We start from the raw sequence: 72,089 nt of genomic DNA on the forward strand, positions 1-72,089 counted from the left end.
CGCAGAGCACCTAAACTCCACATCAATTTTCAGGCCGTAACTGTTCATTTTAGTGATTGCCAACTCTGATTGCTTCTGTCAGAAATCAAAATATAATGCCTGTGCAGTGGTTCTACTGTAAGCCTGTCTTTTTGAAGACAAGGAAAGGAGACTGAAAGGAAAAAAATATATACAGTGGACAAAACATTATGAACAACTGCTCTTTCCATGACATAGACTGACCAGGTGAATCCAGGTGAAAGCTATGATCCCTTATTAATGTCACTTGTTACATCCACTTCAACCAGTGTAGACTAAGGGGAGGAGACAGGTTAAATAAGGATTTTTAGCCTTGAGACAATTGAGACATGGATGGTGTATGTGTGCCATTCAGAGGGTGAACGGGGTATGGTAGTAGGTGCCAGGCACACCGGTTTGAGTCAAGAACTGCAACGCTGCTGGGTTTTTCACACTCAACAGTTTCCCGTGTTTATTAGTCGCATGCGCCGAATACAACAGGTGTAGTAGACCTTACGGGAAAATTCTTACAAGTCCCAACCAAAAATGCAGTTAAAAAAAAATACAGTTAATAAGAAATAAAAGTAACAAGTATTTAAAGACCAGCAGTAAAATAACAATAGCGAGACTATATACAGGGGGGTACAGAACTGCTACGCTGCTGGGTTTTTCACGCTCAACAGTTCCCTGTGTGTATCAAGAATGGTCCACCACCCAAAGGACATCCAGCCAACTTGACACAACTGTGTTAAGCATTGGAGTCAACATGGGCCAGCATCCCCGTGGAACACTTTCAACACCTTGTAGAGTCCATGCACCGACGAATTGAGGCTGTTCTGATGGCAAAAGTGGATGGGGTGAGGTGCAGCTCAATATTAGGAAGTTGTTCTTATGTTTTGTACACTCAGTGTATTGCCTGTCTCATGTGCCATACGTGGGGCTCTCGCAGCATGAAAACCTACATAAGCAGCAGTCAAGGAGTACAATTTGGGTTTTCAGGACGGTTGCTATTGATCTCTCCTCATCGTGACATTCTAGCTGAGTGACATTCTCCAAGGTAAACAGCAACCGTATGTTGGGATGTTTTTTTTCTTCTTTCACTACCTCCAGATACGGCTGCATCTCATGCTGACAACGTTAAAGACAGCTTGTTAAACCTGTACATGGTACAGAGGGCCTTTACCATCATGGCCTCGTCCTCTGAGTCAGGCCCCACTGTCTTTTCTGGTCATTGGTGCGGGTCGGGAAGAGAGCAGGGCCCTGGCCTTTAACAGCACCCTGGCAGAGAAGGGAAAGCCCTTTACCCTGAAGGACAGTGTTTGCTTGTTTTAATGTGGTCGCCTCAGTATTTTGGTTTCCAGCAAAAACCCGACCACATATCAACTGACTGCCATGTGCAGACTTGAAAATTACAAGTCCACGGATCGTTTGAGCTGAATGTAAGTTCAACCGCACATAATGTTATTTTTTGTATCCCTGACAGAGATGATGACATTTTATAGTCCTCTTGTACACTTGTACTTGCCCAATAATGACCATGCTCTGCCTTTTTACAATGGCAGTGTCCTGTAAAAAAAACAGTCCTGTTGACCTCAGACAATAGAACATTAACAAAGTATCTACAGTGCAGTGAGCGGTACAAGGGATGACATCAGGATTCTGAAATGTTTCTGTAAGTGAGTTTGTGCTGAGTCCACCTCAACAAGTGTGTAATGTGGTAGTGGAGTGTGGCGTGTAACTTACAAAGTCAGAGACATGGGACAGTCAGAGGCCCCTTGAGAGGGAAATCAAGAAAAGAAAGGGACAACACAGCATCTCAAACGTGCATTCAACACACAAGTATTCTTCTGCTGACAGTCTGCTTAACCTACCTCAGAAGAAAATAAATTACAAAACTAAGCATGAGACTATACAGCATCTTTGACCCCTTTCCAGCCTTCCCTGGTAACAACCACACATCTAACCATGCCTCGTGAAAGCTAGGTGTAAGATTAATATACATTTAGTGTGAGCAGCATCGCAGAGCCCGGAGACCTAAACCTCTGGAGAGGGCTAGCGTTACGGTTCAAGCCCTGTTTTGTGGTCGGTTGAAACAGGGTAATTTTAGGCCCAGTTACATGAATAATAACTGGAGGCGATGTGTAAATCAGCGTTGTCAGATTTAATACCTGGGTATGATGGGGGAAAGGGTCCGAGCAAGTGCATGCATTGCTTTTGTTTACATCTAGTCCAACATCCAGCGCTGTCATAACTCTTATGCTAACCAGTCTGTTATGATCCTCTCCGCAGGGATTAAAGTMACATTTTGCAGGTGTTGAAACTGTGGTCTGCTCTGAGTGTCAATTGTTAAATTAAGTAGACAGGTACCTGATGCAATCCATGCATCAGATAGTAGGATTCAATTACCCCAATGATTGAACAGCTGCCTCAAAGTGAACATCCATGATAGCTTTGCCTGCTTAATTAAAACACAGCCTTTGAGCAAGCCATGCTTAAAGTAACATTTTGTCCTTACCTCTCTTACCATTCCCGTTAATCATCAATTATTTGACTTCCATGAATAAAAATGGACAGTTTACGCACCACCACTCAATCATAATAAATCTAATTTTATTAGTCACATGCACGGAATACAACAGGTGTAGATCTTACAGTGAAATTCTTACTTACGAGTCCCAACCAACAATGCAGTTAAAAAAAATACAGATAAGAATAAGAAATAAAAGTAACAAGTAATTAAAGACCAGCAGTAAAATAGCCAATAGCAAGATTATGTACAGGGGGGTACAGAGTCAGGGGGGTACAGAGTCAATGTGCGGGGGCACCGGTTAGTTGAGGTAATATGTACATGTAGGTAGAGTTGTTAAAGTGACTATGCATAGATGATAACAACAGAGAGTAGCAGTAAAAGAAGGGGGGGGGGGCAATGAAAATAGTCTGGGTAGCCATTTGTTTAGGTGTTCAGGAGTCTTATGGCTTGGGGGTCGAAGCTGTTTAGAAGCCTCTTGGACCTAGACTTGATGCTCCGGTACCGCTGGAGTCTTTGACAATTTTTATTACACTCATATTAATAGCAGGAAAAAACTACAGAAGCAGCAGAAATATTTAAGTCCATAGAAATGAACAAAATACATTGAACATGTCTCAAAAATATGACTATTTGACTATTCTCGAGCTTGTAGACTGATGGTCACTTGTGGTCACACTACTCAGAGATCAAAGGGTCAGCAGAAACAAGCCACACCCAGTTCAATGACGTGAAACCTGTGCTGCCAAGAACGATGGCGTCGGTGTCAGAAATGTACGATGTAACCTGGGAAGGTAAACACAGACGATTAAACGTTATAATGTACTGTATGATTGAAGGTGTGTTTCTAAATCCATGTATAATTCAACGTAGTGCAGTTTAGCTGTCGTTCGGCGAATGTAGCTGCGTATGTCCATCTCATCACGCCAGCTGCTGACTTGTTAGCTAGCTATTTCAGTTTGCTAACACGAGATAGCCACTTAGCTAGCGCATTATTTCTGCCTAGATTTCTTATTTCTGAATGATCGAAGTTAGCTAGCTAACGTTAAGAATTGCTTAATCTGTTATTGTTGTCGTAGCTAACAGTCCACAGCATGTGTGAGTTTGCAAGGATACACAGCAGGCTAAACTAGCTAGCCAGTTTAAGTACCTTACGCCTGTCATCTGATTATAACTAAGTTAGCTAGCTGCCTGCTGTCGTTGTTCTGCCTCTTTAGCTGGCTTGCTAAAATACACGGTCTTGCAATGGACACTACTAATAGGCAGGGAAAACCCGTTTTGGTGATTTCTTGTCTACCATCAAAATAAATCACAGCACGTTTTTGGACTCAACAGTTAACTGATTAGTTTTGTACAATACCATTGGACGTTAATGTTGTAAATGTAATTGAATTCCTAAAACTGACTTTTAAAATTATGCTGTTACTGTTTTCTGTTGACAAGACATATTGATAAATAGGACAATGCCAAAATAGCGTTTTAAAGTGTCCAAATCGGGAAGTATTCAGACCCCTTGACCTTTTCCACATTTTGTTACATTACAGCTTTGTTCTGAAATTGATTGAATAAAACAAATTCCTCAGCAATCTACACTCAATACCCCATAATGACAAAGTGAAAACACGTTTAGAAATGTTAGTTCATTTAAAAAATAACAGAAATACCTTATTTACATAAGTATTCAGACCCTACGCTATGAGACTTGAAATTGAGCTCAGGTGCATCCTGTTTCCATTGATAATCCTCAATGTTTCTACAACTTGATTGGAGTCCACTTGTGGACCTGTCAATATAAGGTTGACAGTGCATGTCAGAGCAAAAACCATTCCAATTGTCCATAGAGCTCTGAGACAGGATTGTGTCGAGGTACAGATCTGGGTAAGGGTACCAAAAAAATGCCAGGGAGGTGATCCAGAACCCAATGGTCACTCTGACAGAGCTCTAGAGTTCCTCTGTGGAGATGGGAGAATCTTCCAGAAGGACAACCATCTCTGCAGCACTACACCAATCAGGCCTTTGTGGTAGAGTGCCCAGATAGGTGGAAGCTACCCGCTTGGAGTTTGCCAAAAGGCACCTAAAGACTCTCAGACCATGAGAAACAAGATTCTCTGGTCTGATGAAACAAATATTGAACTCTTTGGCCTGAATGCCAAGTGTCATGTCTGGAGGAAAGCTGGCACCATCTCTATGGTGAAGCATGGTGTTGGCAGCATCATGCTTTGGGGATTTTTTCAGCGGCAGGAACTGGGAGACTAGGCAGGATCTAGGCAAAGATAAACGTAGCAAAGTACAGAGAGATCCTTGATGAAAATCTGCTCCAGAACGCTCAGGACCTCAGACTGGGGCGACGGTTCACCTTCCAACAGGACAACGACCTTAAGCCCACAGCCATGCAACACTTTTTTTGTTAATCACATCCATCGATAACACTCTCAAATAAATAGAATAGGGGGGAAAACATTTGGGGTAACTGCATTCTAAGTCCTGCGACCCCCAGCGCATATGACAAAATCAATAGTACAAACCCAAAGATTTTGATCTGTTTTAAGCAATTGATCTTGTGTCATCGTGTTGGGTATAAACATTCTGAGGTAAAAATGGATGACATCCTGATGACTACCTCATCTCTGTACCCCACATATACAATTATCTTACAGATTCAACCACAAAGTCCAGGGAGGTTTCCCAATGCCTCGCAAAGAACGGGACCTATTGATTGATGGGTAAAAAGAGAACAAAGCAGACATTGAATATCCTTTGAGCATGGTGAAGTTATTAATTACACTTCTGAATCGTGTATCAGTACACCCAGTCACTACAAAGACTGTGGCATCCTTCCTAACTCAGTTCCTGGAGAGAAAGGAAACCGCTCACCATGAGGCAAGTGGTGACTTTTTAAAACAGAGTTTAATGGCTGTGATAGAACACTGAGGATGGATCAATAACATTGCAATTACTCCACAATACTAAGCTAATTGACCGAGTGAAAAGAAGGAAGCCTGTACAGAATAAAATTATTCCAAAACATACATCCTGTTTTCAACAAGGCACTAAAGTAATACTGCAAAAAATGTGGCAAAGCAATTCACTTTTTGTCCTGAATACAAAGTGTTATGTTTGAGGCAAATCCAATACAACAGATTACTGAGTACCACTCCCCATACTTTCAAGCATAGTGGTGGCTGCATCATGTTATGGGTGTAATCGTTAAGGATAAAAAAGAAACGGAATGGAGCTTAAGCACAGGCAAAATCTAAGGCCAAATATGTGACCGACCGCCTCGATTCAGTCTTATTTAGCAAAATTTGAGAATGTGTTTTTTACATTGACTAAAAGTAGAGACTCAGAGCTAGAAAATGCTATATCATACACTGCAGTTGAGGAACAATGGGAAAGTAATTCTGCTTTGAAAGTTGATAAACTTGTAACCCCACTTTTGAGGAAATGGTACTTGAATGTTTTGGTACACCTTCTGGCGAGCTCTTCTTTATCTACACCCATTCAGCATCGTTCACACTCTCTGAAGCCTTAGCCCCACCCATCTCTTTAAGGATTCACATGTGAGGCCATGTGGTAAACACATGCAATATCAAATAAAATCTGAGTTTATTTGTCACGTGCACAGGATACAGAAGGCGTAAATGGTACATTGAAGTGGTTACTTGCATAGTAGTAATATCAAAAACAGAATGTTTCCAGATAAAAACACTTAATTAATATGTTATCATTATTAGGTTACACTTTCCTGACACACTTGTCTAAATTGATGGGTCATGTGAAGGAAATGCTAAAACCACCCCTCAGCCACATCTAGCTAAGTGGATGGGTCACTAATGTCTAGACATGTACACATGTTCATGAAATACAATAGATGGCCGTAATCACCCCCAGACACACCTGGCTAATTTGATGGGTCATGTAATAATCCGGCCGAAGTGGAGTCTTGTTTAGACATGTAGGTAGGTAGCTAGCTAGCTACCATAATCCCAACTCATACTACTACTACCAATACAAACATTGTCATAGCTGTAGTATGAATCTGAAGTTAGCTAAAGCTAACAAATTAGGTTCAATGTTAGCTAGCTAACATTAGGCTATAACTAGCAATGCAAATGGATTTCTGATTTTAATAATATTACTACACAGATCATAAACGTAACGTTAGCTATCGAGCCAGTAAGCTAACGTTTGCTAGCTGCTGTAACTAACAGTACGCTTTAACTTTCAATAAAAATTACTTTCTTACAAAATGTGAAACCTATCTGAAAATATAGCTAGACTCTGAACTTTATACATGGATGAACGCTTCACGGCAGACTGGAACCATTTAACTCAGTTTTGTTTGTAGCTACATCTCGGTGTGTTCGTGAATTCATTATGGAGTGCCAGAGTGCGCTCTGGGCGTTCGTAAATTTAGAGCGTTGTCAGATTGTCCGTTCGTAAATTCCGAGGGTTTCGCTCTTGGAGTGTTCAGTAGGGTTGGTCCGAGCGTTCTGTCCTCACAACGGCAGTCAAGCACCCAAGCTAACATCGGCTACTTCCGGTCACAAATGAGAGAGAAACTCACTCTGACCATTTTACTCGCCCTAGCAGACCTGGTTAGGCTGTTTTCATGTTATCCAGAGCGTTGGTGACTGTTTTCATGTTATCCAGAGCGTTGGTGACTGTAACTGTGCTGCTGGCTTTTAATTGGGGGGGAAGGTTTACTTACTCCGGCAATATTCAACGGGTGTTGAGCTTTCGTAAATTCCTCAGTTATTCTGTCGGAGCACATAGCCAGAGTGAATTTACGAGCACACCCCTTGTCTGGCCAGCGTTGTGTCAAGTCACTCCGGTTCACACAGACCGTGGCGTGTGCAGAAAGTAGCCCATCACTTTTCCCAACTGATCTGTCGATAGCGCCTGCAAAATTGGGGTCATCAATGATGTTGAGAAAAGTAGCAAAACGTTTGCAGTTCTCCATGGCTAACGTTATATCTTTCAAAAACGGCGCGGTAGAAAGGACTGCCATCACATACTGATCAGCTCACGTTATAGACAGAAGCATGCTACATGGCAGACCAATCCAAACTCCTCTCCTGGCATGTCCAGCCCATCCATTATCTCAGCCAAACTAATTGTACAATCCAGGTGTGCAAAGCTCTAGAGACTTACCCAGAAAGACTCACAGCTGTAATTGCTGCCAAATGTAATTCTAACATGTATTGACTCAGGGGTTTGAATACTTATGTAATCAAGATATATTAGTGTTAGACAAAAAATGACAAATCCATTTTAATTCCACACAACAAAATGTGGAAAAAGGGGTGTGAATACTTTCTGAAGGCACTGTATGTCAGGAACCAGTAGGTAGCCCAGGTTTTAGAGAGTTGGACCAGTAACCAGAAAAAGTGTGCACTGAACTGCCTACTCGAGTAGAGGGCTGCTGCTTCAGGATCATTACCATCCACTACTGTTGTGCTATTTAGCAGGTTTTGATAATTGTAATGTTTTTGATAATTGTGTTCACAGAAATGAGAGACAAGCTGCGGAAGTGGAGGGAGGATAACCACAGAAACAGTGAGCAAATTGTGGATGTTGGTGAAGAATTGATAAATGAGCACGCGTCCAAACTTGGAGATGACAGTAAGTACATATGTATGAAATCAAGATTCACATCAGACCAATTTCTAGTGCTGCTGTAGTAGGCAGAATCTGTTTGTACACAATGATCCACAACACAATGATCCACAACACAATGATCCACAACACAATGATCCACAACACAATGATCCACAACACAATGATCCACAACACTAGCCATCCATCACAAGATGCTTGGGAGCCAAGGACTTGATTTGTCAATTTGGTTCCATTCTTGATTTATTTTATTAATTGAAGAAAAAGTAGCATTATAATAGGAAGGATGTGAACTTTGATGTAGGCTAGACATATAGGTGATGGAGGTGTATAGTGTTTTCTGGCATCAAAGATATACACAAAGCCAACATTTACAGTTGTGCAGCATGTTCCATTTTGACTACATTTAGTGGCAGAAGGGGAAATTAATTAATATACTGTATTCTCAGTCTGGCAGAAAACATGCAAATACTACAATCTAGATTTTATATTGACTGCTTGCTATGGTTTGTAGTTTCTCTGCAACATGATTGCTAGAACAGGTTGTACACTAGGCCTATGACTGATTTGGTCTTGTCACAGTTCTCTGCTCATGAAAGCAAGGAAGGGCATCAATCTCTTAGAAAATGACTGGTTCTCCAATGGTGAATTAATTCAGTGTGGAATCAAGGAGTACCGACTTCCTTTGTACAGGCATAGAATAACAGGGAACCAACCTGCGCTCATAAGGATACTGCTGGAGATATGATTAGGCCTGTGTTATGCTGCGAAGACATTGAATACATGTAGTCCTGTTACTTAGAAAGAGAGCGACCATACACTTGTTAGCACCTTCCCGTTCAGTTTACACCTTTTTCACTGGTAGTCCAATGGGAGACTGTCCACTCAAGCGGTCATATAATGTATGCATCGTTTTTGATTGGTCAAAAAATAGTCACAACATTTAACAAGGCACACCTGTTAATTGAAATGCTTTCCAGGTGAAGCTGGTTGAGAGAATGCCAAGAGTGTGCAAAGCTGTCATCAAGGCAAAGGGTGGCTACTTTGAAGAATCTAAAATATATAATATATTTTGATTTGTTTAACACTTTTTTGGTTACTACATGATTCCATATGTGTTATTTCATAGTTTTGATGTCTTCACTATTATTCTACAATGTAGAAAATACGAAAAATAAAGAAAAACCTTGAATGAGTAGGTGTGTCAACTTTTGACTGGTACTTTTGACTGGTACTGCAGCTGTACATAGTCCATCTGTAAACTACCCACCCAATTTACCTACCTCACCCCCCATACTGCTTTTATTTATTTACTTTTCTGCTCTTTTGCACACCAGTATCTCTTCTTGCACATGATCATCTGATGATTTATCACTCCAGTGTTAATCTGCTAAATTGTAATTATTCGATTTATTGCCTACCTCATGCCTTTTGCACACATTGTATATAGATTCTCTTTTTTTTCTACCATGTTATTGACTTGTTTATTGTTTACTCCATGTGTAACTCTGTGTTGTCTGTTCACACTGCTATGCTTTATCTTGGCCAGGTCGCAGTTGCAAATGAGAACTTGTTCTCAACTAGCCTACCTGGTTAAATAAAGGTGAAATAAAAAAATAAAATAAAAATATATACATACAGTGGGGCAAAAAAGTATTTAGTCAGCCACCAATTGTGCAGGTTCTCCCACTTAAAAAGATGAGAGAGGCCTGTAATTTTCATCATAGGTACACTTCAACTATGACAGACAAAATGAGAAAAAAAAATCCAGAAAATCACATTGTAGGATTTTTAATGAATTTATTTGCAAATTATGGTGGAAAATAAGTATTCAGACCCTTCACTCAGTACTTTGTTGAAGCACCTTGGGCAGCGATTACAGCATCAAGACTTTTTGGTTATGACGCTACAAGCTTGCCACACCTGTATTTGTGGAGTTTCTCCCATTCTTCTCTGCAGATCCTCTCAAGCTCTGTCAGGTCTCTCCAGAGATGCTTGATCGGGTTCAAGTCTGGGCTCTGGCTGGGCCACTCAAGGACATTCAGAGACTTGTCCCGAAGCCACTCCTGCATTGTCTTGGCTGTGTTCTTAGGGTCGTTGTCCCAGTCTGAGGTCCTGAGCGCTCTGGAGCAGGTTTTCATAAAGGATCTCTCGGTACTTTGCTCCTTTCATCTTTCTCTCGATCCTGACTAGTCCCTGCCAGGTTTCCTCCAGACGTGATGCTTGACATTCAGGCCAAAGACTTCGATCTTGGTTTCATCAGACCAGAGAATCTTGTTTCTCATGGTCTGAGAGTCTTTAGGTGCCTTTTGGCAAACTCCAAGCGAGCTGTCGTGCCTTTTACTGAGGACTGGCTTCCTCCTGGCCACTCTACCATAAAAGTCTGATTGGTGGAATGCTGCAGAGATGGTTGACCTTTTGCAAAGTTCTCCCATCTCCACAGAGGTACTCTGGAGCTCTGTCAGAGAGACCGGCCATGGGTGGGCCTTGGCAGGCGTAGGCCCACCCACTTGGCAGCCAGGCCCACCCACATGCAAGCCAGGCCCAGCCAATCAGCATGAGTTTTTCCCCACAAAAGGGCTTTATTACAGACAGAAATACTCCTCAGCAACCCCACCCCCCCTCAGACGATCCTGCAGGTAAATATGTTGGATGTTGAGGTCATGGGCTGGCCTGGTTACACGTGGTCTGCGGTTGTGAGGCCGGAGGGACGAACTGCCAAATTTTCTAAAACAACTTTGGAGGCAGTTTATGGTAGAGAAATGAACATTCAATACTGTGGCAACAGCTCATATGGAAATTCTTGCAGTCAGCATACCAATTTCACGCTCCCTCAACTTGAGACATCTGTGGCGTTGTGACAAAACTGCACATTTTAGTGACCTGTTATTTTCCCCAAGCACAAGGTGCACCTGTGTAATGATCTTGCTGTTTAAGCAGCTTCTTGATATGCCACACCTGTCAGGTGGATGGATTATCTTGGCAAAGGAGAAATGTTTACAAACAGGGACATAAACACATTTGAAGAAATAAGCTTTTGTGTGTATGGAACATTTCTGGGATCATTTATTTCAGCTCATGAAACAACTTTACATGTTTTGTGTATATTTTGTTCAGTATATTTATCAGTCTTATGGCTTAGGGGTAGAAGCTGTTCAGGGTCCTGTTGGTTCCAGACTTGGTGCATCAGTACTGCTTGCCGTGCGGTAACATAGAATCTCTGGAATCTTGGACAATTTTTAGGGCCTTCCACTAACACCACCTGGTTTAGAGGTCCTGGATGGCAGTGAACTCGGTCCCAGTGATGTACTGGGTCATACCCACTACCCTCTGTATTGCCTTGCGATCGGATGACAAGCAGTTGCCATACCAAGCTGTGATGCAGCCAGTCAAGATGCTCTCAATGGTGCAGCTGTAGAACTTTGAATATCTTTTCAGCCTCCTGAGGGGGAAGAGGCGTAGTCCTGCCCTCTTCACGACTGTGTTGGTTTGTGTGGACCATGATAGATCCTTAGTGATGTGGACACAGAGGAACTTTAAGCTCTCGACCCGCTCCGCTACAGCACCATCGATGTGAATGGTGGTGTGCTCAGCCCTCCATTTCCTGTAGTCCATGATCAGCTCCTTTGTGTTGCGGACTTTGAGGGAGAGGTTTTTCTCCTGGCACCACACTTGACTTTTTCCACATTTTGTTGTTTTACAGTCTGAATTTAAAATAGATTAAATTGAGATTTTTGGTCACTGGCCTACACACAATAACCCATAATGTCAAAATGGAATTATGTTTTTCAAAATGTTTACAAATACAAATGTGAAGGTTGAAATGTCTTGAGCCTATAAGTATGCAACCCCTTTGTTATGGCAAGCCTAAATAAATTCAGGAATACATGTTTCCAAGATGGCGTGGCAGTTCAGTTTCTTGTTCTTGTAGTGTCCCGTGTATATATATATTTTTTTACCCTTCGTATATTTTTCATATTTTTAACCTCCGTTTCAACATAATCTCCTGCAACCCGCATCACCCAATGTGGTATGGATCTGCTTTTTTCTATACTTTAGAACCAGAAACCCCAACAGCAGCTAACTAGCTACTAGCTAGTAGTCAGTTAGCCACTGCTACAGGCTCCTCCGTTGCGACATCCCCTGAAGGCCCATCCGCTAGCCTGCTAGCTGCGGTACGCTAGCTGTCTAGAGTATATCGGACTGTTAGCTGAAGCCATTTTCTTGGGCTACAATACCTATTTTGCCAATTGACCTGGAACCTTTTACTGCCTACACGGAGCCCTGCCGATCCAACATGTCTGGTCTGCCGACGTAACCGTCCAAGGGGGCTACAACAGACTTCTTCCGTCACGACGTCCCCCTAAGGCCCTTCTTGCTAGCCCCAGCCTGCTAGCTGTCTGAATCGCCATGTCTCCAGCTCTCCTAGCTTCCCACTGGTCCCTATGATCACTCGGCTACGCATGCCTGTCTCGTCCATTGCTGTTTTGGTTAGTGATTATTGTCTTATTTCACTGTAGAGCCTTCAGCCCTGCTCAATATGCCTTAGCTAGCCCTTTTGTTTCACCTCCCACACATGTGGTGACCTCACCTGATCTAAATAGCCTTTACCTGGTCTAAATAACCTCACCTGGTCTAAATAGCCTGGTCTTATAGCCTTTAGCCTTACCCTTATCCTACTTCTCCTCTGTTCCTCTGGTGATGTAGAGGTTAATCCAGGACCCGCAGTGCCTAGCTCCACTCCTACTCCCCAGGCGCTCTCATTTGTTGACTTCTGTAACTGTAAAAGCATTGGTTTCATGCATGTTAACATTAGAAGCCTCCTCCCTAAGTTTGTTTTACTCACTGCTTTAGCACACTCTGCCAACCCGGATGTCCTAGCCGTGTCTGAATCCTGGCTTAAGAAGGCCACCAAAAATCCTGAAATTTCCATCCCTAACTATAACATTTTCCGACAAGATAGAACTGCCAAAGGGGGCGGAGTTGCAATCTACTGCAGAGATAGCCTGCAGAGTTCTGTCATACTATCCAGGTCTGTGCCCAAACAATTTGAGCTTCTGCTTCTAAAAATCCATCTTTCCAGAAATGAGTCTCTCACCGTTGCCGCTTGTTATAGACTACCTTCTGCCCCCAGCTGTGCCCTGGGCACCATATGTGAATTGATTGCCCCCCATCTATCTTCAGAGCTCATACTGTTAGGTGACCTAAACTGGGACATGCTTAACACCCTGGCCGTTATACTATCTAAACTAGATGCCCTCAATCTCACACAAATTATCAATGAACCTACCAGGTACAACCCCAAATCTGTAAACACGGGCAGCCTCATAGATATCATCCTGACCAACCTGCCATCTAAATACACCTCTGCTGTTTTCAACCAGGATCTCAGCGATCACTGCCTCATTGCCTGCATCCGTAATGGGTCTGTGGTCAAACGACCACCCCTCATCATTGTCAAACGCTCCCTAAAACACTTCAGCGAGCAGGCCTTTCTAATCAACCTGGCCTGGATATCCTGGAAGGATATTGACCTCATTCCGTCAGTAGAGGACGACTGGTTATTCTTTAAAAGTGCTTTCCTCACCAGCTTAAATAAGCATGCCCCATTCAAAAAAATGTAGAACCAGTACCAAATATAGCCCTTGGTTCACTCCAGACCTGACTGTCCTTGACCAGCACAAAAACATCCTGTGGCGTACTGCATTAGCATCAAATAGCCCCCGCGATATGCAACTTTTCAGGGAAGTTAGGAACCAATATACACAGTCGGGAAAGCAAAGGCTAGCTTTTTCAAACAGAAATTTGCATCCTGTAGCACAAACTCCAAAAAGTTCTGGGACACTGTAAAGTCCATGGTGAATAAGAGAACCTCCTCCCAGCTGCCCACTGCACTGAGGCTAGGAAACACTGTCACCACCGATAAATCCACGATAATTGAGAATTTAAATAACTATTTTTCCAAGGCTGGCCATGCTTTCCACCTGGCTACCCATACCCCGGTCAACAGCCCTGCACCCCCCACAGCAACTTGCCCAAACCTCCCCCATTTCTCCTTCACCCAAATCCAGATAGCTGATGTTCTGAAAGATTTGCAAAATCTGGACCCCTACAAATCAGCTGGGATAGACAATCTGGACCCTCTCTTTCTAAAGTTATCCTCTGCAATTGTTGCAACCCCTATTACTAGCCTGTTTAATCTCTCTTTCGTATCGTCTGAGATCCCCAAAGATTGGTAAGCTGCCGCGGTCATCCCCCTCTTCAAAGGGGGAGACACTCTAGACCCAAACTGTTACAGACCTATATCTATTCTACCCTGCCTTTCTAAGGTCTTCGAAAGCAAAGTTAACCTGTTTGGGCTAGGGGGCAGCATTTTCACGTTCGGATGAAAAGCGTGCCCAGAGTAAACATCCTGCTACTCAGGCTCAGATGCTAATATATGCATATTATTAGTAGTATTGGATAGAAAACACTCTGAAGTTTCTAAAACTGTTTCAATGATGTCTGTGAGTATAACAGAACTCATGGCAAGTGAAAACCTGAAAAGAAATCCAACCAGGAAGTGGGAAATCTGAGGTTTGGAGTTTTTCAACTCATTGCCTATCGAATATACAGTGTCTATGGGGTCATATTGCACGTCCTAAGGCTTCCACTAGATGTCAACAGTCTTTAGAACCTTGTTTGAGGCTTCTACTGTGAAGTGGGGGCGAATGAGAGCTGATTGAGTAACAGGTCTGCCAGAGTGCCATGAGCTGATCACGCGTCCACACGTGAGAGCGACCTGAGTTTCATTGCAATTCTAAAGAGAAAGGAATTCTCCGGTTGGAACATTATTGAAGATTTATGTTAAAAACATCCTAAAGATTGATTCTATACATCGTTTGACATGTTTCTACGGGCTGTAACGGAAATTTTTGACTTTTCGTCTGGAACTAGTGATCGCGCATCATGAATTTGGATTTGTGAACTCAAGGCACGAACAACAACGAGGTATTTGGACAAATTGTGGACTTTCTCGAACTAAACAAACATTTATTGTGGAACTGGGATTCCTTGGAGTGCATTCTGATGAAGATCATCAAAGGTAAGTGAATATTTATAATGCTATTTCTGACTTCTGTTGACTCCACAACATGGCGGGTATCTGTTTGGCTTGTTTTGGCCTCTGAGCGCCGTACTCAGATTATTGCATGGTTTGCTTTTTCCGTAAAGCTTTTTTGAAATCTGACAAAGCGGTTGTATTAAGGAGAAGTATATCTATAATTCTGTGCATAATACTTGTATCTTTTATTAATGTTTATTATGAGTATTTCTGTAAATTGATGTGCCTCTATGCAAATTCACGGGATGTTTTGGAGGCAAAGCCAAATGTAAACTGAGGTTTTTGGATATAAATATGAACTTGATTGAACAAAACATACATGTATTGTGTAACATGTTGTCCCGGGAGTGTCATCTGATGAAGAATATCAAAGGTTAGTGATTCATTTTACCTCTTTCAGCTTTTTGTGACTCTATTTGGTTGGAAAATGGCTGTATGCTTTCTGTGACTAGGTGCTGACCTAACATAATGATATGTTGTGCTTTCGCCGAAAAGCCTTTTTGAAATCGGACAATGTGGTTGGATTAACGAGAAGTTTATCTTTAAAATTGTGTCTAATAATTGTATGTTTGAGGAATTTGAATTATGAGATTGCTGCTGTTTGAATTTCGCGCCCTGCAATTTCACTGGCTGTTGGCGAGGGGTTCCCCGTTCCCTGACAGGTTAACAAACAGATCACCGACCATTTCGAATCACACCGTACCTTCTCCGCTCTGCAATCTGGTTTCCGAGCTGGTAATGGGTGCACCTCAGCCACGCTCAAGGTCCTAAATTCTATCATAACCGCCATCGATAAAAGAAAATACTGCAGCCGTATTCATCGACCTGGCCAAGGCTTTCGACTCTGTCAGTCACCACATTCTTATCGGCAGACTGAACAGCCTTGGTTTCTCAAATGACTGCCTCGCCTGGTTCACCAACTACTTCTCTGACAGAGTTCAGTGTGTCAAATCGGAGGGCCTGTTGCCTTGACCTCTGGCAGTCTCTATGGGTGTGCCACAGGGTTCAACTCTCGGTCCGACTTTTCTCTGTATACATCAACGATGTCGCTCTTGCTGCTGGAGATTCTCTGATCCACCTCTACGCAAACAACACCATTCTGTATACTTCTGGCCCTTCTTTGGACACTCTTAACTAACCTACAGGCGAGCTTCGCTCTTAAATGCAAGTAAAACTAAATGCATGCTCTTCAACCGATCGCTGCCCGACCTGCACACCTGGACGGTTCTGACTTAGAACATGTGGACAACTACAAATACCTAGGTGTCTGGTTAGACTGTAAACTCTCCTTCCAGGCTCACATTAAGCATCTCCAATCCAAAATTAAATCTAGAATCGACTTCCTATTTCGCAACAAAGCATCCTTCACTCATGCTGCCAAACATACCCTCGTAAAACTGACTATCCTCCCGATCCTTGACTTCGGCGATATCATTTATAAATAGCCTCCAACACTCTACTCAGCAAATTGGATGCAGTCTATCACAGTGCCATCCGTTTTGTCACCAAAGCCCCATATACTACCACCACTGCGACCTGTACGCTCTCGTTGGCTGGCCCTCGCTTCATACTCGTTGCCAAACCCACTGGCTCCAGGTCATCTACAAGTCTCTGCTAGGTAAAGCCCTGCCATATCTCAGCTCACTGGTCACCATAGCAGCACCCACCCGTAGCACGCGCTCCAGCAGGTATATTTCACTGGTTACCACCAAAGCCTATTCCTCCTTTGGCCGCCTTTCCTTCCAGTTCTCTGTTGCCAATGACTGGAACGAATTGCAAAAATCACTAAAGCTGGAGACTCATCTCCCTCACTAACTTTAAACATCAGCTGTCAGAGCAGCTCACAGATCATTGCACTTGTACATAGCCCATCTGTAAATAGCCCATCCAACTACCTCATCCCCATATTATTATTTTTTCTCCTTTGCACCCCAGTATCTCTACTTGCACATTCATCTTCTACACATCTTTCACTCCAGTGTTTAATTGCTAAATTGTAATTGCTTCGCCACTACGGCCTATTTATTGCCTTACCTCCCTAATCTTACCTCATTTGCACACACTGTATATAGATTTTTTTCTATTGTGTTATTGACTGTACGTTTGTTTATTCGATGTGTAACTCTGTGTTGTTGTTTGTGTCGCACTGCTTTGCTTTATCTTGGCCAGGATGCAGTTGTAAATGAGAACTTGTTCTCACCTGGCCTACCTGGTTAAATTAAGGTGAAATAAAAAAATATATATATTTTTTTTAAAGTCACTAACAGGTGCAAGGAACATTTCTGAATAAATTGGTCATGACAAATTTGATCGTATCTTCATTTAAGTCACAACAATAGACAGAGTCTGCTAAAACTAATAACACACAAACAATTATACGTTTTCATGTCTTTATTGAACACACTGTGTAAACATTCACAGTGCAGGGTGGAAAAAGTATGTGAACCCTTAGATATAATAACAGGTTGACCCTCCTTTGTCAGCAGTAACCTCAACTAAACATTTTCTGTAGTTACAGATCAGACTTGCACAACGGTCTGGAGGAATTTTGGACCATTCCTCTTTACAAAACTGTTTCAGTTCAGCAATATTCTTGCGATGTCTGGTGTGAACCGCTCTCTTGAGGTCATGCCACAATATCTCAAACGGGTTGAGGTCAGGACTCTGACTGGGCCACTCCAGAAGGCATATTTTTATTATTTTGAAGCCATTCTGTTGTTTTACTTCTGTGTTTTGTGGTGTTGTACTGTTGCATCACCCAACTTCTGTTGAGTGTTAATTGGCGGACAGATAGCCTTTCATTCTCTTGCAAAATGTCTTGATAAACTTCGGAATATTTTTTTTTGTCGATGATAACTAGCTGTCCAGGCCATGAGGCAGCAAATCAGCCCCAAACTATGATGCTCCCTCCACCATACTTTACAGTTGGGATGAGGTTTTGATGTTGGTGTGCTGTGCCTTTTTTTCTCCATACATAGTGTTGTGTTCCTTCCAAACAATTCTACTTTAGTTTCATCTGTCCACAGAATATTTTGCCAGTAGCGCTGTGGAACATTCAGGTGTTCTTTTGTGAACTGTGTGCTGATGTGCACAGTTTGTGAACTGATGTGCAACAATGTTGTTGTTTTTTAATTCAGGATAATTAACTTTATCCTGAATACAAAGTGTTATGTTGGGGGCAAATGCAATACAACACATTACTGAGTAACACTCCATATTTTCAAGCATAGTGGTGGCTGCATCACGTTATGGGAATGCTTGTAATCGTTAAGGCCTGGGGAGTTTTTCAGGAGAAAAATAAACAGAATGGAGCTAAGCACAGGCAAAATCCTAGATCAAAACCTGGCACAGTCTGCTTTCCACTGGGAGATTAATTCACCTTTCAGCAGGATAATAACCTAAAACACTTTGCCAAATCTACACTGGAGTTGCTTACCAAGAGACAGTGAATGTTCCTGAGTGGCCGAGTTACAGTTTTGACTTAAACCTACTTGGAAATCTATGGCAAGATCTGAAAATGGTTGTTGAGCAATGATCAACAACCAATTTGACAGAGCTTGAAGAATTTTGAAAAGAATAATTAGCAAATTGAGAAATCCAGGTGTGGAAAGCTCTTAGAGACTTACCCAGACATACTCACAGCTGTAATCTTTGCCAAAGGTGCTTCTACAAAGTATTGACTCAGGGGTGTGAATACGTATGTAAATGAGAGAGTTCTGTATTTATTTTCAATAAATTTGCAAGAATTTCTAAAAACATATTTTCACTTTATTGTTATGGGTTATTGTGTGTAGATGGGTGAGAAAAAAAATCTATTTAATCCATTTTGAATTTAGGCAGTAACACAACAAAATGTGGAATAATTCAAGGGTTATGATTCATTTGTGAAGGCACTAGTGTAGCCTGAAGACGTTCTTTTTAATCCAAAATAATAAATTCCCACCTCAAAAGGCAAACCGTATAGGCTAGTATCTTTAAAGCTGGAATCGGTTTGGTGAAACTGCCACGTTCGTTTGGGTTTTAACAACAAATAGTCACTTCAGACAATGTTGGAACAGAGGGGTATACTACAAAGCAGGATCAATAAGTTAGCCAGCTATCTTTGATAGGCAACCAGAAATACCTAATTTCTCGTTCATTAAAAAAGCTAAACTTAGATGTGTTTTATGTCCGTTGAATCAATTAGACCATGCCCATTTTAACTTTACATTTTTTGAAAGAAACTTATCAGAATATTTAATCTCGTTAGCTGGCTAACTTCTTGATCCTACTTTGTAGTATACCCCTCAGCAGAATATGTACTGCGATGTATATATTTTTTTTTGCAACGATGCTGGATGTTCCTCTCCTCCGTTTCATCAACAAAACAAAAACAATAACAGTGGTGTTTCATCTTGTGCGAATTCCAGCTTTAATGTATCACAAGTTCTCAGAAGCCCAGGCCTATTCAGTATTTTTAGTAGGCTTACCAATGTCACTCAACTTTTGAATTGAATGATGCAGAAGCTTGGTAAGCCTTTTCTTGATTAAAAAAGAACCCATATGTGATGGTTGGTAGCGGTACACTCAGTTTTGCCTTTAGGCTATATAATAGTCTGCTCCTTTCTCACTAGGTAGTCTTGCTGAACGACTCTGTGGAAGTCTCTTTTCCTCGTAGTCATTATGATTCATAGTCTTTAAAGAGCAGGGTAAACACTTAACACGCCCCGGTTTTATTGAAACCAGTTCTTAAATTGGCTGTGAAACAACATGGCAATTATCAAAACACGAGTTGGAATCATAAAAAGGAGAGAAAAACTCCAGGCGTTTGTTTGTTTTGGCATATCAGTTTTCTTGTTGAGTTGGGTTTTATTGTTCTTTCTCAATTAACAGTTAGACAGTGTTTGGCAGAGGACGTCTGGCGTGCTAGTCAAAACAGACTTGTCTGACATTTAGCATTAATTCCATTAATTGGATCCATTGGCCAAGCCTATTATTAATCACTGTCTTTTACTGTTACAGTTGAATGATTGAATAAACACTTCAATAAACATTGAATCTTTATTTCTAAGCCCCTGGATGAAATGTATCTGGCTATGTTGATAAGCCTTGTGAATAAGGCGTCACACCGTAACTGGTTAGAGTATCACAGCGAAATGAGGGGAAATGACATAATATTCTGCTGCCCTGGATAACAGCTGTGTAAGCTTTCTTTCTTTGTGCTGTTGGAAAAGCGTTGTCTTTTGTACGGAGTTGCCCAATATCTTCTGAAGTTTAGAACATTTTCCATGAAGAACAACATCTTGGAATACCAGCAGAATTTGGTCTATGTAGCCTTAACTTGGTCAATGGTCATTCATCATGATTGATCCTCTAAGTTAAGTAGGTCTAATAGAGCGTTTTTTTGTTGTTGTATTGAGCTGTCCATCCAGTCCTTTAAATACATGGTTTTATTTCAATGCAGCATATATTGATGATCATTAATAATAAAAGTGTGAGGATTGAGGAGAGCAATTATACTTGAAAGCAATTCCCCAGGATTCAAGGGCTAATGGAGCAGACATTATTTTAGGACGGAATGGCGTTACGAGTTTCCGGGTTGATAGGAAACCATGCCAAGATAGCAGGCAGACATTATTTTCCCTGTTCAAGGTATTCTCATATGCAAATGCAGGTGAAAAGTTTGAAGTGAATGCCCACAGTTGAAAAGAAGCATGCTAGGAGAGCAGATGAGGCCTATTCCTGTTGAGGCATCACTTAGGGCCATCTCCTGTCCTTCCTATGATCCAGTAGAACAAGAAGAAAGCACCTTGTGTTACAGTCAGAACTAATACTGTAATACCAGTCTATATGTCAATTGATCATGTTTTGATGTTCACTTGACACTGTACTGGAATATTAAAACAGTGCCTTTTCTCTTTCTCTCCTGTGCCCAGTATGGATTATTTATGAGCAGGTGATGATAGCTGCGCTGGACTGCAGTCGGGATGATTTGGCTTGGGTAAGTGAACTACCGACAGCTGCCACACACGCCCAACGACCTCCAAAATCCATCTCTCACAGTCATTGCTACTTTGTCACCCCCGCTGCCAAATGTGAAAATATTTTTATTTGGCCAAAAATATTACCCCATCTGTCTGTACTTTGGAAAAACCATTTGCTGAGCAGTGTTGGAATAAGGGAGTGTAGAAAACTCACTATAGATGAACACAGTGTTAGTGTTAGCTGTAAACCTTTATGGAGTTTAACTCCCCCTTTCCTTGTTAATTCATCTGCCATCCCAGAGTTAATATGTTACAGATTGTGTTACTTAAAGTGCCTTCAGAAAGTATTCACACCCTTTGACTTTTTACACATTTTGTTGTTACAAGGTGGGATTAAAATGTATTTAATTGTCATGTTTTGTCAATGATCTACATGAAGTAATCTGTAAAGTCAGTGGAAGAAAAATTACACAATTTGTAAAAGAATATATCTTGATTATATCCACCTAAGTCAATACATGTTAGAATCACCTTTGACAGTGATTAAAGCTGTGAGTCTTTTTTTATGTAACCTTTATTTAACTAGGCAAGTCAGTTAAGAACACATTCTTATTTACAATGACGAGCTAGGAACAGTGGGTTAACTGCCTTGTTCAGAAGCAGAACAACAGATTTTTACCTTGTCAGCTCGGGGATTCGATCTAGCAACCTTTCGGTTACTGGCCCAATGCTCTAACCACTAGGCTACCTGCCGCCCGTCTTTCTGGGTAAGTCTCTAAGAGCTTTGCACAGCTGGATTGTACAATATTTGCACATTATTATAAAAACACAAAAAAAACGAATCTCTGTCAAGTTGGTTGTTGATCATTGCTAGACTAGGCTACTCAGAAACATTCAGTGTCATCTTGGTAAGCAACTCCAGTGTATATTTGGCCTTGTCTTTTAGGTTATTGTCCTGCCGAAAGGTGAATTTGTGTCCCTGTGTCTTTTGGAAAGCAGAATGAACCAGGGTTTCCTCTAGGATAAGGCCTGTGCTTAGCTCTATTCCCTTTATTTGTATCCCCCACCAAAATTCCCTAGTCCTTGCCTAGGACAAGCATACCCATAACATGACTCCTGAATTTATTTAGGCTTGCCATAACAAAGGGATTGAATTACTTGACTCAAGACAATTTTGCATTTCATTTTTATTATTAATTTGTAAAAAAAAATCCCAAAACACGATTCCATTTTGACATTATGGAGTATTGTGTGTAGGCCAGTGACAAAAATCTAAATTTAAACCATTTTAAATTCAGTCTGTATCACAACAAGATGGGGGGGGGGGTAAATCAAGGGGTGTGAATACTTTTGAATACTACACGTATTTTTTGAGTGAACAACATAAAGCATACAGGAGAGCGATTTATACAAAAGCATGATCATTTTATATGTATTTTTTAATGTCCCTTGTACATCAAATACATGGTTTTTATTTCTATGCCGCACATATTGATTATTCTTAATAATACAAGTGTGAGGCTTGAGGAGAGAAATTATACTCTTAAGGATTAAAGGGCTTTATGAAAATGTATTACATTTAATATGACGAGAGCAAAAAGTTAAGACCACCACACTTTTCTAATATAACATTGGGAATTTAAAACCACAGTTATTTCTAATTTGTTTTTTATCCAGTTTATTTTTAAGATCTGATTTTGCAAATCCAGCACGTGATAGAATGAGATTATTCTGTTTTACTCATTTTAGGTCTGAATCGTAATTTAGTGAGTTATGGGTTTCTGGGTGGATGACAAACCATGCCTAGATAGCAAACAGACATTGTTTTAGGACCGAATGGTGACTGAGCGGGTTATGAGTTTCTGGGTTGATAGGAAACCATGCCTAGATAGCAGAAAATCATCATTTTCCTGTTCAAGGTATTCTCATATGCAAATGCAGGTGAAAAGTTTGAAGTGAATGCCCACAGTTGAAAAGAAGCATGCTAGGAGAGTAGATGAGGCCTATTCCTGTTGAGGCATCACTTAGGGCCATCTCCTGTCCTTCCTATGATCCAGTAGAACAAGAAGAAAGCACCTAGTGTTACAGTCAGAACTAATACTGTATTAACAGTCAATGTATCATGTTTTGATGTTCCAATACGTTTTGGATTGGAATTCAATCAAATCTGCATTGTGGATTATAACATTGTTCCTGCTTATTTTGATTTGAATCAAAAGGTGCATTTTCACTGCAAAGAGCAGGAACCAATGGCATTACCCTGTGCGTTTGGATTGGAATTCAATCAAATTTGCGTTGTGGAAATATAACATTGTTCTAGCTTAGTTTGATTTAAATCAAAACGTGCATTTTCACTGCAAAGAACAGGAACCTATGGCATTTTCCCACTGTTCTGGACTGATTTGAACAGGCTAAATGTACTATTGAAGCCTAGTTAATGTCCTGTCAGTTTTGCTCATACCTGCTTAAAATTGAGTGGTACATAAAAATAAAGTGTTTTATGGGTGATGGTGAAATAGTATATGAGGATGTTTTGCAAGGATTCCCTATGCATTGCAAAGAATATTGGAGAAGACAAAACGAGATTACGTAAAGTTGTCCAATCACCTGCTCCCAGTGAGAAAGACCACGACTGTAGCTGGATAGGTCAAATGATCCGGGCTGCAGAACAGATTTTCCATCTCATCCAGGATATCGTTGGACGTGGCGATAACCATTCCTCACCTCTGCCATGAGTGTGTGAAAAAACAAACTCCAGTTCCCTCATAGGAACGGGAGGGGAAAAAACTCACCGTAAAGAGCATCCTGCCTCTCCTTTTTATAGTAGCAAGTGGTGAATTGTGGGTAGCCACAAGCCAACATGATCTTCAACCACGTCAACTGCTGATTTTCACATAATTTCTTCAGGACTGTGTTGTTGATCTTTTATCATGGATCCCATGAATGGAAACCAACTATCTCAATTGTCTGGGCGGACTGGATTGCATCATAAAAAAAAACACAAAAAACCCCCCACTGCATATGACATTTCAAAACCATTAATGTTTTACATGGATACAGTATATTTGTTTGTGTTTAAAGGGGCAGTGCAGTCAAAAATCGATTTTCTTTTTTTGTATGATATTTCCACACTGAGGTTGAAAAAACACTCAAATTGTGAATTTATGATAATGCCCTTTTAGTGTAAGAGCTTTTTGAAAAAAAACTCCTGGAATGTCAGCCTTTTCAGTATGGAGTTTTTCCCCACAGCATGACAAAATCTGATCTGATTATTCTGAACAATGACCAGTTGCTGGTGTTGAACTTTTGTGACATTGTTTGAACAAAAAAAGTGATCACAGAGTGATAATTTGCGGTGATTTAAAAATACAATTACAAAGACTGCATGGGGGGCTTTAAGTAGTTGAAAGTGTACGTGCCCTGTACGCTTGTAACATGTTGCAGCCAGCCAACTCTAATTGCACCTCCCTTCTGCCCACTTCCCTTGCAGACTTGTCTACAGGAACTGAAGAGGCAGTTTCCAGGTAGCCAACGAGTGAAGCGATTAGCAGGCATGCGGCTGGAGGCTTTGGAAAAGTAAGCTTCAGAGTCTCTCACTGTAACATGACCGAAAGACTAAAGGGTAAATCCATTTGAGTTCAATCACTTTTTGACAGCATCCTTTTTGATTTGAACGAAACCTTCCATACATGCAGTTGAAGTCGGAAGTTTACATATACTTAGGTTGGAGTCATTAAACTAGTTTTTCAACCACTCAACAAATTTCTTGTTAACAAACTATAGCTTTGGCAAGTCGGTTAGGACATCTACTTTGTGCATGACACAAGTACATTTTCCAACAATTGATTACAGACTTTTTCACTTATAACTCACTGTATCATAATTCCAGTGGGTCAGAAGTCTACATACACTAAGTTGACTGTGCCTTTAAACAGTTTTAAAAATTCCAGAAAATGATGTCATGGCTTTAGAAGCTTCTGATAGGCTAATTGACATCATTTGAGTCAATTGGAGGTGTATCTGTGGATGTATTTCAAGGCCTACCTTCAAACTCTTTGCTTGACATCATGGGAAATCAAAATAAATCAGCCAAGACCTCAGAAAAAGAATTGTAGACCTCCACAAGTCTGGTTCATCCTTGGGAGCAATTTCCAAATACCTGAAGGTACCATGTTCATCTGTACAAACAATGGTACGCAAGTATAAACACCATGGGACCACGCAGCCGTTATACCGCTCAGGAAGGAGACGTGTTCTGTCTCCTAGAGATGAACGTACTTTGGTGTGAAAAGTGCAAATCAATCCCAGAACAACAGCGAAGGACCATGTGAGGATGCTGGAGGAAACAGGTGCAAAAGTATTTATATCCACAGTAAAACGAGTCCTATATCGACATAACCTGAAAGGCCGCTCAGCAAGGAAGAAGCCACTGCTCCAAAACCGCCATCAAAAAACCAGGCTACGGTTTGCAACTGCACATGGGGCAAAGATCGTACAGTTTGGAGAAATGTCCTCTGGTCTGATGAAACAAAAATAGAACTGTTTGGCCATAATGACCATCGTTATGTTTGGAGGAAAAAGGGGGAGACTTGCAAGCTGAAGAACACCATCCCAACCGTGAAGCACGGGGGTGGCAGCATCATGTTGTGGGGGTGCTTTGCTGCAGGAGGGYCTGGTGCACTTCACAAAATAGATGGCATCATGAGGAAGAACAATTATGTGGATATATTGAAGCAACATCTCAAGACATCAGTCAGGAAGTTAAAGCTTGGTCGCAAATGGGTCTTCCAAATGGACAATGACCCCAAGCATACTTCCAAAGTTGTGGCAAAATGGCTTAAGGACAACAAAGTCAAGGTATTGGAGTGGCCATCACAAAGCCCTGACCTCAATCCTATAGAAAATTTGTGGGCAGAACTGAAAAAGCGTGTGCGAGCAAGGAGGCCTACAAACCTGACTCAGTTACACCAGCTCTGTCAGGAGGAATGGGCCAAAATTCACCCTATTTATTGTGGTAAGCTTGTGGAAGGCTAACCGAAACGTTTGACCATGCTACCAAATACTAATTGAGTATGTAAACTTCTGACCCACTGGGAATGTGATGAAATAAATAAAAGCTGAAATAAATAATTATCTTTACTATTATTCTGACATTTCACATTCTTAAAATAAAGTGGTGATCCTAACTGACCTAAGACAGGGAATTTTTACTAGGATTAAATGTCAGGAATTGTGAAAAACTGAGTTTAAATGTATTTGGCTATGGTGTATGTAAACTTCCGACTTCAACTGTGTTTGCCCATTGCAGAAGTGCTCAGAAAGTGACTTTGGACATGAATGCCAAAACATTCAAGAGATAAAGGTGCTCGGTTGAATGCATTCAGTTGTGCAACTGACTAGGTATCCCCTTTCCCTTTCATTTCCCTTTCAAAGTTGACCCATTGAGACATCCATGTCTTCATCACTGGAAAAGAAAAACAGTTGAGATTTATAGAATTTAAAAGCTTACAACCAGGGTTGTCAAACTATTTTATAATGATACAAAAAAATTAAAAAAAACGCATCTCAATGCTAGAGGCATCACTACAGACACCCTGGTTCAAATCCAGGCTGTATCACAACCGGCCATGATTGGGAGTCCCGTAGGGCGACGCACAATTGGCCCAGCGTCGTCCGGGTTTTGCCGGTGTAGGCCGTCATTGTAAATAAGTATTTGTTCTGAACTGACTTGCCTAGTGAAATAAAGGTTAAATAAAAACCCTATTTTACATTATCTAAGGTTTTTGTGTTGTCACGCCATCAGTTGAGAGACAACATTCTCTTGAACACAGGTTGGTTGTCATGTTTTGGCTGATAAATGTACTAAAATGGGATTAACATTTCAACTTTCAAATGGTACCACAAAGATGGTTGGAGTTCCACACATCAGAGAATGTTGAGTTGAATTGGAATATGTTATTTTAAATTATACTGTCAATCCTCCATAAAAACCTATTGGAATCATAGAAGTGTAGATACTGTAATAGAAAAGGCATGAGATTCGCTGGTGGGTGGACCCGTGGTCATATTTGTGGCAGTAATTAGAAATAAAAATGTAAATTCATTTGACATTTCGATGATGTACTGGCTAAATTGCAGTAGTCTGAAGGGATTTGTCCATTATAAGAATTATATTGCTATGCTTGAAATAACACTAGGGCTGTCCCCTACAAAAAAAAAAGCGTTTTATTTATAAAAAAAAAAAATGTTAACGTGTATTTTTCCATATAGACACACCCTATAATAAAATCAACTATATGTACTGTGCTTGTCTGATGCTTTAACCCTTCACACTCGTACCCGTATACGGGTTTAAAATGGAAGATTTGGGCACTAATAAGCGCCTAAATTGGAACGTAGTGGCTGTACAGTAACATGCTAGAGCTCTGACTGACAGCCGTTCTGAATTTGAGCACCGCGCACGACAAGAAGTTGCCTCCCTCCCAGTAATTGGGCAACTTTTGCAAAATAATGTGTTGTGTGAGGGAGAGCAATGCTATAAATTAATTATAAAATAATTAAATTAAGATGAGACATTGAAGATTATAATAAATACCTCATTGATGTCATACAAGCTAGCCAAACACCCGTCAGTCCAAATGTGCACTTCACATTTCCAAATCTTAAAACTCATGTCATATACAATGTCAACATTTGTGATCACTATGTTTGATGTAGGGTTACAAGATGACATGGCTTGTTCTGAACAGAATGAGCCTATGTTTGTTGTGAAGAAAATTTTCAACTGCACACGGTATACCGTTTTACGGTATACCGAAACCTCTGTACTTTTTCGATATTATAACATGAAAAACGGTTAGGTACTAGAATTGTTGTTACTTTCGGTACTTCTGGCCTTCGCAGATTCTAACATTTACGCTCTGGAAGTTGCCGGTAATGGGCTACACGATAAGTCTTGTTTGAACTATATTTGAGAAAATGAAGAGTTATGTTGTTTAACATGCAAACCAGGATTGCGTACCGAAGATGGTTTCAGAACGGCAGAGAGCGACCGCTGTCCAATGCGGGAGAAAGCGCTCAGTGAAGATTCAGTTCATCACCTTGGAGAGCTCCACTGCAGCGGCCACTGACAAGCATATACAATCTGCCAACTAGAATCTGCAACTAGGAAAACAAAGTAGGCTAATTTACTGTTTTCAAGTGTTATGTCTTGTTCGTTGTCCAACTATGGTAAGCTGTTTGCAGGTTTTGCATTCCTCTTTTTTGGCGTCATCCTTAACTACAATGAAATGCTGCCGTACTGCAGACTTTTAAAAGATATTTTGTCTTAAGTAGGCCTAATAGAGCCCCACAATGGAGGTGTCATAATACCCATAAAACCTAGCGGTCAAATGGGGAAATGGTTTCCACCATTCATTTTTTCCATAGGAATTTTTTTTAACACTTAAAATAGGGGCTGTGTTTAGTGTAGGCTTTACCCTGGCGTGACGTTTTGATAACTATGTAAATCTCTCTCGGACAAGTTGACTTTTATCAATATATTCGGCTCTATTTCCACAAATAAAATGTATTGAACGCTTGAATTTATGTGTTTTTTAAGTTTTTTTGTTTTGTTTTACATATAGCCTACAGTAACATCAACTAATGAAAATTATTATTATAATAAAATAAAAAATCTGTTACCTATTCTGTTACCATTTTGTTTTTCAACAGGACAATGACCCAACACACCTCCAGGCTGTGTAAGGGCTATTTAACCAAGAAGGAGAGTGATGGAGTGCTGCGTCAGATGACCTGTCCTCCACAATCCTTTGACCTCAACCCAATTGAGATGTTTTGGGATGAGTTGGACCGCAGAGTGAAGGAAAAGCAGTCAACAAGTGCTCAGCATATGTGGGAATCCTTCAAGACTTTGGAAAATAATTCCAGGTGAAGCTGGTTGAGAGAATGCCAAGAGTGTGCCAAGCTGTCATGAAGGCAAAGGGTGGCTACTTTGAAAAATCAAAAATATAAAATATATTTAGGTTTGTTTAACAATAGGACAACAGTCTCGATAGAACTTCACCAATCTGGACTTTATGAGGAGAGTGGCCAGACGTAAGCCACTCCAGAGGAAAAAGCACAAGACTGCATGCCTGGACTTTGCAAAAAGGCACATGAGAGAGGATAAGGCAGCATCATGCTATGGGGATTCTTTTCAGTGGCAGGGACTGGGAGACTGGTAAGGGTAGAGGGAACAATTAAGGGAGCCAAATACAGGCAAATCCTTGATGAGAACCTGCTTTAGAGTGCAAACGACCTTAGACTGTGGCAAAGATTTATATTCCAACAGGACAATGGCCCTAAGCATACAGCCAAAGCAACGCTGGAATGGCTTCAGAACAAGAATGTGAAAGTCCTTAAGTGTCCCAGCCAAAGCCCAGACTTGAATCCCATTTGAAGATCTGTGGAAATACTTGAAGATTGCTGTTCACTGCCGCTCCCCATCTAACTTAACAGAACTTGAGAGAATCTGCAAGAAAGAATGGTAAAAAAAATCCAGATGTGCAAAGCTGATAGACATACCCAAGACGACTTAAAGCTGTAATCGCCGCTCAAAGGTGCTTCTACAAAGTATTGACTGTGATATTTCTGTATTTCATTTTCAGTCAATTTGCAAAAATGTCTAAAAACACGTTTTCACTTTGTCATTATGTGTTATTGTGTGTAGATGGGTGAGAAATCGATTTAATCCATGTTGAATTCACAACAAAACAACAAAATGTGGAATAAGTCAAGGAGTATGAATACTTTCTGAAGGCACTGGATGTCTTCGAGCAATGGTTCCCAACCTTTTTCACTTACTGAACCAACAATTGCATGTTTCTCTGGTCACAGTAACCCTGAATTACACCCCCCCCCCCATGTGCATTTTATCAGTAACCCTATGGTCTCATGGTTCTTCTCAAGTACCCCCTGTGGATAGGCCAATTACCCCCAGGGGTCCTAGTACCCCTGGTTGGGAACCACTGTCTTAGAGTGATTGACAGTGCCATCCCCTCGGCATCTGCAATGGATCAGTCCGCTGAGACAGGCACAGGTCAGACATGTGTCTCGTGTGCCATCAAAAAAGGTAAACAATTTACGACCGCATGACTAAAAATATCTCTGTCGACCAACAGCCTATAGACCAAACAATTGACCTGTCGACTAAATGGGGTCAGCCCTAAATGGCACTCACCCTGTATTCAAGAGCATGTTGTGTCTCAACCGATGGCGGGCACAACACAAAAACCTCAGATGTGAAATAGGGTCTAAGCTACAACATATGCGAATATGCAAGGAAATCTGAAGTTTGTGTTTTTAGACAATTGACGTTAAAGGTTTTATTTATTTTTATTATAAAACCTTTTTTTCAATAAATAATTAAAGTTTGACCACTTTTTGTAAGCTTTTAAATTCTCAAACTCAACCGTTGATCTTTTCCAGTGATGAAGACATGGATGTCGCATGGTATGGAAAATGGTTGCACTTTGAGCACCTTTATCTTCTGAATGTTTTGGCATTCAGGTCCAAAAAGTCACTTTCTGACCACTTTTTCCAAGGGCAAACGTATGGAAAGTTTAGTTTTAATCAAAAGGGATGCTGTCAAAAAGTGATTGAATTAAACAGAATTTACCCTATAGGCCCATGGTAAAGGGGGGTGGGGTTTACTGTAGATCCTAAGTGGTACGATGGTCTGTGTGTGTGTGTGTGTGTGTGGTGGGCTCTCTGTTTGTGTTGGAAACAACCATTCCACTGGCAAAAAGGGGGAGAAAAAATAAGTGAATGTTTCAGTGCTCGGCCCTTTTAGCCTGAGCGAGGGATTCCCCAGGAAGGAAGTGGTTTGCTCCCACTGCTATTCTGGGGGTCCCTTAATCTTCAGTTTTTTCAATTTTTTTCATTCTCTTGTGCTTTTCGTCTCCGAGGCGAGGCCTTGCCTGCCGGTAAACATTGACACGCCACCACAGTTTCAGCTTTGTTTCTTCTAAGCACGGTTTATTTTTAAATCTGCAAATGTGATTCATAAAAACAGAAAGGGTACAAGATAAACACAGTATTTTGGACTGGAACTGGAGTAAGGGTAATTCCATCTGTTTACCACCCCTGATCACCATGACTCGTTTATCGGTTATGTCAGAGTTGATGTGATAATTGAGAATGATTGCTCCTGCACTGTCAGATTAAATAAATGGCACACGCTGGCCTCTAATTGGCTTCAGGCGGAGGTACACTGGAATGACACAGCTTCAAACAACTAACCATCCCTCACCCCCGACACACACACACACACACACACCTGTCTCTTATACACATCTAGATGTGTATAAGAGACAGGTTGTAGGTTGTGGTGGGCAGAACAGGTTTTGATCATGGAGCCCCGGCTTTTTGGCCGCTAAACCGTTAGCATTGCAGTTCGCCTCTAATAAAAAAAACAAGTTCAAAATCATCCCTGCGGGCCCATGATTTGACATGACAAGTGAAGTGAACACGCCTCCCCACCTCCCTGTTGCCAGGAAATTTCTGCATGGTTTGATATTTACAGTTCATAACTCACTCATTTTAAACAGAATCGTATGGATTCCCCCTTTTGCCTCGTAACTTTAAAACACACATTGTGTTGAATATAACTCTGATCAGACTTGTATGTAATGGAAGGTAGCCTATTATTCTATACGGCTCAAAAGAAAGGCCTTTAAAAACGAAACTGAACAGATTGATTCGATTCACCTTTAAACAAATCAAAGGCTATAATTGTGTGTACACTCTTCAAATCAGTGTGCTTCCCTGCTCTTATGTACTGGTTTCTTAACTCATTGTTAAGTGGCGTAAGCCTCTCACAACGCAGGCTATTTGAGCAGCAACAGTAATGACTGTTCCTCTTTTAGATCACTGCTGATTTTGGCAAGGGTTCACGGTGTAACCATAGAGACCGGCTGCATTGTGTACAGAAACTTGATTGCCTTGAACTCTGTTTGATTTCCCCACCGCCTAATTTGTCTTGACTGGTGAGTCCTTTTTTTCCCTCTTCTCTTCTCTTCTGCCTTTTGAAGGTACGAGGATGCCAGCAAGCAGTATGATTCAATACTGCAAGACGATCCCACCAATACGGTAAGTGAGGAAAAACACACACTTATTCTTATTTTGTTACAGTTGTTGTCCAAACTTTTTGGACAGCTTTTGAATCTGCTGTAAAGTTTTGGTATTAGTGGTGCGAGTTTGCTTAGTTAAACTCCCCTTGGCCTTTTTGACCTCAACCACATTGCTGATCAGGCTCTCACCCACACAAATGACAAGTGTTTGAGGGAGGGGGGAGGTAGCTGGGTTCATGGTCTAAGGCAGAGTTGGACATGTTGGGTGGAACTAAGGCTAAACTAAATGCCTGCTCTTTGATGACGGTGATATATAGGTAGTTCTTAGACCCCTTCTGGGGTGAGCAGGACTGTGCTTCTGTATTACGTCCTCCATTACCGTCGTGAAAATGCTCATCAGTCCGAGTACGTTTTCATAATTTAGTGGTATTAAATTGGCGCCTGTGTATTTTCGTTAGTCATCATGTACATTATTTATCACACGCGCACAGCATACATAACCTTGTTTGAGGAGCGGAATAGCCAATCACCTGTAAAACGAGAGTAGCTCCTCAGAAAGCTGGTACTGGAGTGAAACCAGGGAGATCGTTCAAGTTTGACTTCTAAATTGGACGTCTATCCATATCTTTGGGGCAACAGTGAGCGCTATTACCATGTTGTTTTGGTTTTGCTAGGGTGTTGTGGACGGGGATGGGGGATGTGCTAATCCCAAGACTCTGGATTAGAAGGTTCTGTGTTCTATCCCAGTGGTGGACACAAAAAAAAAAAAAAAAAAAAAATGTATTTTTTATGGTTTCGTTTTAGCCCTTTCCCAAACTTTAACCCTTACCTGTTCCATTCGGGAATGAGTGCCTAAACATAATCCTTCTAAATTTGACATTTGAAGAAATGGAACAATACAGAACAGCAGGATCAACCCAAGGTGTCAAAAGCACTTTGAAATGTAACGTTTGGAGCAACTTCGAAATTTGGTGTTTGGAGAAACGTGGATAAACGTTTTATTCTGCACTGAGACTGCGAGAGCTTGAGTGAAACATGCTTTTGTAAGCCCACGGCTACGATTTTGATGGCTATGATTAAAAAGAGCTAATATTTTTGTTAATCTCAACAAATAATTAAAACGCGCCTCCCTTTCGTCATTTGAGTGCATAGGCTCTAGTCACCGGTAGACAGGTTCAGCGCATCACCCACCATTTTGCAATGTAAGCATGAGGCAGTATAATTGTTTGAAACCTGAACGATTTACTTCACTTCAAATAATGAGGCAAAGTAGCCTAGTCGCCAAAATCCATCCATAGAAACGTGGAAGCAATTATTTTGACTTCCTCGTGCCATTAAACAGCATTTCTCTCCTGTTCTATTGGTTTTCATAACTTTCTTTTGTTGTCCAGAAGCCAGACACCATCCTAGTTGTTGCTATTAGAGTCCCCCTCGTTCTATCTTTCGAACTGAGATTTACATCTGTCACATGTGGAACCGCTTGCGTTAGGTGTGCTGTTTAGAACGGGGTTTTCCGCAAATTGAATTTAGAAAATGCCGTTTTATTAGCTGCTTCATTACTGGAGTCCCATGTTTAATAATAGGCTATAGCCTTTTGACTGAAAGATGATAGGCTTGCTATTGTTGCATGGTTCTCTTAATGAAAAAGTTCAATTTCTTGTATGCATGCATAGTATTTTCTGTTAGTCACAATTTTACTGTTGGGGTCGGTTAGTCGACAGCAGAATTGATCGAAATGTGCATCCCTCCTTCAGGTGCAAAGCCCAGCGTTCATTTCTAAACAGTAGAAACAGATACAGGGAGCCGTTTGACTTTTACTCAAGTTCTTGTTATATTATATCTTAGGCCCATGCACAGTGCACTGTGAGATTTGTAGAGCATCTGGGCTCTGACAAGGCTGCTACTTTCCCACTATCTTGATCGCCACTTGCTGTATCAGTTCTATCCATATGTTGTCTTTTGTGTGTCATATGTATAACTGTCTATCTGCCAATTAGTCTGCATTATCATAGTGATGTAGCGAAACTGTTTTTCCCACAAAAACAATACCAACAAATGCAACGTTCTGGTTTACACAGCAGTTAAACTAAATGGGTATAGCCATTAGATATACACAATTGTTGCCTTAAGTTCCATACAGTCTTCTCTCAATTTATATTGAATTTCGGCTGAATGACTTGCAAGACCATGTCTATCCAGTGTTCTGCCAATCCCTGACCACCAACCCAAAACACATTGTACCTGCTGTTAATTGTTTCCATAAGGACATGTGGCCACGCAAGAAAATACATGTTTTAAAGGGTTTTCAAAAGAAACCATGACCTTATTTGTTTTGGCAGTCGTCCTGTAGACGTTCAACAAGCTTCTGCGTTGCCCCCGACACATGGACTTGCTTAGATATATTAAACATTTTCTCTTGGCTGGCAAAGTGTGAGAGACGAAGCATCAACATTTGTTCTTTGGACACCATGTGAGGATTCTGCACCTCACCGACTGTCTGTTTCAAACAAACGGAGGCCTTGCTGACAAAATCAATAAACTTGGGTATGCTCTGATGCAGTCACCTCCCCTTCTTTCTGGTGTGGAAGAATTGCCCGCTCGTCTCTATTGGTTCCCTGGAGTGTAACTGTCTGCTCCCCCTCGTTCAGAGCCCTTTTCACCTTCACTTTGTCATTTACAGTCATTCTTTATTTTTCTCTCTGTTTCTGTTGGACCAAACCAGTCACCGTTCTTCTATTAAAATGAGAGATCTATTTGTTTTACACAGGTTAGATCCACCATGTCCTATTTCAATTATAAGCACATTGAATACTCTGTCATGGAAGACAAGGCAGGTGGTGGGAAGGGGGAGCGCAAGTTAGTTTGTATAGGCCGTGATGCCTCCAGAGCAACTGATTTTGGTCGTGAAGTTGCCAGTGTAGGCACTTCCACAACCTCAGCAATAAATATACTGAACAAAAATATAAACGCGACATGTAAATTGTTGGTTTCACGAGCTGAAATAAAAGGTCCCAGAAATGTTCCATACGCACAAAAAGCTTATTTCTTTCCAATGTGTTGACATCCCTGTTAGTGAGCATTTCTCCTTTGCCTAGATAATACATCAACCTGACAGGTATGGCATATCAAGAATCTGATTAAACAGCATGATCATTACAATAAAAGGCCACTCTACAATGTGCAGTTTTGTCACACAACACAATGCCACATATGTCTCAAAATGTGACACAATGTGTCAATGATAACACATTTGTGTAGGAAATGAAGAAAATTATTAAAATTAGGTTTGGGATGTATCCAAATTGTCATACCTTTTTTATACCGACCTTGTGCCTTACAATCCGAAGGTTAGCCATGCTAATAACTACATGTAAAATCTCATAGAGAATAGTAACTAAATGCTAACGAGCACATTGCAAACATTTTATACAGTCTCTGACCTAAAATATACAAGTAAAGTATAGAAGTAACAAAAAAATGCTACTCACAGTTTGCTGCACGCACAAAACAAATATTACAAAGCAAGGCTCTTGATCCAGGAAGGGATTCTCTGCTGTTAACAGGCGAAGCTTGATTTTGGAAGAAGCTAACCACTTAGCTAGATACAGTGCCTTGCAAAAGTATTCATCCCCCTTGGCGTTTTTCCTATTTTGTTGCATTACAACCTGTAATTTAAAGGGATTTTTATTTGGATTTCATGTAATGGACATACACAAAATTGTCCAAATTGGTAAAGTAAAATGGAAAAAATAAAGTTTCAAAAAAGTCGGGGGAAAAATTCTAACCGAAAAGTGGTGCGTGCATATGCATTCACCCCCTTTGCTATGAAGCCCCTAAATGAGATCTGGTGCGACCAATTACCTTCAGAAGTCACATAATTAGATTGCACATAGGTGGACTTTTATTTAAGTGTCACATGATCTCAGTATATATACACCTGTTCTGAAAGCACCCTGAACCACCAAGCAAGGTGCATCACCAAGCAAGCGGCACCATGAAGACCAAGGAACTCTCCAATCAGGTCAGGGACAAAGTTGTGGAGAAATACAGATCAGTGTTGGGTTCAAAAAAAATATCAGGAACTTTGAATATCCCACGGAGCACCATTAAATCCATTTTTTAATTTTTTTATTGAAAGAATATGGCACCACAACAAACATGCCAAGAGAGGGCCGTCCACCAAAACTCACAGACCAGTCAAGGAGGGCATTAATCAGAGGCAACAAAGAGACCAAAGATAATCCTGAAGGAGCTACAAAGCTCCACAGCGGAGATGGGAGTATCTGTTCATAGGACCACTTTAAACCGTACACTCCACAGAGCTGGGCTTTACGGAAGAGTGGACAGGAAAAAAATATTACTTAAAGAAAAAAATAAGCAACCACGTTTGGTGTTTGCCAAAAGGCATGTGGGAGACTCCCCAAATATATGGAAGGTACTCTGGTAATATTGAGCTTTTTGGCCATCAAGGAAAACGCTATGTCTGGCGCAAACCCAACACCTCTCATTACCCCGAGAACACCATGTTTTTCATCGGCAGGGACTGGGAAAATGGTCAGAATGGAAAGAATGATGGATGGCGCTAAATACAGGGAAGTTCTTGAGGGAAACCTGTTTGTCTTCCAAAGATTTGAGACTGGGATGGAGGTTCACCTTCCAGCAGGACAATGACCCTAAGCATACTGCTAAAGCAACACTCGACTGGTTTAAGGGGAAACATTTAAATGTCTTGGAATGGTCTAGTCAAAGCCCAGACCTCAATCCAATTGAGAATCTGTGGTATGACTTATAGATTGCTGTACACCAGCGGAACCCATCCAACTTGAAGGAGCTGGAGCAGTTTTGCCTTGAAGATTGGGCAAAAATCCCAGTGGCTAGATGTGCCAAGCTTATAGAGACATACCCCAAGAGACTTGCAGCTGTAATTGCTACAAAAGGTGGCTCTACAAAGTATTGACTTTGGGGAGTGCATAGTAATGCACGCTCAATTTTCTGTTTTTTTGTCTTATTTCTTGTTTGTTTCACCCCCAAAAATATTTTGCATCTTCAAAGTGGTAGTAGGCATGTTGTGTAAATCAAATGATACAAACCCCTCCCCAAAATACAGGTTGTAAGCAACAAAATAGGAAAAATGCCAAGGGTGTGAATGCTTTCGCAGGCCACTGTAGCTAGCTAGCTACTAAATTAAAAAACCACATGCACAACTGCAGAGCATTTAGCACATTCTAGGCAGTTAACTTAATAATTATAAGATATCTAGCAGGCAAACATTTAGTTGTGAATTCCTGTAACTAGATCACCTGGTGCGTGCTGCACAACGGTGAGTGACTCACAAGGCTCCGGTCTCTCGTTGTCTGCTTGTAAACAAACACCACGTGACTGGGGACTACCGGTAAGCTCCGTAATGAAAAATGATGTTGCAGGTGAAATGAAGAACGCAATCTTTTTTTCTTTTTCTAACATATTACACAAGTTGACTGCAGGTATTTACTTAAAAAGTACCTGCAAATATTCAAATGTATAAAAAATAAAATAAAAAGTCAAATAAATGGTTTTGCCGGTATTGAAAAAACATCCCGTGGCCATTTCCAAATACCCTGGTATACCGTCAAAAATGTTTCCCTAAACTGAACTTGGAAAGGCAGAGTGTAAAATCAGCCTTCGCAAAGGATAATGTTTTAGGTAGACTTCGCTGAAAGTCTACCGGGTTCTGAATTATCAAAGGCTTTCTAGAAGCTTTACTTATGACACATAATAGTTCACTTAATGGGTAAACTGGTTCAAATATCCATTGCCCTAATCATTCTTTGGGTTGTGAGATCTTCTCCAATGGGAAATGGGAGGTGCCTCTTGGGAATAGTACCCTTGTGGGAATGGTGGGTACTAGTACTCGCTAGCCAATCAGAGCACCACCCAGGCGATGTCCTGGGGATGTGATCGGTCCGTTTCCTGATCTCCAAAGGCTGGGTGGTTGTCATCCGTAACACCAGCGCCCTTTCGGTTAAACCTGAGGGCGGGAATGGAAACAGGTCCTCACTGAACCCTGGTGTCTTCCAGACCAGCTTTTTCCCACCAACCCTTCCTGGCTGGTGAGGGTGTGGTGTGGACGGGGGCTGACATCATTTAGGTCACCTGTCTTTGAATGAAGGATCTCCACTGCTCCCAGTCCAGCATGTTCTCTAACATGTTCTGTATGATGAGGGAGGGGATGGAGCTCAAAGAAATGGCGGAAAATTGGCGACCACAGCAAGGACTTGTGAGGCATCCCAGCATGCCGAGCTGGAGATTGGAAACTGAGCTGTTGTAATTACAGGCTGTGGAATAGATGTGGTACCCATTAACCAAAATTGTTGAATCAACAGAAATTGCTCAAGGTTTCTCTGCCATGGCGGTGTCCAAAGAATGTGTCGAACTCTTAGCCCTTCCATAGTTTTATTGTGTTCCAATACCTACAGCAATGATCTGGAGAATTTCTCGTCTGCTTGCGTAAATGCATTTTTGTGCTTCTCTCATCTTTTTTTCTTTAAGAACTTTGGCTAAAAAGCTAGAGCCTCGCCTAGTGTCTGTCTACCACATTTTCATACAAAAGGTAACTTCATGAATTATTCATTCAGAGTCCAAATGACACTGGATGATTCATCTGTTAAATGGAATTCCGACCCTCATTTTATCGTTATTGTTGTGTAGGAACACAGCTCGTATTTATTGAGAAAGTAATTGAGGTCACCGAGAATCCCTTACTGAGGCTGAACGGGAATTGTATGCAATTAGAGTGTAGGACAAGATCATTTTTACAGAGGTCAAGATGCACTCAGATGTCTACTGAGCTGAAACCAGATCCTGTTGAAATTGAAAATATTGGCTCTTTGCAACCATATGATTTAGGCACTATTTAGACAATGCTTCTGTATTTGATTTCTGGATGCCTTGGTATACTTTGATTCCAAGTAATACAAGTAAAACTCTTAGGCATTTGAAACATCTGTGTAACAGTTTTTTATTATTTTTATTACTGTAAACAAATGTTTGACTCTGAATGTTTCAGTGTTGCTTCTAATGCATTAATACCTTCATCTACTAGCTATTTCACAACAGCGGCACATAGCGTCGTTCATGGTCCCTCCCTTTTTCTCTGTATTCGTCTCTCCATCTCCCTCCATTCTCGACCCCTCCATCTGTCCCTCCATGTATGTTATTTAACATTATTATAACAGGCTATCTTAGGTGTCCAGCGTTGTCCTCGCAGTCAGAGCCTGGGTTGTGGTGAGTCCTTCTCAGTTTAGAGCCGGGGGTGATTTTAAAAAAAATCCAGTGCTCTGAGTGCTCCTCGAGAACCSTAATTAAAAAAGAATCATGACAACGGTGGGATTATCCCTGCTGCCAGGTTCGTCTGGATCATTAGTTTGGAGAGGGGGAGAGAGCGAGAGGAGGAGCGGTTTGGAAGAGCTCCGCATTTTAATAAAGATCTGTGTGACTCCCTTCGGGGTGTGACTCCTTCGGGGCTACCAACTTCCATATGTTCCGAGTGAGCCCCAAGTGGTTCTTTATCAGGAAAGAAGGACTGGGAGAGAAGAGAGGAAGGGGGAAAGGGAGGAGTGTGGGGTAGGCCTACAATTGCAAGAATCACACTGAAAGTTGGTGTTCTGACAGATTTTTGGTATCGGGACGGGGCGAAATACACATGTTAGCAATTTTGTTAGAAGTGAGTAAAAATTCCTTAATCTCACATAGCATCAAGCCCCAGTAGAATATGGTCCATGTAGAATAGTTTGATATTTTGAGGAGATATGTGTTTTATGGGTAGAGGGGGGAGAGAGGAGGAAGTTGGTGCTCTATAAATGCATCCTTTTGAATAATATTTTCTTGACAATGCTTGTGTTTAATTGTGTGAGGACCACTCTCAAACAGCAATTCACATGGTATGTGTTTATTTTAGAACAAATGCAAACGGTAATACAGGTCAACAATAATCTAGATATTTATTTAAAAAAATTGCTGACTTTACATTAGTGTCTGGGTGTGTTGTGTAAGTAAGCACCATAGCCAGGCTGTAGTGCTGGTCCCTGTTTCAGGGTGATGGATAAGTGGATTTATTGTGACGGCGGTGTCAGTGGATTCCCAGATTTATGGCGGCTCAGACGTGACTCATGCACAGCCCTCAATGGCTTTGGTTATGAGTGTGGGAGAAAGGAAGCCCCACTCAATCAAATGCCAGTCCATAAATAAAATGGGCCGTGGCAGGCAGGGCAGCATCATTCTAATGGCAACAGCAGCCCGCTGTTAGGTACACATACACCCTCCAAAACGCTGCCTGGAAAAGTCCGAGGAGCAGGCGTAATACTTTCTGATTCAGATTGATGAGAATCTAATCCACTTTAAGGTCACTTCAACATCAAAATGAAAGAGGAGGCTGATGTAAGTTAGCGTGGCTTCACAAGCTCATTCTGAATGCGCTGGCCGTTGGGCTTTGGGGTAAAGGCGCTGTTTTCCCCACTTAGACGGGGATGACTCGCCACTTTATCTCAGACACTACGCTCGCACACGCCGACTCAAACATCGACTCATGATTTGTGTTCTTCTTTCCACAGATATGGCCTAGCTAACCATTACCTCTTATGAGATGCTGGCACATCAATTTAAAGTTGCCCCGTAACAATATCAATAATAATAAGTAGCGAGGCTTCTCACCGCTGTGGAAGAACTGTAACAGAAAAGTGCTCAGTAAGGCTGGTTCATGCAGTCAATATCTCTCCTAAATGAAGATATCTCTTAACTGAAATGATTTGGTACTGAACATCACCACTTCACATCAACACTGTTGGCTGATGATTCCGTAGAGAAAATGTAAAATCCCGATTCCCACCACTCCAGTCCTCCCCTCCATAGACTTGGCGTTCTGTGAACTGATGGCTCGGCCAGGAGCAGAGAGGGGGGTAGCTTTGACCAACATCCCATACCCCACCCCCCCAACTTCCACCTGAGCACAGTTCCAAGACTACCGAACTCATTTAACACATACCCTCCTCCCTACTCTCTCTCCTCTCCCTTTTATTTGTGTAAGCTCTGAGGAGACCCCCCTCTCCTCGGTCAAACACTTGAGGAGCTAAGACCTTACTAATCCTCTGTTGACGCCGATCTCCACAGGCGGCGAGGAAGAGGAAGATCTCGATTCTGAAGGCCCAGGGGAAGAGCGCCGAGGCCATCCGCGAGCTCAACGAGTATCTGGAGCAGTGAGTAGTGTTTTACAAGGGGATTTGGACGATCTCCTCACACGCACCTCCCCTGGCCTTTTTAATTAAAAGGGGTTTTGCATTCGATTTGATCCGGGCTGGGCCACAACCTGTCCACGAGACCCCCTCAACTCGACTCCATCTTGGGAGCTCTGCCTCTCTGTCCTGTCCGTCTCTGTTAGCCTAGTTATATAATGCCACGATTTCTGATTTGATTTGAAACGTGGAGATTTCAGCGATTGTACTATATATTAGAGAGGTTATTGTTGATGATCCTCTCGCTAATAAGGGTTCTAAACAGCATGGTGTGATGGTGCTGAACTGCATCCTCAACGGGAGACTTCCTAAATGTCTCACTGTTTTACAGGTTCGTCGGGGACCAGGAAGCGTGGCACGAGCTGTCGGAACTCTACATCAACGAGCACGAGTAATCATCGCATTTCTTTATCACATTAGTTTACCCCGTCATCGACATCATCACTTGTGACGTTTTCGACTGACTTATTATTCCAGTGGTGAGAAAAAAAACGGTGTGACCGTTCCAGGTTTGAGTGTTGTGGGTCATTCTCGACTCTAGTGCTTTGCCAGCACTCCCTGGTGTCAAGACCTGGAGACAGCACCTTATCATACCTGTCAGCTTTTAACAGACTCAGGGGGGCGGGACGGACTGGGGAGTGTCTGTAAGCAGTAACTCCTCTCTCCCAGTCTGACGGCTTGATCCCAGAGGGGGATGTATTAGGATGGGCACAATGGAGAGGGGCGTTGAAATGCCGAACTCAGCCAGGGGTCCGCATTGAGCCCCTGTCTATGTTTGTCACATGGAGAGGAGGGTAATAGGATTTTGACCCTAAGCCCCCCGGTCATACATATGGGGGTAAGACAACCCCTTACTGATATCTCTGTTGCCAGGGGTAATTGTCAGCCTCTCAAGACAAGAGCATTGTAAGAAATGTTTTTGTTTGGTTTTGTCACTTTTTATCCCTCCTTAATTGTCTTGGGGGCTTAGGAGTCAGGGAAGCAGACGTCTTTCACGGAGGTGTGTTTGTGTGTATAGGCGCTCTGGTGTGTGTGTGTGTGTGTGTGTGTGTGTGTGTGTGGTGTGTGTGTGTGTGTGTGTGTGAGCAGCACACTGGGTCTGCGGTCACCCTGGCAAGAGGGCAGTGTCTGCAGGAATGTTTAGCGCAGTGAGAGGGCTGCTTATTGGATATTTCATGTATTTGTCCTGAGGGGCTTTATTGCTGTAATAGAGGGAGGAAATCCAGGGGTGAGCGGATTATCTCCCAGCTTAGCCAAACTTTTGTAATATCACCCCATTCACTTCCCGAGCCCCTTATCTACAGGCGTGTCCATTTCTTTTCTCTCTTTTCTTTATTTTTGGGTTACAAACGCCCTTTTTTCCCTCACCCTCTTCCGGACAGCATGGCATTATCGCCTCTCTTTTCCACAGAGCGAGAGGGAGGGAGAGTGGCTGCAGAGAGATTCCCAGGAGAAGTTGGTGGCACTTTGTTTCCAGAGCCAGAAAAAAACAGGCTGATGAGGAAGAGAAATGAACTGCTCCGCCCTCACTGTGTAGCGCCCCGCAAGCTAAAAATATACAAATCACCCACGGCCTGCCATTGTTACATGTCTACAGGCGTCAGTGTTCAAACATTACGACAGTAATTAATAGCCTAACACAGTGGAAACTTTAAAAAAAATATATATATACAAACAAACAAAATCCTCATACCGCTGAGTGATATTCGGACGTTATTGAGATTGCGCCTTTTTGTTATTGTGGCGTTGAACCGCTGAGATGCTTCAACTCATTGGGAATCATCTGAGCTTGTAGTGCTGTTGAATTAGGCTTTATTTCACGACTGTCTATCGGTTCAGATTGGCCTGGTCATCCGATGGAGCATGATGACTTTCTGTGGTCAGCTTGCACAGTCTAATGGGGGAATCTTGATCCGTTTGCCCAGTCTAGTTGGGGGAAAAAGCTTTGGGGTGGAACTCAGTCAAACTGTGGTTTCACAATTGGTAGCACCAAAAACCAACCATTGTCTGGTTTGGTGTTCAAAGCAAATGTGTGAGTCATCCTAACAGTGCCACCACCACGAGGTAGCAGCGTGGTCTCTGAACCCAGGTTTAGGGAGTTGGAGCTGAGTGGTGGTGATGATGGTCGGAGGGTGGAGATTGGAGGGTGCGGTACTGCAGTCAGCCAGGGCTCTGCCTGGTGATGGAGGCTGCCTCTCCTCTCTCCGCTGCAGGCCGGGGCCACTTCAGGAGCACATCTGAAAGTCTTTATGGGGAGGAAGTGGTAATTGTAAGCAGCCCCCCCAACCTTCCGAATACCCCGATCTCTCTCTCTCTCTCTCTTCTCTCTCCCCCCCATTCTCTCTCATTCGAACTCGCCCCTCGCTCTCCCCCACCACTCTAATGCTGCTGCTCTCCTTCTTTTGAAGTCCTTTAAACAGACTCTAAATGGGCCGATCGTCTCTTCATGTCGTGCGAGGCAGCATTTGGTCCTGTCTGTTCCCGCCAAACACCCAGCTTGCGTCAGAGCGTTTTTTTTCTCCCCCCCCCCCCCCCCCCGACCCTTTCTCCCTCTGTGGCAGTGAAATGGCTACAGATTAGCATCCTTATCTTGTGTCATTTATGATCCCCCCAGCCACCACAAGCACCATTTTTGGTTTTTCTGCACATTTCCAAGCGCTGGTACAGCATATGCTGGATCACGTACAGTCTCTCTACACTAGAAGTGAATGCTGGGTTTTGTGTTTTGGTCCAATTTTAGTTAAATGGCCCTGTTTTAGTCTTCTGAGTTCATGTAGTCTTTCAAGGCGTGGAATTGAGTGTGTGTGGACTGTGTATTCTGACTGTGTGTGTTGGAGAGATAACTTGCCTTCCTTGGACGGGTCCCCTGAGGGGAACTGTGTGTTCGATGTGGAATGGCTGCAGATTAGCGTGAGGTCAACCAGCTCAGCAGTCTGCTGAGAAGTGATCTCATCTGAAGTAGGGCACAGTGTGCCAGTTCCTACTGTACGCTGACCTCAGGAAGGTATTTAACTACACATTACAGAGTGAAAAAACACATGCGCTCGAACAGACAGATTGATCCTGTGTGTCTGGAGTGCCCCGCTCCTCTCCTTTTCAATGTTCCACTTTCCAAAACTGAAGAGTTTCGCCAATATAGACATAACCACGTAGGCCACCAGATCTCCTTAGTCTGCAAATAAACTTAGTTTGTTGGATGCATCTTCCTAGATCCAAACTTGCCAAATATGTACAGTAAACCAATCGGCAATAGAACTTTCTGAGGACAAATGTACACTCCGGATTGGAATGGGTAGACTACGTCACAGATGAACGGGAGCATTTCCCTTTGCTATTTTCAAGCTGGAAGATGAAATGTCCCATCGCTCTTAGTCACAACTATTCATTGTTCCCTTGTTTCCACAGCTATGGAAAAGCAGCTTTCTGTCTGGAGGAGCTGATGATGACCAACCCTCACAATCACTTGTACTGTGAGCAGTACGCTGAGGTAGGTATGACTTCTGCATGTCCATCATCAAGCGGCCTAACTATGGAATAATGTTTCACCCAGCCCTCTACGTGAATGCTCTCTCTCACATGGAGGAGCCGGCCGCTGGCACTTAACGTCAACGGGAATACACGCTCATGAATGTCGAGATGTTTACACGGCTTGTCATGTCGTGCTTATTCAGATGCCATATAGGCATTGCGTAAGCCCCCCCCCCCCCGGTTGACACGCCTCATGCCCATATTTGAATGCCTTGTCTCACAGGTGAAGTACACCCAAGGGGGGCTGGAAAACCTGGAGCTGTCCAGAAAGTATTTTGCCCAGGCTCTGAAGCTGAACAACAGGAACATGAGGGCCTTGTTCGGTCTGTATATGGTGAGTTCGCACATCTAACCGTCGCATGATGAGAGGAGCGAGGGAGGGGGTGAAAGAGCAACAACTCATCCCTTTTTCTCCTGTGGTTTGTCAAAATGTGCAGGCCTCCTACTGCCTTTGTGTAGCGACCACAGAGCCTCGCTTTCAGATGGGTCAGGTCAATCCTGACTCGGTGGGTAAACCCCCCGGCTTGGTAAAGTCTGCCCCTTCAAGCGCTCTATTTTGGTCATTTCACCCCTCTAGGCTTTCGTACGGGACCTTTTTCATGTTGAGGACCAAAATGACAAAAATAAATAAAGAGCAGTGGCAGTACGAAAAGGGGAAAGAGAGGGCCACTGCCTCCTCCCCGCGTTCTGTCAGTCGCAGGCAGCCCCCCAGCCCCGGCCCAGGTTAACGTTTTTATTTAGCCTGCGCCAAATGCCCCCCTTTCATCTGCATATTTATTTCAACAGAAAGTTGTCCGTTAGCACCAATGCGTCATATGTAAGTGAGTCCTGACATAAGAACACAAACGGAGAGTGCAGGAATAAGGGGGGGTGGATGGCCCGAGCAGAGAGAAGCAGCGACACAGTCCTTCCAGTGTTTTCTCCCTACTGCCACAGGGGTTCAAGCAGTCAAAACATCTCACACCCGGAAAGGGGCACAACCACTGGATCCGTTCATGGTCTTTTGAAGAGATATCTTCTCTTTTATAGACTAACCGTTATGTTTCTAAAAGTAGTCCATGGGGTTAAAATTAGCTCATGTTATTTCAACAAATTCAAACCGTCAATGACTGTCTCTCCTGGCCCGTAGACTACTTTCAGGGTAAATGGAAAAAGAGGTAAGTCTAAGGTCTTCAAGGTGCTAGCTAGCTGCAGAACATGAATAAAAAAGCAGCATCAATTCAAGAATTTCAGATCCCTTATCCTCCAAAGTTACTGTTGTTAAGAGCACGTAAACGGAACGTAATTATCTTTGTATGCACTTTTCTCTCGACACATTGATAAGAGCGTTTGGTAAGCGCTAGGTAAATGAGTAAGCCATTTGGATGAGGGGATTGTAGATATAAATGACAATTGTTCTAGATCTATTTCACCATGCCACTGTCAGTTATACCCACATACATTTATGACGGTCACTTTAGTGTTCCTCTCCTTACATTTTGCATCATTCCATTACATAGTTAGTTCCTCGGTCACGTTCGTGTGGTTGTTCCTGAGGATCGCTAGCAATAGTGGATCATATCGGGGCTAACGTATTACAAGTTGCGCAATCATTTGGGACATGTAGCCTATTGGAACCATTATGAGCTGTAGACCATACATACAGTACATGTAGCGGGTTAAACCTGGAGACTGGCACACTGTTCACGACATCTGGCCCGTTCTCATCCCAGTTCCATGATTAGTGAGGATTATTAGGGTGGACTTATTGACTACTGTTCAGCCACTACTGTACACTTTTCTCACCTTCCAATATTTTATGGATTGAACAATTTGAATATGTCAGCCTTCAGGATGAATCGAACCACTGTATTTTTGATTCACCAATATAGTTTGTGCGTATAGGCTCTCCAAACCTGTTTTTTTTATTTTTTTTATTCATAAATACTTTCCTAATCGTAAATAATATAGAAGATCTGAATATTTTTTTAAATCTAGCAATTGGTGTTCAAAATTAGACAAATAGGCGTGTATTTAGGTCTACAAGGCTTTCTTTCGTTGATCCCTAATATTCTGAACCGTTCTTTCCATATATTTGAGTGAGTCTGTCGAGAAAATTCAGATTAAAGGTACGCCAAATTAAAAGGGATGGCTTTAGATAAATGCACTGAAAACCCTATTGAATGAAAATTCCAWGAGAAAATCTGTTGGCCAGCAAGTGGGAGGGTTTTCAGTGGTTTGAATTAAATTTGTTCAGCCCGTTACGCACCTGCATAAGGTAAGTCTGAATATCAACTACTGAGAAGTGCATAGGAAAGGCGTACATAGTTTTACATAGAGGACTTTATGTTCCTCTGTCAAATCATCCACTGCCACTTGTATTTTGGCCTAACGCTGGTTTCGGGTTTAAATTTGGTCGTAAAAAAGTTAGTGTGCACGAGGTCCAAAGCTGAAATCGTTGACAAGTGCAAGTTCGTTCCTGAACTTTCTGACCATTTCATCTGATTCTGGGAGACTGTGAAGCTTCATGAACACCACCGTAGGGCAGCGAAGAGCTATTTGATCGGTTCAGCTTAGTCGCTCAGAGCACCTGGTACAGCTGAGTCGTTGGTAGCCGTGATCACTGTGAGGTTCAATCAATCAATCAATCAAATGTATTTATAAAGCCCTTCTTACATCAGACGATGTCACAAAGTGCTGTACAGAAACCCAGCCTAAAACCCCAAACAGCAAGCAACGCAGAAGCACTAACACTAGCTAGTGTTGGTCAGTGCTCTGTCACCGCACTAGCGGGGATCCTCACGGAGGACGACATAATTCTGGGGTAGAGCTGACATCATAAGCTGGAGGTTATGAAGAAGAAATCCAGAAGCAAAATCGTTTTAAATCAAAAAAAAATAGGGGGGGGCAAAGTTGATTGGGGTGTAGTTAAAGTTTCAGCATGTCCATGGGGAAGCCTTTGAAGTGCTGCCCGTTTAAGCCTAGTGGGGGTTGCACTTCGGAGACGATGGCAGTAGCATGGGAAAGACATGGGTTTTGTGGTTCTGAGGGGAGCTGGGGCGGGCAGAGAGCATGATTCACATCGCGCTTCGCTCGCCACAGCACCGCGGGTTCTGAAGACACACTGAAGACATGCCGGGGGCCCTGTCATCACCGGCTATCTATGGTGTTGGAGAAATTAGGGCCCGTTAAGTGACACTGCACTCGGGGAGCTGGGGCATTAAATAAAGCACTCACTTTTTCCTCTCCCGTAAAAGTTTTCTTTGTGTCGTCGGGCCAATTTTTTTCTCGTCCTGCCCACGGTGGAGTTGGTTGCACATTCATCTCATTTATGCTTTTATTGCTGTTTTGATATGACGACACCTTTCTTTCCTCTCCTCTTTCCGCTCTCCCCTTGCTTTCCACTCCCTTCTTCTTCCCCTGTGTAGTCGGCAAGCCACATTGCTGCCAGCCCCAAAGTGAACGCCACGGTGAAAAAGGCAAATGTGAAGTATGCTGCTTGGGCCACCAATCAAATCAACCGAGCCTATCAGGTGAGTCACTCCAGGTGTCTACTTTTAATTCTGAAAGCTACACTATTTACAATTCAGTTATTTAGCAGATGCTCTTATTCAGAGCGATTTACAGTAGAGTGCAGATATTTTCCTACTTTCTTTCGTACTGGTTCCCCGTGGTAATCGAACCCACAACTCTGGTGTTGCGAGCGCCATGCAATAGCGACTGAGCCACATGGGACCTTTCCCACTTAACTGTTCCTATACTGTTCCTATACAACAAGGGTCGTCATTCCTGGTTTAACAACGGGTTGAAACTGAGTGACAAACATGGTTGTTGTGGATGTTGTTTCAAAGCCAAACTCAACGAAATGGACAGCGCTTTCTAAGGTGATGATTATTTCGAAGCATTAAGAGGTTGTGTGTAGAACACCCATACATATATTACAGCTTATGCGTAAACATTTGCCGACGTATGAGCCCAAGCCCAAAAAAGAAACCTGAATTAAAATAATGATTGTGCCGTTATACAATACATAGCCTAATAGCCAACCGCATATTACGCAAGGCAGAATAAAAAAAGCATAGGATTGAATGTCTTTTGTACATAATTTTTCTAGCCGATATTCCCAAATTAAACAAATTCTAGTAATCGCCTTTGAGTGTGGACTGTATTATTATGCATACTGGATGGACTGGTAACCTTTTTTTTTTTAAGGGGTGCTACGCTCCAAACGTTCTATCCATGAGTCTGGGAGAGAATGTATAGGCCTAGGCGATGCTGTTGGTTCATTGATTGTGCAGGGCGGCTTACAGAGTTAGCCTACAATTATAGTGCATTTGTATTTGATTTTGAATAGCCTAGTAATAGTGATTTTTTTTTATTTATTTATTTTTTGAGCAAAAATATCATGTGTGTTTTTGGTCTCCACTCTGACAGAGCCAGAGCCACACCCTTATCCAGGGAACAGGAAGAGGCTCCCGGCGGGCCCGGCCAGCAACCTGTTGGGCTGTGTTTGTTTTAAGTTGCCTGGTAATGGCAGGGGCAGCGGGGACCCCACCCTGCGTGTGAGAGGAAAAATGACAGGGTGCAAGGTTGACTTGACTCTTAACTCCGACTTTTTTTTTTCTCAGACTTTTTAAATGGGTGCTGGGCTATTTGAAAGGGAGCCGCTGTGGAACGTTGTGGGCCTCCGCAGGGCTGGCCTGGCTGCTTGTGCTGACTGATTGATGGGGGCTTTAAAGGGCTACTCGTGTCAGCCGTCCCGCTTTTATGACCCGCTGTACCTGGTGATTGTCCTACCTCAGTGCGAGAAAAGGCGACAGGTGAGTGGTGTTGTGGGAGCAGACGTCACAATGGGGTCAGAGCGACTGGGGCAAGGCCGCTAAAAATTTTATTACTGAAAACGGAAAGCAAGGTCCCGACTTTGACATGTTAATGACCCAGAGAGAAGTCCCAATAGCGTAATATTGACTCAAAACAAATTAACTTTTTTGAATTACTCTGTCGTTGTTAGAATCTTAATATCGCAAACAGAATTTGTGTTATAAGCAGTTTTAAGAGCACATGTCCATTTTTTTCCACCCTGCCCATCATTCACCGCCAGTCATTCACTGGCAGTCAGCCTGCACAGCTGATGGCCCATCGAAACTACACCTAAACTATACTGAACAAAAATATAAACGTAACGTAAAATGTTGGTTTCATAAGCTGAAATAAAAGATCCCTGAAAGCTTATTTCTCTCAAATTTTGGGCACAAATTTGTTTACATCCCTGTTAATGAGCATTTCTCCTTTACCAAGATAATCCATCCACCTGACAGGTGTTGCATATCAAGAAGCTGATTAAACAGTACAATCATTACACAAGTGCACCTTGTGGTGGGGAGAATAAAAGGCCACTCTAAAATGTGCAGTTTTGTCACACAACACAATGCCACAGATGTCTGAAGTTTTGAGGGAGCGTGTAGTTGCCAATGCTGACTGCAGGAATGTCCACTAGAGCTGTTGCCAGAGATTTGAATGTTATTTTCTCTACCATAAGCCATCTCCAACATTGTTTAAGAGAATTAGGCAGTACGTCCAACCAGCCTCACAATTGCAGACCACTTATAACCATGCCATCCCAGGACTTCCACATCTGGTTTCTTCACCTGCAGGATCGTCTAAGACCACCCACCCACCCATACAGCTGATGAAACTGAAAAACTCATTCTGATTGGCTGGGCCTTGCTCCCAAGTGAGTGGGCCCACCCATGGCTGCGCCCCTGCCCCAGTCATGTGAAATCCTTAGATTAGGGCCTAATACATTTATTTCAAGTTGACTGATTTCCTTATATGAACTGTAAAATCATTGCATGTTGCGTTTTATATTTTTTTCAGTATATAGCTAAACTAATTTCACACATGTAATAATAGTTACCCTAAAGACAATACTACATTGACAATAGTCTGATGTGTGAGAATAGTATGAATTGTTAAATTGTATATGAAGATTCTGATGGAACAGTGCAGCTTGGAATTGACAGAGGCAGGAAAATTAATGTGAGTGCCAGAAAGTGACTTTTGCAAATTCTCCTACAGAGTCACAAGCAGGTAAGATGTTTTGATGTCTACAGTTGAAGTCGGAAGTTTACATACACTTAGGTTGGAGTCATTAAAATAATTTTTTTCAACCACTCCACAAATATCTTGTTAACAAACTATAGTTTTGGCAAGTCGGTTAGGACATCTACTTTGTGCATGACACAAGTAATTTTTCCAACAATTGTTTACAGACAGATTTATTTCACTTATAATTCACTGTATCACAATTCCAGTGGGTCAGAAGTTTACATACACTTAAAGTTGACTGCCTTTAAACAGCTTGGAAAATTCCAGAAAATTATGCCATGGCTTTACAAGCTTCTGATTGACTCAATTGATGACAATAAGCCTATTGGAGGTGTACCTGTGGACGAATCTCAAGGCCTACCTTCAATGCTACCAAATAATAATTGAGTGTATGTAAACGTCTGACCCACTGGGAATGTAATGAAAGGAATAAAAGCTGAAATAAATCATTCTCTCTACTATTATTCTGACATTTCACATTCTTAAAATAAAGTGGTAATCCTAACTGACCTAAAACGGGGACTTTTTATGAGGATTAAATGTCAGGAATTGTGAAAAACTGAGTTTAAATGTATTTGGCTAAGTTGTATGTACTCTTCTGACTTCAACTGTAGTATCAAAAAGAGCAGATTATGCAGTTTCCAAATCACCTATCCTTGCCAAACAACAAAAAAATGACCCTTGAGTCGACATGAACTTCAATTATTAAGGCAGCCCTCTGCACCTCTCTGATTCAGAGAGGTTGGGTTAAATGCACAAGACACATTTCTGTTGAATGCTAGTCAGTTGCACAACTGAATGCATTCAACTGAAATGTGTCTTGCGTATTTAACCCTAAACTTTCCCTATTTCAAAGTATAACTTTTTGGCAGAATTACCATGATAACATGTGTTCCCTGTGTGCACTAGAGATTAATATTTTCCCCAAAATCGACCATGTTTCAATATCGGGAATAATTTGTCGTTCAGATTTGGCTGGAGGGAAGGTCGTGCCAAGTCCTGTCGTTTGTAAGGAACCCAGAGGAACCTGATGGGTTAACCGAAAAGTACGCTAGCGTGTTCCCAGCGTCTGCTGTTACACGTGCTATGCCTAAGAATGTCGCCGGGAGCAAGTCTAGTGTTGAGGAGGATGTCAGCGATCCCACCATGGTCGATCTGTCCGAGACGTTTATGGGTGATTCTGATTTCGGTTGACCTCTCCTTTGAAAACACCAAAGGTGAGTGAGTTTGTAGGACCGCTTAAGGAAGAGAAGGGTTCCTACAGTTGACACGTTGATGTCTAGGAAACAGCTAATTGCGGAACAGACAGTTTCCCTCTCCCCTCTTTTCGCTGAGATACGCCCAGAGGCGCAGTTTGATGAAGTTAGTGTGGGTTACTTTGACAGAGATGGTATTCTCGCGCCACTTCTGGGCAAGACGACTGGCCCAGTGTATCTGAAATTGCCGTTCCAGTTACGCTTCAACAAGAGATACAGAGGTTGGCTGACGATGGAAGTATGGCAGGCCATTTTGGGGTCAACAAGACATGTAACTTCTTCTGGTCTGGTCTGAAACAGGATGTTTTGTCTTACTATAAATCCTGCCGCGTTTGCCAGCGGACAGTAAACCCGAACCAAGCTGTACCGGTTTCGTTCTTGCTTTAGACTAACCTTTCAGCAGGGTTCTGGTGGATTTTGTTGGTCCTTTGCCCAAAGCAAAGAGTGGTAACTAGTTTCTCTCAACCATCTAGTTCTTGAACTGCATTGTTGGTTAAGGGCTTGTAAAGTAAGCATTTCACTGTTGTATTCGGAGCATGTGGCAAATCCATTTTGATTTGGTCATGTGTGCTGCCACTCTTTTCCACTAAGGAAAATCACGAGAGGAAAGTTGGTATGTATATTACAGGAGTTTCCCCTTGAAATGTCCGTGGTAAGGACAACTTGGTTGCTGATTTGTCTTTTCAAGGATGGGGAGTCAATACGTTTTGGGTTTAGCCAGTGTGTAGCCCTGCCTCACAATTTATTTTGACTGCACATTTTGCCGTTTTGGAGACAAGTTTTGTTTTGGTTGCGCTCGTTCGAAGGGGATGAGAGTTATAGAAGCGTACGTGAGTTTTTCGAAAACTTATGAGTTTTCGGCAACTATAGAAAAAAAGATGAAGATTTTTTTTTGAGGTGGCTGTTTTGTCTTGTATTTTAATTGTTGACAGCCAGTAGACGCCATGTTTATATTGGAGAAGGCGACTCATTTAAGTAGCGATGCATTTAAGTTGGTTATGTTGTGAAATGGAAGTTGTTTTCTGTTGGTGGTGAGCAACTATAGGATATATTTGATGTCTGAAGGGGGGAAGTGTCACAGGTTTTGTTTTTTCCATTTATATTATGAGGTTGGACGTATAGCTCGTTTGCACGCAGGGCGCATCGATTGGTGTCACCTCATTAGTCAATATGTGTTACACCTGTGCTGGTTGCCATCTCGTTAGATGGAAGGTGTTTCACCTGTGCTGGCCCAGGTGCTATTTAAGAGTGGCTGACCTAGTGCTCCAGTTGTCTTGATAGATGCGGACGGTTGGCACCTTTAGTTGGCTTTCCCTATTTTGATTTCTATGCTCCACCTTTTTGGTTTGCTTCCTGTCTTTAAGTTTGGTGTGGGTTTTTCTTTTGTTTGCCTCTTAGCGGGCAAATTTAGTGGGGCGCTCATGGTGGGTGTCTTTTAGGTCCCAGTTGTTGTTGCTATGAAACTTAAAGTGGACACCCCCATGAGTCTTTTAGACCCCCTCCTAAAACTCCACCTGTTTCGTTTTAGTTGTCAGTGACTCTTTGTTAGTTCCCCCTTCTGTTTGAGCAACATTTTTGGTCTTCTTGCTGGGGAACAGAACAAATAGAGTCCCAGGATATTAACCAAGATATGGTCACTATGCCAGGGTTCTCCCCAAACGAGGGGCACTGCGCCACCTTGTTGGGTTGGCTGCGCCATTATGTAAAGATTTCTGCGAAAATAAAAATCATAATTAGTAACGATAGAGTAGCTATCTTTGATCGGCAATGACATGTGAATTGTGAAACAGGCCGTTCGTAAATTCGGAGCGTTATCATGTTCCTCAATTAATACAGCACATTTTAGCAGTAGGCTACCTCGACACAGAGGGCATCCTGAGAATAGCTTTGTTGAATCATAGCTCTCGTATGAGCAGCAGGTACGAAACAGCGCACATTATTTTATAGCCTATACTGTAGGGATTTCCTGTAGGGTTTATTAACTGCATTTGGGCCGCGTGTGCAGTCCGGCGGTGTCAATTATGCGTGTGCTTTGAATTTGTGGCATCTTTGTGTGAAGTTAATATGCTAGGTTAAAAGCTTCCATGCGAGGACCTGTTTGGATAATGTGCTATTACATTTTTTGGTAATCTACTGCTGCGCATGTTGTGTATTTTGTAATGTTAACATTGGGGGAGAATGTTGTAATGTCCCAGGTCTTGTCGTTAATTTTTGGGGGGAAGTGTGTAGTGTTCCCGGGACAGTCCCAGTATCCCGCTTACCCATGTTAATCCCTAGCATGCATTCTCAACAATCAAAGCACAGTAATATATTTAAACTCAAAATATGCAATTCTGTTCTTTTGAAATGCATTTTCTTACATTCATGTTCCTTAAGATCTGTCCTTAACGAATGAATAATGAATGATCTTTGGTGGTGGTGTTTATTTAATGGATTTTAACACTTGAATTGTGGCGTTTTTAGTGGTTTTTCGTTTGTACATTTACTCTACAGTTACATAAACTAATGAAATATAGACAGTGGAGCCATATTTTTTCGGTCATTGATTAGTCTTTCTCGAGTCGGATTGTTCGGTTTTTGGGCTGGAGTTAATACAGTCCCCTCACCTTGGGCAGGCGAGATAATTGGCTGCCTGGCTCTGTGGTTGGGGATAATGGGACATTAGGGAAGCACACATCGAAACGCGCTGACCATCAACTCCCCCTCAGCCACACCACACCGCCCCCACACCACCGCTTTAATACGTCTGCATGAGTCACGCTCGGAAATTACTTCTTTGCCAAAGGTACATTTTCACCAAATGCCCTCTCTGACACTCTGAAAACACAGTTTCCCCCCCATATGGGAACATTATATTGGCTATGCATGTGTGTGTATACTGTATGTGAACAGGTTCATAAATGGTTGACAGCAAGCCCTGCGTCACTATTCCCGATAATAATGGAATATATTTATATAACGCTTTTCCAGGTTCTCCAAGCAGCAGCGCTTTACATTTGTATGTTGGGAAACTCACCTTGTATAATGTGGATTTGCGTTGGAATATACACATTTACTGTAAAGCATTCTGCTATTTAGCAAGCTGGTAGAAGCCAGATGAAGAGGGTTAGTTTGGGATTGAATGTTGGTCTATAATGAGGAGTCAGAGCATCTCCGGAGACCTATCACTCATTCCTGAGGACAGGCCGAATATGCTCCTCTCTGTGTCCAGCCAGAAATGGTACATCAGCCATGTGGGAGAAAGGGGTGTGGTATATGGCCAATATATACCACGTCAATATACCATGGCATCGCGGAGTGCTAGGGCACAGCCCTTAGCCGTGGTATATTGGCTATATATCACAAACACTGAGGTGCCTTATTGCTATTATAAACTGGTTACCAACATAATTAGAGCAGTAAAAATAAATGTTTTGTCATACTTTCAGCCAATCAGCATTCAGGGCTCGAACCACCCAGTTTATAGTGTGGTTTTCATGATGATTTTATTGAGAAAAGGCCATAGATGTCCTCCGCTGCGTTGCTCTGACTTGTCTGTGTGCTCTCCGCCCAGCAGCAGATGTGGCCTTACACACACACACACCAACCCTGCTCTCAAGTCTTAGGAAGCTTGCCCCGACGCTGCTGTCCCTGTGCCCAAATAGCAGTTATTATAATGAGAACGGAGGAGTAGTCTACCGCACAACTCACTAATGCCAAGTGCCTGTGGGTGTTGTTGCAGGGGGCACATGTCCTAGCTCCTAGCGTGGCTAAATTAGGTTATCTGTTAGTCTCTGTAGTTTGGGGACAGGGCTGAGAGGAGAGGACCCCCTCCTGAGTTCAGATAATAGCAGGGCTGATTGTGGTTTAATTGGGAGATAGAGAGGTCTGAAGGGCTGTGTGTGTGAGTCACAGAGGAAGTCCAGTCTTGCCCGTGTACACAGACACACAGGGAGAGAGTGGGCCAGAGAGAGAGGGAGGCAGAGATTAGGAGCAGTGGTTTATGGTAGTGATGCACCGATATGACATTTTTGGTCGATACCGATATCCAATATTTTCCTTGCCAAAAAAGCCTGATACCGATAACCGATATTAAAAATGTTAGCGGCCTTTTAAGCATTCTAGTAGAGTTAAATAGTTAACACACACATGGACGCAGCGGTCAAAGGCACTGCATCTCAGTGCAAGAGGCGTAACAACAGTCCCTGGTTCGAATCCAGGCTGTATCACATCCAGCCATGATTGGGAGTCCCATAGGGCGGCGCACAATTGGCCCAGCGTCGTCCGGGCGTCATTGTAAATAAGAATTTGTTGATTAACTGACTTGCCTAGTAAAATAAAGGTTACATACACACACCACACTGACCAAAAAGTTTGTTGGCATTTACGTATGTCCCCATTACGAGTAAAACATATCAAACAATTTCTTTCACTTCATTCTCAACCAGGATTTCTATGGAACGCCGTTTGAGTCTTTGCGTGTCAAATAAGATACACGTCAAATAACAGTATTTGACTTGTCAAATAAGCTTGTTGACCAATCAGGACCTGAATATGACATGTCACATAATAATTTAACGCGTTCATTCATTTTTTATGTAGTTATTACACATTGATTACACTCACTCGTATTTCATGTGTCACAACGATTCATCGATACGTATGCTATGATGCTGGTAAAGTTGTCTCGCGCACCTACAGTGCTGGTCATAAAAAAAGCTAGCTAGCTCATGGATGCAACCAATGTTTCTTCCCAAAAACACAGCAAAACGACAATCAGTTTCAGTAGCTAGAGTTAGCTAGCTAGGTGTCATCATCTAAAATAACCCTAATTTCAAAGACATTTCTTATTTGATTAATGGTGGTCTTGCCCATCTTTGTGAAGCTAGCCACAATAAGGATTAGCTACAATAGTGGATTTTGCGGTTAGCGTTCAAATTAAAAGTATGGCATAATTCTACTATTTGTAATCATTTGCATCACTCTCAATGACAAACTTTTTTTTTGAAGGCAAACCGCAAATTCCACTATTGTGCTAAATCCTTATTGTGCGAGCTTCACAGCCCATAACCCGGTCTGGTCGAGCGTCACTATCCAGATGAAGCTAGCATGCTGCTTATAACGTTAGCTTTGGGCAACAGGGTTAAGTAGCTGGCTAGTTATTTATTTTCATGAACTGGAGTTCAATTTCAATTGACGAACAACAAGTGGCTACCTAGCTAATACTTACAAGGATTCCTAAATAATGAAAATGACTGCAGTTTCTACTGGTCATTTTCGTTTTTTCAGGCTGGTTGTATTGGTGCTAGCTAGGTACCAAGCTAAAGCTAGCTACCCCAGAAGTTGCAGTCGAACAAATGATGCTTTTTTACCAACGCGGTATTGTAAATACATCGTTCGTGGCCGGTGTTTGCTTGTTTGCAGATGTTTTTGTACAGCTTTCACAGTGCTACTGTATCTTTTTTGACAAGCAAACACCCGAACGGCGTTCCATAGTATGTATGTCGTGAAGCTAATAGCAGTGACGCTATTACTGTGTAACTCCGGTAGGGAAACATTGGAAAAATAGCGCACTTGGTAGTGTGTACCGGTGCTCAACCAGTCGGCGAAAGCCAACATCACCCACGACAGAGAACGGTTGATTGTCAAGGGCAATTAATTATATTATCTTGGCATTAATGGATTTCGCCTTTGAGTTGTCTCGCTGAAATTTTCTTACTCTTTCAAATGACTGCTCGATCCACACAGCAGACATTGTGTGGGCTAGGTTAGGAATGCTGTGTTGCACGTGTAGCGCCAAATTGTACGTGGTGTCATTACGTCATGTACCTACGTTATATAGGTATGCGCGGTAGCTTTGACATCGGTTTCTAACATCGCCGTTAAACTAGACATCGGGCCGATACCGATGTTGGCATTTTTAGCTAATATCGTCCGATTCCGATATGTTCACGGATATATTGTTCATCCCTAGTTTATGGGTTAGTTTGGGGCTGTCCAGGCGAGGGGCCTTGAGACAATGAGTCATCAGGACATCCTGGCCCTCCCTCTCTCTCACCTCTCCCCCTCCTCACACACAGACACACAGCTTTTTTTGCAACAGGCCAGGAACATCACTGACTCCAGGTGGTGCTTCTCTTGGCCCCGTTAGTCCACAGCTTGTGGATGTGTGTCATTCAGAGGGCAAATGTGCAAAACACGATTTAAGTGCCTATGAACGTTGTATGGTAGTAGGTGCCAGGCGCACCGGTCTGTGTCGGGAACTGCTACGCTGCTGGGTTTTTCATGCTCATCAGTTTCCCGTGTGTATCAAGAATGGTCCACCACCCAAAGGACATCAAGCCAATTTGACACAACTGTGGTAAGTATTGGAGTCAACATGGGTCAGCATCCTTTTGGAACGCTTTCAACACCTTGTAGAGTCCACGCCCGGACGAATTGAGGCTGTTCTGAGGGCAACTCAATATTAGGAAGGTGTTCCTAATGTTTGGTATACTCTGTGTAGTTTAGTCTGTTTCGACTTGATGTGGTGTGAGCGTGAGACGGGGCTATGCGGTTATCGTGACATTCTGAGTGCGATAGAGTGTTTTGGCTTGGCTGGCTCTCCCTCAGCCAGCCCTGTGCTTTGGCCTCTTTAAAGATGTTATGAGCTGATGTTTTCTCTCTCCTCTCTCTGTCATGCAGCTGGCCGGTCGCGGGACAAAGGAGAACAAATGCTCCGTGAAGGCCGTGGAGGAGATGCTGGAGTCCATGCAGATCACCATGTCCTAGGCCCCACCCCCAACTCTTACCACCCCTGTTCTACATGGCTCAACAAGGCAGCTCTGTTGGCTCAATGCTGTGCACTATCCCCTCCCCCCTCCAGACTCGACCACCACCTCCCCTCCCCCTCTTTTTAGATTATTTAGAGCCGGTCTGTCCTTTATAGTGCAGTACATTTAACCCAAGCCCTATCTAAGCAAATATAATGCACTATATGAGATATAGGGTGACATTTGAGACGTAGGCCAGGTAGAGGATGCTCCCGCATTGAGGTCAGGGACTGAGATGTGAGTAGAGGAGAGGCTGTAGTAAATGCTAATATAAAGAGTGGGCTTAGACGGGTCCGTCTGGATGCAGCTAGGCCCTCCCAACATTTCCTTATGTCTGTAAATGAAATTAAAAAACTTTTTTATCATAACTATAGTTTTTTCCCCCTCTGTCAGTCCATCCAGATGTCTTAATAAAGGTTTGAATTGTTTGCGGTCTGGAGCAAATTTTCTCATTTCAGTGGGTTGGTGTTCTGGGTTTTTCCTGGGTTCTATTAGGTTTTTGTGTATAGGACCAATTTTTCTTATCAGTACATTGACACAACTGTTAATGATAACGGTGGATTCATTACTTTTATGATAATGATGATAAAATCTTCTCTGAATTTATGGTAATTGAGTCCCAGCCACTCTAACCACTCTACCCCACCAGTAGCAACAGCAGAGCAGTCTGCTTAAACCATTTTCCAGTGAGCGGGAGAGAAGCGTCCTCATTAAACGGGGAGCAGCGAGGCTAAAGGCCTTTGCTTCTCACACTGGATCCAGCTGGGAATCCCGCCCTTCAATTACCCAGACACCGTAAGGGCTCTGTAACTGCAACGTGCGGCGGCCGGGAGAACACCTCTGTCATTTCAGTTTAGGGAGACCCAGAGTACACGGACTGGCTGCCAGTAATTAAAACACAGACAAAAATCTAATTCATGAAACTGGGAACGTTCAGTGGTGGATAAAGTACCCAATTTTCATACTTGAGTAAAAGTAAAGATACCTTAAAAGAAAATGACTCCAGTAAAAGTCACCCAGTAAAATACTACTTGAGTTAAAGTCTAAAAGTAATTGGTTTTAAATGTACTTAAGTATAAAAAGTAAAAATATAAATCATTTAAAATGTCTTATATTAAGCAAACCAGACGACACAATTAAAACATTTATTTACGGATATCCAGGGTCACAGTTCAACACTCAGACATAATTTACAAACGAAGCATTTGTGTTTAGTGAGTCTGTCAGATCAGAGGAAGTAGGGATGACCAGGGATGTTGTCTTGATAAGTGTGTGAATTACACAATTTTCCTGTCCTGCTAAGCATAAAACATGTAATGAGTACTTTTGGGTGTCAGGGGAAATGTAAGGATTAAAAGTACATTATTTTCTTTAGGAATGTAGTGGAGTAAATGTAAAAGTTGGCAAATATAAATAGTAAAGTACAGATACCCCAAAAAACGACATAAGTGCTACTTAAAAGTATTTTTACTTAAGTACTTTACACCACTGGGAACGTTTATAACGGAGGGGGAAATTTTTTAAATTAATGCCGTGAAAAGGAGGTCTGGTTTCCAATACCACACTCATTTGTGATTGTCGGATCCGGGCTGGTTCAAATTAATGTCTTGTTTCTCGCTCACCCGTGCAGGGTCAGCTGGTACTTCGATCGCTTTTTGTTTATTAAGTCGCAGCAATTGTCTCATAATTTCACTCGCAGACTGATGGAAAAGTTGAGCGTTGAGTTTATGGCCTTTTTTGGACAGCTTTGGGATTTAAAGAGGTCGCGGAGCTCTCAGCCGACTTGGAGAAAGCCATTCCCCCCCCCCCAGTTTTTAATACCCTGGTCAGTGTATGATGTGRATGCCTTTGATTTTGCACACCAATCTGTCAGAACCAATGAATGCCAAGGGACTTTTTCTGAGCATAAACTGATAGTGGTCCCTTTTACAGGATTCGCTGAAGGCAAATGACACCTTTGAAGAGCTATAAGGGATGTTTAATTTCAGAGAGAATGTAATTTACATGCCGACCCGGGCAACTAGGCCTGTTCTTGTGGTGAGGGTAATTAAATGCCTGTAAATGGTCTATAAAGGCTCATTGTCAATCATAGTGATGTGTGAATGATCAGTTCAAGGCATTGACATGTAGACACTGTCCAATAGTGACTGATGCAATAGTGCCATCTGTAGTCTGAAGGTAGAACTTAGAGAACTTCTGGGAGTTCAAGGAAGAAGAGAATATTAAGTTATGAGAATGCAAGGTTACACTCTTTCATCAGAAGTTCTTTCCTACACGTTATAATACAAGTGATAGCCTATCTTGGTAAACAACTTATATGTAAGGATCATGATCAATTACAGACCCAAGGATATGGAAAGGGTCTAATTAATGTCTGTCAAAAGATAGAAATGACATGACACAAAAAGAAAATACCTAATCATGTATAAATGCACTTCCACCAGGTCCGTTGCCACGTTCACGTGCTAGTCGGGAACTAGGAAACTGACATTTCCGACTTGCTAACTGGTTGAACGTGTATAACTACAACCAGGTAGCAAGTCGGAAATGTACGAGTTTCCTAGTTCCTACTAGCACGTGCACGTGGCAAGTATTTTATATGCAACTGTCTTAGGCTGCGTTTCCACTGGCAGCCCAATTCTGATCTTTTGCCCAATTATGGGCAAAAGAGCTGTTCTGATTGGTCAAAAGACCAATTACTAGGAAAAGATCGGAATTGGTCTGCCTGTGTAAACTCAGCCTTATAGTCCTGTTCTGTTTTTTGCTTTTTTGTACTCTACATGTAGTCAGCTTCAGTCCACTGCTGTGCACCACACACACACACAGCAGTGTGAAGATTCCCAGACAGACCAGCAGCAGGAAAGGAAACCCAGCCTGCCCTAAACTGTTGGCTCGGCTCAGTGGGTTACAAAGTGCAGTGGATTAGCCATTAGTGTTGCCTGTAATCCCTTATTCCCAAAGAGATTAGCCTGAAGAGAGCTTGCTAGTGTCTAGAGGCTCTGTTGGATCCAGGCTCCACGGTGGTCAGGTCAGCTGAAGTGGATAAGGCTCTGTGATGAGCTTACACTGTGACTTAGCCGTCCTCGGCCAGAACATCAGTCAAGATCGGGATGATATGTGAACTCCGCTAGCCACGGATTGGACGTCTTGATCGAGAGCTAGAGAGACGATTGGAAGACCTCCAGGAAAAAAAATCCTGAACCATGCTATGCATTTTTTATTAAAACAGTTTTAACCAAAGAAATCCATACAGTAAGTTATATTTCTGCCAGGCTTGGAGAGAAGAAAAAAATGAATGTCATCATTAATGTGAACTATGAGTATGAGTGGATGTTCTCGAGTAGCTTTGTGTGAACCATCTGCCATGCGGCGCAGTGAAAGGTATTGACACTGGAGGATGAGCAGGCCCGGCACCATCCATGGTACGGACTGGAGAGAAGTTTCCCAAGGTGAGGGAGTGGAGTGGGTGGACGGGGGAACGGGGAGCCCATTCCTCTCTTTCTGTTTTGGGGGTGGGGGAGGTGATGAAAGTGTTTGGTTAGGAACCGAGACCCCCGGGACCAACGATTACGGACTGCTCAAATAACACCTGACACAAAGTAGAGATGTCAGGGGCTCGTCTGCCAGAAACACACATGCCCACAGATGCAGATGGTGTCTAAATAAGAAGTGTCATTGGTGTTACTCAATTTAAATGTGAGGAAAATGATTAATCATATCACTTTAGTAAATGATTTTTAAAGTGTTAATGATCTTAGATTTGAGCATCTGTGGGCTACGAAAATCCTCAATTACCTAAAATGTGTCATTGGTGTTACCGTCTTTAGTGTTACTACTCCTACTGGTGGCACAATGTTATCGTAATGGTACATTTTATGTAAAGTCATTAAGGTATTAGTTTAGAATGAGACGGAAGATGTATCCAAATACATTTAAATAAATACAAAGCATGCCCAAATGTCACCGCAATTCAAGAATGACTTTTTCCCTGTAAAGCTATTCAATGATTTATCAGTACGGACCAAGATTCCACAGGCGTGAGTGTCTAAATCAAGCCCATCACGAGGATCAAAAACAGTATTTGATCTTGAGGTCCTGGTCTACTGATGTGGTCAGATTCCTGTTACCTGCACAAAAGGGCTTGAACCCCCTTTGAAAAGAACATAGAAGATCAGCATGTTGCTCCCGAAAAACTCAACAAAAAGGACCGCTTTCAATCTGTTGTTCTGAGCCATGAATCTATGAATAATAGCTCCACCGCAATAAATTCACCCCCATTTATGCTCATCTGTTTACACACAGATACACTTGAAAAGTCACCAGTAACTTATTGTGATTTCAAGTAACTATGTTTTTCAGGGTGAAATATATTTGACGGAAAATCCGTTTTGACAACCAGTGACCCTCCAGTTTCATGCCATGAAAAACAGAGAGTTGGGTTTAGAATTTAGTAAATTTCTCATTCAACTAGTTGAGACGGAATCTCTGCCACACCGCAGCGTTTTGACATTAGTAACGAATATGGTTATTTTCGGTATTAAAGATAGGTATCACATAACTTTCCACATTGGAAAAGAAGAGATCGCTATTGCATAAGAAAATGGCAACATTGCAAAAATGAAACTGCGAGGTCAATTGGCAAATTCCAAAATGCTAACCTTTCTCTGTTGCTGCCATCTCCTTCCAGCCAGGAGATCTTCTGTGGCCTCTAGAGGCCTGTCTCTGCTCTGGTCTGGTCGCTGGGCCCTGCGTCGGGCTCCACATGGCCGTGGTGATGGGTTGGCCATCAACATGCCGTCCCCGAGCAGCATCCTGTCTGCACACTCCGTCACAGCACATGGCATGTGTCGAATTAGAGATAGAGAGAGAGAGAGAGGGGCAGGCTGCTGGCTTCAGTAGACAGTTGTTCTTTCCAGCCCAGGCTTCGCAGACCACAAATCCCCTCTCAGAGCGTCTTCTCGGCCAGAAGGCATGCGGCTTATCCCACAAAAGGCCAAAGACCTAATTACAAAAAAGAAGGATAAAGCAGGATCGGCTACTGATTGTGCTTCCTGGGTGGATGTTGCTGGCAACCACAGGGATATTTTGTACTCGGAGCTGGATATAAGAGAAAGACTGGGAGGATGGCAAAGTCAAGATAGTTGGGGATGGAGAGAGAGGTTTCTGCAACCTGCAACACTTTTATGAGTGGCGCCCTCAAGCCGTTACGTTTGCTCGCCAACATGGTGGGTGTTTTGTGTTTCAGACACCTTGTCAGTGTTTAAACTCACAACAGAACACAACACAACATAGCCAGGTAGGTAGGTATGGGTAACACATCTTTAACTGCTTTCAACAACGCTTGAGTCAAAGGAGTTCCAAGGCCGTGTGCCAAACCTCATTCATTACGGCAACAATGGGACACGACAGGTATTTTTCTCCATATTTCCCAAATTTCTCCTTTGATGTGAACACTTCCTCCCTGGGGCTTTGATTTCACCGTGGCAGATGTAATCAGGACCCACACGTCGCAGGCCTCTCTTGCCTGCATCCATCATGACTCAGTCTTTTCCTACTTTTCTTTATCTTCTTGACCTCTTTTTTTGGCACCAATAGCACACTGAAGTAACCTCCAACCCCCCCCCCCATCCCTGGAAATATGAGTATTGTTATATCCGTTACAAAAACATGTTTCTTCTTTTTTCGAATCTCTAAAATCAACAACAGAGTTATTGATGGCGTCCACATGGGCTCGTGAGGATCTGTGGACACGCATGGTTTGACTTATCAGTAGTCTGGTTAGACCTCGCCTCACGGAAAAGATTCAAACTCCTCCACAGTCTACAGGGGTAATTCCCAACGATAACTGCTAATTCCCAACGATAATAATTGGGAAACATGGAAGAGTTTAAGACAAACCCCAAAGATCTCGTCTGAGCAGACGGACTCGCTCCTCTTCTGTGTGATTTGTTTATCGGTTGAAATTGAAGATCCAGATTGACGATCCACTGTGCTAACTGTACATCTGCAGGACAAACTGCGGAGGGCTTAGGATGACAGAGCGGTTGGTCGCTTCGACTGTGATGAATTCACCCACTCAGTCAGTGATAGTGTGCAATTGATTCACTCTGTTACTGTTTGGCACGCTGAGGTTGCCAGACATATTCTGTTGGATACATATTTGGCAGGGAATATATAAAAAGTAGCAACTAACATTCCTTTCTCACTCTCTGCTCTCTCTGATATCTGCTTCTGAGAGAGGATGAGCTACTCTGATTGAGGTGACATACAATCATATTTAGTTTTGGGCTGACAAGATGAATAGCCGAGCGGCGAGTGTTGAGATTGGAGATTATTTTAAATGTGTTGTTAGTGCTGTGTGTGTACGCATGGGTGTGCATACACATGCTTACACGCACACGCTTACGCGCACACACACAAACACACACACACATCCTCCTCCCAGGAAACTTGGCAAGCGGTAAATGCTACCATCTGTTTGTGGGGAGAGTCAAGGTGATAGTGATGGGTTCCACTTAGTCTCTATCTCCGAGACAGTAGCAGGGACTCTTCTCTTCATTCCTTGACCAGAATTATGCACTGGGGCAGGCTGATGCCGCTATTACTAATGAAAGCAAGGGCCCTAATTATTAGGCTGCACATGGAAACTTCACAGCTTGTTGTTGTCTACTGTTTTATGACTGGAAATAAGATTTATTTAGTTTAAGATGTGCTAGTTGTCACATTGGCTCTTAACTTACGATATGTTGACTGATGGTATATTATTTAAGAAGTTTGTTCTTATCATAAACACACTCATACTACTCTAAAACTTCAATCATACTATTGTTGCCCAGCTGCCCAGATACACGAGCCTACCAGACGGGCTAAATTCCTTTTATGCTCACTTCGAGGCAAGCAACACTGAAGCATGCATGAGAGCACCAGCTGTTCCGGCCGACTGTGTGATCTCGCTCACCGTAGCCAATGTGAGCAAGACCTTAAAACAGGTCAACATTCACAAGGCCGCGGGGCCAGACGGATTACCAGGACGTGTACTCAGAGCATGCGCGGACCAACTGGCAAGTGTCTTCACTGACATTTTCAACCTCTCCCTGACCGAGTCTGTAAGACCTACAAGTTTCAAGCAGACCACCATAGTCCCTGTGCCCAAGAAAGTGAAGGTAACCTTCCTAAATCAGTACCGCCCCGTAGCACTCACGTCGGTAGCCATGAAGTACTTTGAAAGGCTGGTCAGGGCTCACACCTTCCTCAACACCTTCTACCCCTGCATATAGCCTCATTGTTGTTATGTATTTTCTTGTGTTACTTTTTGATAATTTTTTTAACTTAAATTTATTTAGTAAATATTTTCTTAACTCTATTTCTTGAACTGCATTGTTGGTTAAGGGCTTGTAAGTAATCATTTCACGGTAGGTCCTGTTGTATTCTACGCATGTGACAAATACAATTTTATTTGATATAGTCTCATTGTATTTTATTGTGTAACTTTCAATTTTTTTTTACTTTAGTTTATTTAGTAAATATTTTCTGAACTCTATTTCTTGAACTGCATTGTTGGTTAAGGCCTTGTTGGTTAAGGTAAGTAAGCATTTCATGGTAAGGTCTACACCTGTTGTATTCGGCGCATGTGAAAAATACAATTCGATTTGATTTGATTTGTTGTCTGTGGGTGTGCCGACTGGGTGTGCAAAATCTTTTACGCATATGTTGTCTGCACAAAATATTTCCCCTTTTCCCTCCTATTTCCAATTACTTTTTATGAACTGCTGATCCAGAATGTTCTGTCTGGAAAGGATATTTTGGTCATGGGAAATATAAAGGGGAGAAAAATAACATATTTATAGAGAGAAAAATGATATAGCCGGTCCAAAGAGAAAGGTTAGCCATATGCTCAGCCAATGATAGAAAGGCACTAGAAAAATTAAATGAAAGAACTTATTTTATGAGTTGGGTCCTCAACCAAATGAACACTTTAAATCATTGGCCAGAAAATGAATATAAAAAGCATTCAAAGTCATTATCAATGGCACCCTTTTATAGACACAATTGTGTTCAACCAGACTCTGTAGACTCACATTACGAATACTAATCATACACAGACACTACAAAATATCTATCCAGGGATATTCTTAGTGGCACTAATGATACTTGTTAAATGGAGTTCAAATGAACAGAAATAACATTTAAAAAAAAAACAAGTGGATGCTATGCAAGTATGCAGCTGAGTTATTAGAATATAATTCTTGAGGTGGCCTTCAATACTTGTTTGCGAGAAGTTAGAGGGGACTATGTTTTTCAGAATATGTTATCATAGTACCGGATTCTCATCACCTTGAATTGATGTACGTGTTATGTATTATTTTCACAAGGGGTATGTATCTATGGGCGAAACATGGAACATTGAAATTAAATTAGCAAAATCGAAGCGTTGATGTATAATGCCTCACATTTACTGTGGCGGCAGTTCCATCCCTTGAAGCGATCATTAACTATGATTCAAAACATAAGTGGCGATGAGTCATAGAACATTGTTATTCAATGTCATATTTTTAAGCGATATCACCACGCGGCCTTGAGATAATATTACACGACTGAAACCTCTCTGGTTGGGGAAGCTGTGCATTCAGCACATCCAGTGGACCTTGAATGTCACCACACTGAATCTGACGAGGAGATTGAGTTCTCCTTAAAGGTATCAAATTCTGCATGGTCCAGTCATTTTCCCTCTCACCCACGGGCTATTAAGCTCAATTCGGGGGGYGGGGGGGGGGGGGCACATTTTGCTACCGGTTTTTAACGCTAATTTCTAGTGACTTTTGTGAACAGGATACAGACAAAAATCTGCAAATTTACAAGGCTAAGGGGGACATGGCAGAGGGGCACTTTCTCTGGTACAGTCCAATTAGTCTTAGGGCCATGGCTATTCATACTGTACTGAATACCAGTGTGACTGTTAAGGTGTATATTTTCAATTAAACAACCATTTTGTCCTTTCTCTGCTACTGATAGTATTTTTTTTTACTTCCGCTATGTCCGGTTGTTACTACTGCTGCTGTGCATACTGTATGGTTTGAAACGTAACTTAATATTGCCAACTTATAATACAGTTATTACACATAAACAAAAATGCATGAAAGGTCAAACTGAAATGAATCAATCTCCACTACACAATAATAAATAAATAAAATTCTTGGCTGCCTTTCTCCTGCATGAAGTTAACACGTGCTATACACCCTCTAGACATGTGCTGATAACATTACATCAGAGATCATATATTATGACAGATCATCAGTCTATGAACTCTGAGCTTGGAGAGGCACTTCTCATGAGCTTACCTGTTGGTTTGTGGTCTCTCTCTCCCTCACTGCCTGTCTGTCTGTTCATGGCTGTCATTCCCCTGCCATGATCATGATAGCACCAAACAAAGTCTTAACACATGGAACACACCGTCATGACCCATAATCACTGTGATGAAATGAAAGACATCTAAACTGAAAGCACAAACATTTGCCATCTAGTTTGCCAGGGGTGGTGTGCGGGCAGTTGCGAAGTACCTTACTTACAGTTCTTTGCACTCATTTGAAAAAACTATTACGACCTCTTTTTGTTCTCTTCTTGACTGCTGGCACATTCACTATCACTTTTCGCACGGCCAGAACTACCCACCCAGCATTAGCCAGAGATAGAAACCTGACATAGCTAAAATGACTAAACTGTAAATGTAAAGCTAGCTACTAGCCAGGAGAAAGAATAGAGTTGCTCACGTACTTTCTAACATATCAAAGTTTATTCACGTTCATACACTTTGTACTTAAACTTACTTTATTGTTGCCAACAACAATTACTTTACCCAGTGCAGTGAGTAATGATGGTGGTGCTGTACAGTGCATTTTCTCTCACTCACACACTGCCACAATCGAGAGTTCGATTGAAGCAGTAGGGGCAGGGAAAAGTACCTCAGTGAATCTGGCAACTTGTTTTTCAAAATAAAAGTCTAACAAATGATTATTATTTGGGAGGGACATGTCCCCCTGTCTCCTAAGCCCTTGCACACGAGTAAGCACTGTTGTGTCACTCTTAAAGAGAGACTGTGAGATTCTGGAATTTAAAAGGATCAGACCGTTTATTTCAATTTCTGCCTAAAATGACAGAGCCAAATCGAACTGCCTGTAGCTCAGGACCTAAAGCAAGGATATGCATATTCTTGATAGGATTTGAAAGGAAACACTTTGATGTTTGTATAAATGTGAAATTAATGTAGGAGAATATAACACATTAGATCTGGTAAAAGATAATACAAATATTTTTTGGTTCCATCATCTTTTAAATGGAAGAGAAAGGCCATACATTCAGATAGGAGTCTAGGTGTAATTTAGATTTTGTCCACTAGATGAAAAAACTGTAGAATCCAGTTCCTACAATATATAAATAGATTTTATCAAACAAAAATATGCTACATTTTATCTCTGGGACCCTCAGGATGACAAATCAGAGCAAGGTTACTGAATGTAAGTACATTATTTACCTTCAGAGATGAATGTGTCAAACCAGTTGCCGTGCTAAAAGTGTTTTGTTGTTGTGCCCTTTCCTCAAACAATAGCATGGTATTTTTTCACTGTAATAGCTACTGTAAATTGGACACTACGGTTAGATTAACAAGAATATAAGCTTTCTGCCCATATAAGACATGTCTATGTCCCATAAAGTTGGCTGTTGTTTGCAACATCATTCTAGTCACATTTGCGCATGTTAGCAACAACCATCCCGGTTTAGGGACACCGATCCCGTAGAGGTTATGGAATGTCTCTGCGTGCAGTATGAAGGAAGTTAGCAATAGCATTGTTACTCTACCTGTAGACTTCCAGCCATTACGCTTGTAACGGTTCCATAACTACAGATGCTGGGAGACCTGAAGCAAATACAAGGTGAGGATTTAATAATAAATAGACATGAAACTAAACAAGAACAGCGTCTGGACCAGAGAAACAAAATAACATCAATGCAGACACGGGAATTAAACTGAGGAAGTGACAGATATAGGGGAGGCAATTAATGATGTGAGTCCAGGTGAGTCCGATGAAGTGCTGGTGCGCGTAACTGTCACGATCGTTGTCAAGGAAATGACCGGACCAAGGTGCAGCGTGGTAAGTGTACATTCTTTTATTTTGAACCTCTCTAGGGTATGTGGGATGGTAGCGTCCCACCTCTTCAACAGCCAGTGAAACTGCAGGGCGCCAAATTCAAAACAACAGAAATCCCATAATTAAAATTCCTCAAACATACATGTATTTTACACCATTTTAAAGATACACTTGTTGTAAATCCAGCCACAGTGTCCGATTTCAAAAAGGCTTTATGACGAAAGCAAACCAAACGATTATGTTAGGTGAGTGCCTATTCACAGAATAACACATTTTTCCAGCCAAAGAGAGGATTCACAAAAAGCAGAAATATAGATAAAATGAATCACTAACCTTTGATGATCTTCATCAGATGACACTCATAGGACTTCATGTTACACAATACATGTATGTTTTGTTCGGTAAAGTTCATATTTATATCCAAAAATCTGAGTTTACATTGGCGCGTTACGTTCAGAAGTTCCAAAACATCCGGTGATTTTGTAGAGAGCCACATCAATTTACAGAAATACTCATAATAAAGTGTTATGCATGGAATTTTAGATGCACTTCTCCTTAATGCAATCGCTGTGTCAGATTTCAAAAAAGCTTTACGGAAAAAGCAAACCATGCAATAATCTGAGGTCGGCGCTCAGAGCCCAATCAAGACACAAATATATCCACCATATTGTGCAGTCAACAGAAGTCAGAAATAACATTATAAACATTCACTTACCTTTGATGATCTTCATCAGAATGCATTCCCAGGAATCCCAGTTCCACAATAAATGTTTGTTTTGTTCGATAATGTCCATCATTTATGTCCAAATTCCTCGTTGTTGTTCTAGCGTTCAGTACACTTTCCAAACTCACGACCCGTGGGCAAGTCCAGCGGAAAGTATGGACGAAAGTTTAAAAAGTTATATTACAGTCCGTAAAAACATGACAAACGAAGTATTGAATCAATCTTTAGGATGTTTTTAACATAATTCTTCAATAATGTTCCAACCGGAGAATTCCTTTGTCTTCAGAAGTGCGATGGAACAGAGCTCGCTCTCACATGAACGCGCATGGTCAGCGCATGTTCAGGTCATGGTAGACTTTACTCAATCGCCTCTCATTCGGCCCCACTTCACAGTAGAAGCATCAGACAAGGTTCTAAAGACTGTTGACATCTAGTGGAAGCCTTTGCCTGCCATATGAGTTCTGTTATACTCACAGACACCATTCAAACAGTTTTAGAAACTTCAGAGTGTTTTCTATCCAAATATACTAAGAATATGCATATTCTAGCTTTTATGGCTTTGTAGCAGGCAGTTTACTCTGGGCATGCTTTTCATCCAGACGTGAAAATACTGCCCCCTACCCCAAAGAAGTTAATGTCGCCAACAAAAACAATAAACAACAAAACGAACGTGAAGCTCTGTAAGGCTATACATGCCACTAACAAAGACAACAACCCACAAATGAGAAAAGGAAAAAAGGCTGCCTAAGTCTGATTCCCAATCAGAGTCAACGATAGACAGCTGTCTCTGATTGAGAATCATACCCGGCCAAAAACAAAGAACCAGAAAGCATAGACTTTCCCACCCGAGTCACACCCTGACCAAACAAACATAGAGAATAAAAGGATCTCTACGGTCAGGGCGTGACAGTAACGATGGTGACAGGTGTGCGTAATGATGAGCAGCCTGGCGACCTCGAGTGCCAGAGAGGGGG

General features: G+C 42.2%; 1 protein-coding gene across 2 annotated transcripts; it reads left to right on the forward strand.

The window, feature by feature from the left end:
- The first annotated feature begins 3,209 nt into the window (after positions 1–3,209).
- Positions 3,210–59,403, forward strand: LOC111958858 (ER membrane protein complex subunit 2). Of its 2 annotated transcripts, XM_070437439.1 has the most exons (12): positions 3,210–3,318; positions 8,036–8,149; positions 21,161–21,225; positions 24,699–24,784; positions 28,922–29,128; positions 32,281–32,338; positions 41,464–41,549; positions 41,917–41,976; positions 44,991–45,072; positions 45,337–45,447; positions 48,521–48,625; positions 59,120–59,403. In XM_070437439.1, exons 1-12 carry the CDS (start codon positions 3,279–3,281, stop codon positions 59,204–59,206), a joined length of 1,101 nt encoding a protein of 366 aa, XP_070293540.1. In that variant the 5' UTR covers positions 3,210–3,278; the 3' UTR covers positions 59,207–59,403. The 2 variants fall into 2 exon arrangements, with proteins under 2 accessions (XP_070293540.1, XP_023835933.1); XM_023980165.2 differs by lacking the exon at positions 28,922–29,128.
- Positions 59,404–72,089: the final 12,686 nt, after the last annotated feature.

This window comes from Salvelinus sp. IW2-2015, linkage group LG35 (assembly GCF_002910315.2).
Source record: "Salvelinus sp. IW2-2015 linkage group LG35, ASM291031v2, whole genome shotgun sequence".
Classification (NCBI taxonomy): Eukaryota; Metazoa; Chordata; class Actinopteri; order Salmoniformes; family Salmonidae; genus Salvelinus; species Salvelinus sp. IW2-2015.

Bases quoted from the DNA above. Each gene is read 5' to 3' on its own strand.
- LOC111958858 (XM_070437439.1), top strand. From the start codon at position 3,279: ATGGCGTCGGTGTCAGAAATGTACGATGTAACCTGGGAAG. The intron at 32,339-41,463 runs GTAAGTGAGGAA...CGATCTCCACAG, and splicing joins AAGACGATCCCACCAATACG to GCGGCGAGGAAGAGGAAGAT. The intron at 45,073-45,336 runs GTAGGTATGACT...CTTGTCTCACAG, and splicing joins ACTGTGAGCAGTACGCTGAG to GTGAAGTACACCCAAGGGGG.